Source organism: Arachis hypogaea, chromosome 8 (assembly GCF_003086295.3).
Source record: "Arachis hypogaea cultivar Tifrunner chromosome 8, arahy.Tifrunner.gnm2.J5K5, whole genome shotgun sequence".
Taxonomy (NCBI): domain Eukaryota; kingdom Viridiplantae; phylum Streptophyta; class Magnoliopsida; order Fabales; family Fabaceae; genus Arachis; species Arachis hypogaea.
The window spans coordinates 4,630,104-4,702,192 of NC_092043.1; the positions used below are offsets into that span (position 1 = coordinate 4,630,104).

The 72,089-nt window shown below is 36.8% G+C and overlaps 2 protein-coding genes and 1 long non-coding RNA gene across 25 annotated transcripts; 1 reads left to right on the top strand and 2 right to left on the bottom strand.

The window, feature by feature from the left end:
• Positions 1–20,677: 20,677 nt before the first annotated feature.
• LOC112705754 (uncharacterized) lies at positions 20,678–22,727 on the bottom strand. Its single transcript, XR_003155544.3, has 3 exons — positions 22,367–22,727; positions 21,440–21,602; positions 20,678–21,086 (listed from the first exon to the last, which is right to left on the bottom strand). It is a non-coding gene; the product is annotated as an uncharacterized lncRNA (long non-coding RNA).
• Positions 22,728–29,661: 6,934 nt separating this feature from the next.
• Positions 29,662–34,739, bottom strand: LOC112705755 (uncharacterized). 2 transcript variants are annotated; one of them, XM_025756695.3, is made up of 5 exons: positions 34,487–34,739; positions 32,321–34,258; positions 31,965–32,190; positions 30,946–31,022; positions 29,662–29,916 (listed from the first exon to the last, which is right to left on the bottom strand). In XM_025756695.3, exons 2-5 carry the CDS (start codon positions 34,226–34,228, stop codon positions 29,845–29,847), a joined length of 2,283 nt encoding a protein of 760 aa, XP_025612480.2. In that variant the 5' UTR covers positions 34,229–34,258; positions 34,487–34,739; the 3' UTR covers positions 29,662–29,844. The 2 variants fall into 2 exon arrangements, with proteins under 2 accessions (XP_025612480.2, XP_025612482.2); XM_025756697.3 differs by lacking the exon at positions 29,662–29,916 and adding an exon at positions 30,455–30,798.
• A 7,479-nt stretch (positions 34,740–42,218) lies between these two features.
• On the top strand, positions 42,219–47,878 carry LOC112705756 (uncharacterized). Of its 22 annotated transcripts, XM_072200427.1 has the most exons (9): positions 42,248–42,306; positions 42,418–42,502; positions 44,541–44,634; positions 44,732–45,794; positions 46,335–46,395; positions 46,469–46,575; positions 47,142–47,232; positions 47,318–47,365; positions 47,472–47,878. In XM_072200427.1, the coding sequence occupies exons 4-9, from the start codon at positions 44,788–44,790 to the stop codon at positions 47,529–47,531; spliced, it is 1,374 nt and encodes a 457-aa protein (XP_072056528.1). In that variant the 5' UTR covers positions 42,248–42,306; positions 42,418–42,502; positions 44,541–44,634; positions 44,732–44,787; the 3' UTR covers positions 47,532–47,878. The 22 variants fall into 22 exon arrangements, with proteins under 22 accessions (XP_072056521.1, XP_025612485.1, XP_025612484.1 ...); XM_072200420.1 differs by having other exon boundaries at positions 42,219–42,310; positions 44,541–45,794; XM_025756700.3 differs by having other exon boundaries at positions 42,224–42,310; positions 44,541–45,794; positions 47,445–47,878.
• The last annotated feature ends 24,211 nt before the right edge of the window (positions 47,879–72,089 follow it).

Below are 72,089 nucleotides of genomic sequence, written 5' to 3' on the forward strand. Positions count from 1 at the left end.
TAGCCTGAGATGCCTCAGGGATATTATTTCCCACCTCATGACTACTGAGATCAGTTGATCACATCTATTGGGGAGCTGACGTCTTCTGTTGATTAGCTGAGGATCGAGCATCAGGATCATTGCGCCCTCCTCTATCAGCTAGTGGAGGAACAACAGAGCCAAAGGTGGGAGCTAGAGGGGATGAGGTGCTGGAGAGGATTTCCAGAAGGGAGCAGCCACCAAGACTGAGATGGTTGAGTTTCATTTTCTGCTGCTTTTTTATTTATTTTCTATTTTTCAGTACTTTATCATGTTTCCTATTATCTGTTTGAAAGCCTTTGCATGGTTCCTAGAAGTATTTTATTGCTTTTCTAACTTAGTTGTTTAATTTAGTATTTATGTTTATTTTGAAAATTGTCTCATGTATTTCTCACTGAGCTTGAAAAAAAAAGGAAATAAGTAGAAAAATGCATGAGACTTGAGTTATATATCATGAGTTAATCTGGTTACTTTGATGTGGTGGTATTATCTATGATTCTGAATGTATGAAATGAACAGCACATATTTGATATTGAAGTTAAGAATATTGATTCCTGAGGTACATGAACTTAGAGAAGTATTATAGATTCTCTAAAATGAGTAAGACATTGATCCTTGAAGCAAAACAAATAGCAAAAAGAAAAAAAAAAGTAACGTCTAAGGCTCTGAGCATCAATGTTTAGGAAGGTCAAACATGATTAAAAGCTCAAAGAGTTGTTTTCCTGACAATATGCTTGTGGTGTGAACGTGTCAAGTAACCCTTGAGACAGAGCACTGATGCATGTGCATCAATGGTAGTTTCTAGTTGTTATTTTAGTTAATCTTTAGTTTATTTTCATGAAGTTTTAGCTAATAAACAAGTAATCTCATGAGTTATCTTTGCATACCTTAATGCATCAAGCACTAATTAAATTATGATCATTTTCATGAAAATAACACAAGTTATGTGATGCAATGAGTGATGAAAAAGAAAAATGTTTTGAGAAGATTATATTGCACTTAAATGGAAGAAATGTCTTGTGATTATTCATGGAATGGCAAGCTTTGCTGCAATTGTTGTGATTAATGATAGGTGAGGCAGAAAAGAAGTAGGGGAAGGCAAGAACCAAAGGCGTTGGTGTAACGAACCAATTTCTGGTACGTCATGATCATACTAGAAACTGAGCGCTATCAACTTGTCTACCTAATTATTATCTATTATTTATTATATGATCCTGATTCATTGTTAAAAGCGTAGTTATTTATGAGGTATTTTTTTTAAAACGTTTGGATTAACCAACAGTATCATTCATAATCAATTCACAACTGATAATATATAAAACAGTTATAAACAACCACACATAAATACATCACAAGCAATTGACAATATTCGGTGATCCAGCCTTTATTAGAGTATAGACTTTTAGTTAGAACACCCCTAGACATAGCTAGATAATAACTATATACATATATATACATACAACATCCTAGGCCCTGACCTGTTCAAGAAGTCCCTAAGCTGGCGCCCAGGCTAGCCTAGACTCTATACTCACCTAGTCCCTCTAAACTACTAAAGCGAGGAAAAGTACGTTCTAGGTCTTCAAAACTCAAGTCAGGTGGAATGTCATCAAAAGGTGGAAGATCATTTACTACTCTTCTGCATGATCATACGTTGTCATATGATGTCTCACTGGTACTTCATCACGTAGCCAAATAATAGGAGTCTCGTACACAGGGTTTAGGTTAAAGTTCGCATACGAACGGGGTGCAGATGTTAGCTGGTTTCACAGTATATACATATAAACAAAAACGGAGTTCACTCTAAACTCAGAAGACTACCTAGAGTGAAATCCTCTTTGCGATCGATCATCAGTGAACTACGGAAGGGTACTCATGCTTCCATCTGGAGGGGGAAGGGAGATAGAAGGGGTAAGAACTGGGGAGTTCTTAGTAGGGCCGGGGTTATTAGTTAAGTTCATTAATCCGTGTTGTTTAGCAGATAAATAGCAGAATACCGAGAAGCAGTAAAGAAAAAATAGATAAATAGAGAAAATAGAGAAAACAGAAAGCAAAACACAAACAAAAGAATAAAAGGAAACAAAACACAGACACAGTGAATAGAATACAAACAAAGAAAGCATACATTCATTCAATAATCATATCAGAGGAAATGCACAACCAAGTATGATGCATGTCTGTCCTATGCAGGCCATGAGCTCACGTGTCGATTTAAACCCTGCAGCCCAACATTACCTAGGAACATGTCCCAAATATGGTTTCCATTTGTGTCCTTAGTGCATACGTGTCTGGTTAAGAATACCACTCCTTCGTGACTACCGGCAGTCGGCACAAAGCTCGAAAACATAATATACGCACAAGGGGAAACATTGATCTTCAGTTTGTGGGCGTCCACGAGATCAATTCACAAACAAAACAAAACAAACGATCTTCAGTTCGTGGGTTATACCCGAGATCAACATATAAACAAAACAATGATCTTCAATTCATGGGTTATACCCGAGATCAACATACAACTGTTTGTGGGTTATTCCCGTAACCAATGATTATCAGATCATGGGTTATTCCCATAAACAATGATTATCAATTCGTGGGTTTTTCCCGCACACGAAATAGTTAACAGTTCATATGTTTCCCCGAGGCCAATGATCATTCAGCTCGTGGGTACTCCCTGTATTTAACATTATCAGTTCGTGTGTTTTGCTGCTCTTTTATCTTTGTCTCTTTACTCTGCTCTAATTACTCTTTTCTCTTAGTCGCTTTACTCTACTCTACTTACTCTTTTCTCTTAGTCTCTTTACTCTGTTTTGATTTCTCTGTTTAACGTATGTATTTAAAGCTTATGTAAATTTTGGTATGAATAGTTAACCTGTCCCAACTATAGGTTCATTAAGTCTATACTGAAACAGTTTAACTTTTCATATAATACCTAACCCTAGTCGCAACTCAAGGACTAACTATGTTGCCCTAGTTCATTCACTAATCTCTGTCTGTTTTTCTGTCATTAAAACTTTACAGACTTTTTCTTCGACTTTTATCTTTTCTTCAACATTTTATCTTTCTTTTATCTTTCCCTCAATAATATATTCTTACCACTCCTTAAGTGTTTTATGAAGGTAATTATGAGATTCTGCACTTAAAGTTGTCTTTCTAAAGCTTTTACAAAAAACTGCTTTTTCCGCATTATTTTATTATTTTTATTAAAATATTATTATTTAATATTTTATTATTATTTATTATTTTATCATTAAATTTTTCAAACTTACCTTACTTTTACTTTTAACCTTTAAAATTCACTTTTTACCACCCGTAACTTTTAATATTTCTAATTTAAACACCCTAACTTTCAAAAAATACAAAATAACCCCTCAAACACTAAAATAATTACAACCTTGCCATTTTTAAGATCTAAAAGGTGTTCTTCATTGTTCTTCACCACACTCAAAGTGTTCTTCATGTTCTTCATAAATTCTTCATATTCTTTCTCTGTTTTTACCCGTTTTTCAGTCTTTTCAGCAACCGATTTTTACCATAATTCATAAGAAATTAGCAGCCACTAAAACCCCATCTTTTCTACATAATTTTAACACAAATTGAACCTCAATTTAATCCTAGGATTTCGTTTTTCCAGCTGCCCCAAGAACATGAATTTTAAAGCTTGAATTTCATCAAATTTCATCAAAATTTCACCAAATTTTCAACAAGAATCACTCATATAAACAATCAATTTCAAGCACAGCCAAACCATATCATAATTACACAACTCAAACACAATCAATCAAGATTAAATTAGTCAAACCCTACATTGATTTGCTGCTCTAAATCCGGTTACTCTTTGCAGTGTTCCTAAAGCACTTTTTCCTCCTAAATCACATCAAGAACAACTTTAAATCCGCAAACCCTCAACTGACCAAATCTCACTAAGCACGTTAGGAAGGGATATCTCACCTTAGGCTTGCTGGAAATTAATGTTTCTTGGCCCTCAAGTCAAGTTAAGCATGATTCCTAAGGAAGAACATCAAGAAAACACATGTTTAAGCATGTTTCCTTGAAAACCGAATTGAAAGGGGAAAGGAACAGCCATCTCACCTTATTTTCAGCCTTGATAAGTTACATGGTTATGTAGAGGAAGAAGAGAGGATCATTTTGGTGAAATCGGAATTTTGATTTGAGTTTTAGTTCAGAAGAAATCAAGCTTTGAAGATTAAGTGTTCATGAAAGTTTCTCTCTTTTCTCTCTTGTTATTTTCGGCCAAAATGAAGAAATGAGACAGCCTTGGAGTGTCTTGGGGTGTAGGGTGATTTTTGATTGGTTGGCTTGAAGGTGGATTAAAATAATATTAAAATATCTCAGGTGTATAACTACTAAAACTAGATGTATCGGAACACTTGTAAAAACATTTCTAAAAATTATTTTATGAGCTACTAGCATAAATGACACTAGTAACATATTTATTTTGAGAATAAAACATGTATAATGAGGCCTTAGCATTGCTAAAGTCATCAGAGAGTGCTGGTGCTAAGCTGCACCAGTAAACTGTGAACCCGGTTAAACCAATTTCCTATTTTTAACTAAAACAGACCAGGTAACCTTATAATATCATTCAAGAAGCTTCTAATACTAATATACTGATAATATTATCCTATTATCTCTCTTCTCTCATGAATCGAGTCCGATTTGCCAAACTGAGACTATTTACGAAAAATAGAATCAAAACTCCTAACCAATACGGTTCAAAAACTAGGTTCTTCGCAATTGCATTGTTGGGCTTATCTCCACTAAGGTCCTAAATTAAAGATAATATAATGACAATGAGGATTGAGATGCTTGATGATATAGTAGAGGTTCTCCCCTTAATGATCTTCCGGAGAAATCCGTAGTTTTAGAAACGATCTCACGTACTCGAAAATCGGGGTTGTTACATTCTGCCCTCCTAAAAGAAAATTTTGCCCTCAAAATTTCAGCCACGTGCAAGAATCCATCTTCAAGCAGTCTATTTTCTTCAAGCCATCCTAACGAAGAGGTAGGTCCGTTCCTTACAGCATCCAAATCCAACATAGTCATTGCCATATATATCATAACAGCTATTAGGATAGATGGTCTCACATCGATTTGTCATTCAGATCTCGATTAAACCATGCCTATTCACAGTCATTGAGATCTTATCCACACCAAACAATCAATATTAAGGTGATCAGTCTTAATATCTCAAGTTAAGTATGAACATTTCCAAAATGAGCACTCATAGACATTCATGCCAAATGTGTCTTAAAGATTCCCTAACGGCACGAGACACACAAGCAGAGTATGCAATGAAGCATAGTCAGTCCACTCCCTAGGCTCTACCGGGAACGAACTGCTCTGATACCAAATTGTAATGACCCAATTTCTGGTACGTCATGATCATACTAGAAACTGAGCGCTACCAACTTGTCTACCTAATTATTATCTATTATTTATTATATGAGCATGATTTGTTGTTAAAAGTGTAGTTATTTTATGAGGTACTTTCTTTTAAAACGTTTGGATTAACCAATAGTATCATTCATAATCAATTCACAACTGATAATATATAAAACAATTATAAATAACCACACATAAATACATCACAAGCAATTGACAATATTCGGTGATCCAGCCTTTATTAGAGTATAGACTTTTAGTTAGAACACCCCTAGACATAGCTAGATAATAACTATATACATATATATACATACAACATCCCACGCCCTAACCTGTTCAAGAAGTCCCTAAGCTGGCGCCCAGGCTAGCCTAGACTCTATACTCACCTAGTCCCTCTAAACTACTAAAGCAAGGGAAAGTACGTTCTAGGTCTTCAAAACTCAAGTCAGGTAGAATGTCATCAAAAGTTGGAAGATCGTTTACTACTCTTCTGCATGATCATACGTTGTCATATGATGTCTCACTGGTACTTCATCACGTAGCCAGATAACAGGAGTCTCGTACACAGGGTTTAGGTTAAAGTTCGCATACGAACGGGGTGTAGATGTTAGCTGGTTTCACAGTATATACATATAAACAAAAACGGAGTTCACTATAAACTCAGAAGACTACCTAGAGCGAAATCCTCTTTGCGATCGATCATCAGTGAACTACGGAAGGGTACTCATGCTTCCATCTGGGTTTTTCCCGCACGCGAAATAGTTAACAGTTCATAGGTTTCCCCGAGGCCAATGATCATTCAGTTCGTGGGTACTCCCTGTATTTAACATTATCAGTTCGTGTGTTTTGCTGCTCTTTTATCTTTGTCTCTTTACTCTGCTCTAATTACTCTTTTCTCTTAGTCGCTTTACTCTACTCTGCTTACTCTTTTCTCTTAGTCTCTTTACTCTGTTTTGATTTCTCTGTTTAACGTATGTATTTAAAGCTTATGTAAATTTTGGTATGAATAGTTAACCTGTCCCAACTATAGGTTCATTAAGTCTATACTGAAACAGTTTAACTTTTCATATAATACCTAACCCTAGTCGCAACTCAAGGACTAACTATGTTGCCCTAGTTCGTTCACTAATCTCTGTCTATTTTTCTGTCATTAAAACTTTACAGAATTTTTCGTCGACTTTTATCTTTTCTTCAACTTTTTAACTTTCTTTTATCTTTGCCTCACTAATATATTCTTACCACTCCTTAAGTGTTTTATGAAGGTAATTATGAGATTCTGCACTTAAAGTTGTCTTTCTAAAGCTTTTACAGAAAACTGCCTTTTTCGCATTATTTTATTATTTTTTTAAAATATTATTTTTAATTAAATATTATTATTTAATATTTTATTATTATTTGTTATTTTATCAATAAATTTTTCAAATTTACCTTACTTTTACTTTTAACCTTTAAAATTCACTTTTTACCACCCGTAACTTTTAATATTTCTAATTTAACCACCCTAACTTTCAGAAATTATAAAATAACCCCTCAAACACTAAAATAATTACAACCTTGCCCTTTTTAAGATCTAAAAGGTGTTCTTCATTGTTCTTCACCACACTCAAAGTGTTCTTCATGTTCTTCATAAATTCTTCAGATTCTTTCTCTGTTTTTACCCGTTTTTCAATCTTTTCAGCAACCGATTTTTATCATAATTCATAATAAATTAGCAGCCACTAAAACCCCATCTTTTCTACATGATTTTAACACAAATTGAACCTCAATTTAAGCCTAGGGTTTCGTTTTTCCAGCTATCCCAATAACATGAATTTTAAAGCTTGAATTTCATCAAATTTCATCAAAATTTCACCAAATTTTCAACAAGAATCACTCATATAAACAATCAATTTCAAGCACAGACAAACCTTATCATAATTACACAACTCAAACACAATCAATCAAGATTAAATTCGTCAAACCCTACATTGATTTGCTGCTCCAAATCCGGTTACTCTTTGCAGTGTTCCTAAAGCACTTTTTCCTCCTAAATCACATCAAGAACAACTTTAAATCCACAAACCCTCAATTGACCAAATCTCACTCAGCACGTTAGTAAGGGATATCTCACCTTAGATTTGCTGGAAATTAATGTTTCTTGGCCCTCAAGTCAAATTAAGCATGATTCCTAAGGAAGAACATCAAGAAAACACATGTTTAAGCATGTTTCCTTGAAAACCGAATTGAAAGGGAAAAGGAACAGCCATCTCACCTTATTTATATCCTTGATAAATTACATGGTTATGTAGAGGAAGAAGAGAGGATCATTTTGGTGAAATCAGAATTTTGATTTGAGTTTTAGTTCAGAAGAAATCAAGCTTTGAAGATTAAGTGTTCATGAAAGTTTCTCTCTTTTCTCTCTTGTTATTTTCGGCCAAAATGAAGAAATGAGACATCCTTGGAGTGTCTTGGGGTGTAGGGTGAGTTTTGATTGGTTGGCTTGAAGGTGGATTAAAATAATATTAAAATATCTCAAGTGTATAACTACTAAAACTAGATGTATTAGAACACTTGTAAAAACATCTCTAAAAGTTATTTTCTGAGCTACTAGCATAAATGACACTAGTAACATATTTATTGTGAGAATAAAACATGTATAATGAGGCCTTAGCATTGCTAAAGTCATCAGAGAGTGGTGGTGCTAAGTTGCACCAGTAAACTGTGAACCCGGTTAAACCGATTTCCTGTTTTTAACTAAAACAGACCAGGTAACCTTATAATATCATTCAAGAAGCTTCTAATACTAATATACTGATAATATTATCCTATCATCTCTCTTCTCTCATGAATCAAGTCCGGTTCGCCAAACTGAGACTATTTATGAAAAACAGAATCAAAACTCCTAACCGATACGGTTTAAAAACTAGGTTCTTCGCAATTGCATTGTCGGGCTTATCTATACTAAGGTCCTAAATTAAAGATAATATAATGACATTGAGGATTGAGATGCGTGATGATATAGTAGAGGTTCTCCCCTTAATGATCTTCCAGAGAAATCCATACTTTCAGAAAAGATCTCACGTACTCGAAAATCGGGGTTGTTACAGTTGGCAACGCCAACGTGGGTTCACCAATGCTAGGCGTAAAGAAGAAGGTGTTGGTAATGCCAACGCTGGTGCAACAAACGCCAGAGCCTTGAGGAAAGTAATGAGAGCATTGGCAACGCCAACTTGGGCTACCAACGCCAAGCTTGAAGAGGTGATGGCATTGGCAACGCCAACTTTGGTGCATCAACATTAACCATGAGACATTGAAAGCGTTGGCAATGCTAACATTGGGCAACCAATGCCGACTTGGAAAGTAATGACAGCATTGTTAGCACTAACCTTGGGTGCAAAAACACAAAGCTTAAAGGAAAGAAAAAGTTGGCAACGCCAACTCTCATGCAACAATGCCAAAGCTTAACCCTGGAGCAAATCTCAGCGTTGGCAATGCCAACACCAGCGATGAGCGGATAATTGATACGCTTTTTGGCATTATTTTTAGGTATTTTTAGTATGATTTAGTTAGTTTTTAGTATATTTTTATTAGTTTTTATGCAAAAATCACATTTGTGAACTTTACTATGAGTTTATGTGTATTTCTGTGATTTCAAGTATTTTCTGGCTGAAATTGAGAGACCTGAGCAAAAATCTGATTCAGATGCTGAAAAAGGACTGCAGATGCTGTTGGATTCTGACCTCCCCGCACTCGAAATGGATTTTGTGGAGCTACAGAAACCCAATTGGCACGTTCTCAATTACATTGAAACGTAGACATCTTGGGCTTTCCAGCAATATATAATAATCCATACTTTGCTCGAGATTTGATGGCCTAAATTGGCATAAAAGCTAGAGTTAAACACCCAAACTGGCACCAGAGCTGGCGTTTAACTCCAAGAGAAGCCTATGCACGTGAAAGCTTCAATGCTCAGCCAAAGCACACACCAAGTGGGCCCCGGAAATGGACTTCTGCATCATTTACTTATTTCTGTAAACCCTAGGTTACTAGTTCTCTATAAATAGGACATTTTACTATTGTATTTTTATCTTTTTGATCATCTGTGATCTTTTAATCATCTTTGATCTTGGGATCAGGTCTTTGAACCCTTTTTCATTTGTTTCATGCTATTTGGGTTGCCATTTGGCCATGCCTAGACCTTGTTCTTATATATTTTCAACGGTGGAGTTTCTACACACCATAGATTAAGGTGTGGAGCTCTGCTATTCCTCATGAATTAATGCAAAGTACTATTGTCCTTCTATAGAATTCATGCTTATTCTTGTTCTAAGATATTCACTCGTACTTCAACCTGATGGATGTGATGATCCGTGACACTCATCATCATCCTCCCTTATGAACGCGTGCCTGACAACCACCTCCGTTCTATCTGCGAGAGCTTGAGTGTGTATCTTTTGGCCTCCTGGTTCACGATGCAAGGTTGCCTCTCTTGACAACAGAGCTTCCATTCCGTGCGATCAGAGTCTTCGTGGTATAAGCTAGAATCAAATGGGCAGCATTCTTGAGATCCAGAAAGTCTAAACCTTGTCTGTGGTATTCCGTGTAGGATATGGGATGGGATGACTGTGATGAGCTTCAAACTCACGAGTGTTGGGCGCAGTGACAGTGTGCAAAAGAATCAATGGATCTTATTCTGACATGATCGAGAATTGACAGATGCTTAGCTATGTGGGAAACTGTAGAGGACCATTTTCACTGAGAGGATGGATGGTAGCCATTGACAATGGTGATCCACCTACATATAGCTTCCCATGGAAAGGAGTATGAATGATTGGATGAAGGCAATAGGAAAGCAGAGGCTCAGAGGGAACAAAGCATCTTCATACGCTTATCTGAAATTCCCACCAATGAATTGCATAAGTATTTCTATCCTATTTTATGTTCTATTCCGTTCTTTTAATTATCAAAACCCCATAACCATTTGAATCTGCCTGACTGAGATTTACAAGATGATCATAGCTTGCTTCAAGCCGACAATCTCCGTGGGGTCGACCTTTACTCACGTAAGATATTACTTGGACGACCCAGTGCACTTGCTGGTCAGCTGCACAAAGTTGTGTATCACGATTTCGTGTATCAAGTTTTTGGTGCTGTTGCCGGGGATTGTTCCAGTTTGGACAACTGACGGTTCATTTTGTTGCTTAGATTAGGTATTTTTCTTTTTATTTTCTTCTTCAGAATTTTTAAGAATGAATTCTAGAGTTTCAGATGATTCTTTTATCATCACAGGAGCTAGTTGATTCCCATCAATTTGGCTGTTGTATGCAATGTCTTGCTGAAGCTTGGCTGACCATGTCTAATCTTTTTAGACTGAAGCTTTAGACTAACATTGCATGATTCCTGGAATTCTTATAAAAATTTTTTGAGTTTCTTATTTTCTTTTTCAAAAATTTTTTTTTTTCGAAAAATTACAAAAAAAAATCCATAAAATCATAAAATCAAAAATATTTTGTGCTTCTTGTTTGAGTCTAGTGTCAATTTTTAAGTTTGGTGTCAATTGCATGTTTTTATTTTTTAGCTTTTTTCGGAAGTGTGTTCTTGTGTTCTTCATTGATCTTCAAGCTGTTCTTGATGATTTTCTTTGTCTGATCTTTAAATTCCCTGGTTTTGTGTCTTTTGTTGTTTCTCAGGTACATTCTCAAATTGTTAGTGTCTCTAGTATGAAAATTTCTAAGTTTGGTGTCTTGCATGTCTTTCTTTTCTTAAAAATTTTCGAAAAAAATATGTTCTTGATGTTCATCTTGACATTAAAAGTGTTCTTGCATGCATTGTTTATTTGATCTTAGTTTTTCATGATTAGTTTCATTTGGTTATTTTTCTCTCTCATCATTAAAAATTCAAATTTTTTTTTTCAAAATTATGTCTTGTCAAGTCAATAATACAGAGAATTGAAGATTCAGAACATACAGCAGAGGAATCACAGAGAAAAAGTTGGGCGTTCAAAACGCCCAGTGAGGAAGTAATTCTGGCATTTAAACGCCAGCTAGGGTACCTAGCTGGGCTTTTAACGCCCAAGGAGGTAGCCAAGTGGGCGTTAAATGCCAGAATGGATACCATTCTGGGCGTTTAACGCCAGGATAGCACCAAGGAGGAAATTTTGTTTTCAAATCATATCTTTTTCAATTTTTCAAGTTTTAAAACTGATTTTTCAAAATCTTATCTTTTTTATATCTTCTCATATCAATTATACCTTTTTCAAAATCAAATCTTTTTCATTTTTCTTTTAATATTTTCAAAAATCTTTGCTAACAATTAATGTTGTAATTCAAAAATTTCAAGTTTGTTACTTTCTTGTTAAGAAAGGTGCAATATTTGAATTTTAGAATCATATCTTTTAATTTCTTGTTAGTCAAGTCATCAAATTTTAAAAAATCAAATCTTTTTTTTTTAATTTGTTTTTCAATCATATCTTTTTCAAATCATATCTTTTTCAAATTTTGATTTCAAAAATCTTGGCTAACTTCTTATCTTTTCAAAATTTGATTTTCAAATCTTTTTACCAATTCTCATCTTTTTCAAAACCACCTAACTATCTTTCTCTCTCTAATTTTCGAAAATCACTAACCACTTTTTCAAAAATCTTTTTAATTAACCAATTATTTTAATTTTGATATTCGAATTTCTTTTCTCTGCTATCTCTTTCTATTTAAAGACTAACACTTCTCCTCTATTAGCGATTCGGACTATCTCCCTCTTGATAAGTTCGAATTCTCTACCTCATCCTTCTATCCTTCTTTTCCTCTAACACATCAAGGAATCTCTATACTGTGACATAGAGGATTCCATACTTTCTTTGTTTTCTTCTCTTTCATATGAGTAGGAACAAAGATAAAGGAATTCTTGTTGAAGCTAATCCTAAACCTGAAAGGACTCTGAAGAGGAAGCTAAGAGAAGCTAAAGCACAACTCTCTGGAGAGGACCTGACAGAAATCTTCGAAAAAGAAGAAGACAGGGCAGCCAAAAATAACAACAATGCCAACAATACAAGGAAGGTGCTTGGTGACTTTACTGCACCAACTCCCAACTTGTATCGGAGATGCATCTCTATTCCTGCCATTGGAGCAAACAACTTTGAGCTTAAGCCTCAATTAGTTTTTCGGATGCAACAGAATTGCAAGTTTCATGGACTTCTATTGGAAGATCCTCATCAGTTCTTGGCTGAATTTTTGCAAATCTGTGACACTGTTAAGACCAATGGAGTTGATCCCGAGGTCTACAAACTTTTGCTTTTCCCTTTTGCTGTAAGAGACAAAGCTAGTATATGGTTGAAATCACAACCTAGAGACAGCCTGAACTCTTGGGAAAAGCTGGTCAATGCCTTCTTAGCTAAATTCTTTCCACCTCAAAAGATAAGTAAGCTTAGAGTGGAAGTTCAAACCTTCAAACAGAAGGAAGGTGAATCCCTCTATGAAGCTTGGGAAAGATACAAGCAACTGATCAGAAGGTGTCCCTCTGACATGCTTTCAGCATGGAGCATCATAGGTATCTTCTATGATGGTCTGTTTGAGGTATCCAAGATGTCATTGGACCATTCTACAAGTAGATCTATTCATCTTAAGAAAACGCCTGCAGAAGCTCAGGAACTCATTGAAATGGTTGTAAATAACCAGTTCATGTACACTTTTGATAGAAATCCTGTGAACAATGGGACAACCCAGAAGAAAGGAGTTCTTGAGATTGATACTCTGAATGTCATATTGGCTCAGAACAAATTATTGACTTAGCAAGTCAATATAATTTCTCAGAATCTGACTGGATTGCAAGCCGCATTTGGCAGCGCTAAAGAAGCCTCTTCTGAAGAAGAAGCTTATAACCCTGAGAATCCTGCAATGGAAGAGGTGAATTATATTGGAGAACCCTATGAAAACACCTACAATTCTTCATGGAGGAATCACCCAAATTTCTCATGGAAGGATTAACAAAAGCCTCAACAAGGCTTCAATAACAATAATGGTGGGAGAAACAGGTTTGACAATAGCAAACCTTTCCCATCATCTTTTCAGCAACAGACAGAGAATTCTGAGCAGAGCATCTCTAGCTTAGCAAACATAGTCTCTGATCTATCTAAGACCACACTAAGTTTCATGAATAAAACAAAATCCTCCATTAGATATTTGGAGGCACAAGTGGGTCAGCTGAGTAAGAGAGTTACTAAAACTCCTCCTAGCACTCTCTCAAGCAATACAGAAGAAAATCCCAAGAGAGAGTGCAAGGCCATAACTACGTCCAACATGGCCGAACCTGTGGAGGAGGGAAAGGCAGTGATTCCCAGTGAGGAAGACCTCATGGGACGTCCACTGACCACTAGGGAGTTCCCCTCTAAGGAACCAAAGGAATTTGAGGCTCATACAAAGACCATAGAGATTCCATTGAACCTACTTCTGCCATTCATGAGCTCTGATGAGCATTCTTCCTCTGAAGAGGATGAAGATATTACTGAAGAGCAAGTTGCTAAGTACCTTAGAGCAATCATAAAGCTGAATGCCAAGTTATTTGGTAATGAGACATAGTAGGATGAACCTCCATTTCTCATTAATGAACTAAACACCTTGGCTCAGGTAAAGATACCTCAAAAGAAACCAAACCCTGGAAGGTTCTTAATACCCTGCACCATTGGCACCATGACCTTTGAGAAGGCTCTGTGTGACCTGGGGTCAAGTGTAAACCTCATGCCACTCTATGTATTGGAGAAACTAGGGATCTTTGAGGTACAAGCTGCAAGAATCTCACTGGAGATGGCAGACAATTCAAGGAAACAGGCTTATGGACTTGTAGAGGATGTCTTAGTGAAGGTTGAAGGCCTTTACATCTCTGCTGACTTCATAATCCTAGACACTGGGATGCGTATGCGTGGATTCCCGAAAAGGAACAATGACGCGTGAGCGTCAGTCACGCGTACGCGTGACAACTGTCCGTGCCAGTTGCACGGTTGCAGCACACCCCAAGCCCAACTCTCTGTCCAATTACCACATTACGCCGATTTGCATGCCATGTGTACGCGTCACTGACGCTTCCGTGTGGATTGGCATAATTGCAGGTGACGCGTATGCATAGGGCACGCGTACGCGTGGGGTGGCTCGTGCTCTAGGCACCCTTCCCGCACGTCTCCAGCGCAACTCTCTGTTTGTTTTCGCTTTGTTGCGCAGTCGCACACGACGCGTGTGCGTCATAGACGCTGGCGCGTCGATTCCCCCTTTTTTTGTTTTTTTGTTTTTTGTTATTTTTTTATTTTATGCAAAACAAAAGTAGATATGCAGTATTGGAAAGTAAAACTGATAGAGATAAATTAAAACTAATAAAAAGGAGGATCATACCATGGTGGGTTGTCTCCCACCTATCCCTTTTAGTTAAAGTCCTTAAGTTGGACATTTGGTGAGCTCCTTGTCATGGTGGCTTGTGCTTGAACTCATCTTGAAACCGCCACCAACGCTTGGACTTCCAATAAGCTCTATCAGTTTCAAGTGAATTCCCCAAGTTTTGATGGAGTTCTTCACAAGCTTTGAGCTCCCAAAATTGATCCTCTAGGATGCCAGGATCCCAAATCTTGTTTCTACACCCGTCTTCAAGTTGATCGTCATGATTCCATTCGGGTGGTTTAGCCTTGGAATTCTCACATAAGCACCTAAACATCCTCCTAGACCCATTCACTTTGGTAATACCCCAACCATTGTTATCAAACCTTGAGCGTGCAACCTTCATGAACCTAGAGTGACGCTTCCAACCACCACACAATTCTCCCTTACTCTTCAATCCGCAGAGAGCTCTAAGTTGACCATCCGTCTCAAGCAAACCATATTCAAGTGGGAAAGTAAAGGTTAAGGATAAGAATCTTACCCAATTGAATGTTGTATTGGATGGTAATGGCTTTGGGGGACGTGTTTCTAATGATCTTGCAAGCTCCACTCCCTTGTGGTCTTTCGTGACAACTTCCACTTCTTTGCAAGCTACTTCAATTTCAACCTCTTCCTCTTGGTAGCTTTCTTCCAATTCAATCTCTTCTTCATTGCTTACCAATGGTATGGGAGGTTGTGCATCTTCTTCTTTAATCTCCATCTCTTGATCAACTTCTTCAAAGTCTTCAACCATGATATGCCTTGGAGGTTGTACACTATCCTCCTCAACATCAATTTCAAGCTTATTGGAGGAATACTATACAACTCTAGATTCCCATGGAGGTTCGGCATCTCCTAAGTCTTCAACCACTTCTCCCTCTTCAACTATTACGGCTTCCTCCATTTGTTCCAATACAAAGTCATGCTCCTCACTGTCCACCGAAGTTTCTAGTGTCTCCTTCATGCTACGTTCTTCATTAGATTCTCCACATGTAGCTATGGGAGTTCCTTGAGTGTCCAACCGTTGGGAGGATAATCGATTTATTACCTCGCCCAGGGCGGCCACGAAATATAGCACATTCCTTTGGAACTCTTGTGTCGTCCTTTGCATCTCTCTTTGCTCTGAAAGAAGAACACTTAGAGTGTCATCCATTAGAGATTGGTATTGATATGAGGGTTCATTATTTGGGAGGTAAGGTTCTTGATATGAGGGTGGTTCATCATAATAAGGATGTGGCGGTGCAACACTCTCTATCTTGTCCACTTGTTGTGCAACACACTTCAATTCCTTGTTCTCAAGTTGAGATTCTTTAGCCATGAGCTCCTCTTGTGTTTCCTGGCCTATCACTCGCTTCAGTTGATGAAGGATTGCATGAAATTGATCCAGTATTTCCTTGAGACGATCCCTTGACTCTTGTTCCTCCTAGATAACATAATTAGGATCATATGGCTCACGGATTGATGGATATGGGGGAGTTGTATATGGAGTTGGTGGTTCTTGGGAGTAATTGTGTTGGAATGGGGGTGGTTCTAAGTATGGTTCGTTAGATTGGTATTGATGAGCGGATAATTTATACGCTTTTTGGCACTGTTTTTAGGTACTTTTTAGTAGAATCTAGCTACTTTTAGGGATGTCTTCTTTAGTTTTTAGGATAAATTCACATTTTTGGACTTTACTATGAGTTTGTGTATTTTTTTGTGGTCTCATGTATTTTCTGGCTGAAATTGAGGGACCTGAGCAAAACTCTGATAAAAGGCTGACAAAGGACTACTGATGCTATTGGATTTTGACCTCTCTGTACTCGAAATAGATTTTCTGGATCTATAGAACTCCAAATGGCGCGCTCTCAATGGCTTTGGAAAGTAGACATCCAGAGCTTTCCAGCAATATATAATAGTCCATACTTTATTCGAGATTAGACGATGAAAACTGGCGCTCAACACCAGTTCTACGCTGCATTCTGGAGTCAAACGCCAGAAACACGTCACGAACCAGAGTTGAACGCCAAAAACACGTTACAACTTGGTGTTCAACTCCAATAGAAGCCTTAGCTCGTGTAAAGTTCAAGCTCAGCCCAAGCACACACCAAGTGGGCCCTGGAAGTGGATTTCTGCATCAATTACTTACTTCTGTAAACCCTAGTAGCTAGTCTAGTATAAATAGGACTTTTTACTATTATATTTTCATCATGGACTGTATTTTTGATCCTGTGATCACGTTTTGGGGGCTGGCCTCTCGGCCATGCCTGGACCTTCATCACTTATGTATTTTCAACGGTGGAGTTTCTAGACACCATAGATTAAGGGTGTGGAGCTCTGTTGTACCTCGAGTTTTAATGCAAGTACTTCTATTTTTTATTCAATTCGACTTATTCTTGTTCTAAGATATTCGTTGCACTTCAACTTGATGAATGTGATGATCCATGACACTCATCATCATTCTCACCTATGAACGCGCGTGACTGACAACCACTTCCGTTCTACCTTAGACCGGGCGCATATCTCTTAGATTCCTTAATCAGAATCTTCGTGGTATAAGCTAGAATTGATGGCGGCATTCATGGGAATCCGGAAAGTCTAACCTTGTCTGTGGTATTCTGAGTAGGATTCTGGGATTGAATGACTGTGACGAGCTTCAAACTCGTAATTGTTGGGCGTGATGACAAACGCAAAAGAATCAAGGGATTATATTCCAACATGATCGAGAACCGACAGATGATTAGCCGTGGTGTGACAGAGCATTTGGACCATTTTCACTGAGAGGATGGGATGTAGCCATTGACAACGGTGATGCCCTATATACAGCTTGCCATGGAAAGGAATAAGAAGGATTGAAGGAATATAGTAGGAAAGCAGAGATCCAATAGGGACAAGCACCGCCACGCACTTATCTGAAATTCCCACCATTGAATTACATGAGTAACTCTATCTTTATTTTCCGCTTATTTATTATTATTATTCGAAAACTCCATAACATTTACTATCCACCTAATTGAGATTTACAAGATGACCATAGCTTGCTTCATACCAACAATCTCCGTGGGATCGACCCTTACTCACGTAAGGTATTACTTGGACGACCCAGTGCACTTGCTGGGTAGTTGTGCGGAGTTGTGACAAAGTGTGATTCACGTTTGAGAGCGCCACCAAGTTTTTGGCGCCATTGTTGATGATCACAATTTCGTGCACCAAGTTTTTGGCGTCGTTGCTGGGGATTGTTCGAGTATGGACAACTGACGGCTCATCTTGTTGCTCAGATTGGGTAATTTCATTTTATTTTATTTTGTTTTATTGTTCTTAATTTTCGAAAAAAAAATATTACTTATCCTATTCTTCAGAATTTTTAAGAATGAATTCTAGAGTTTCATGAAGCATGTTGAAGCCTGGCTGGCTATAAAGCCATGTCTAAATTCTTTTCGACTGAGGCTTCAAAACCATCTTCATAGAGGCAAGTTAATTGGAATATTAGCTATATGCTAAAGCTTGGCTGGCTATTCGCCATGTCTAGTGTTTTGGACCGGAGCTTTCACATAAAGCTTGGCTGGCTATTAAGCCATGTCTAATTCCTGGACCGGAGCTTTAGACAAACATTGCATGATTCCTGGAATTCATATTAAAAATTTAGAATTTCTTATTTTATTTTTCCTATATGTTTTCGAAAAAATATAAAAATAAAATACAAAAATAATTAGAAAATCATAAAAATAAAAAATATTTTGTATTTCTTGTTAGAGTCTTGTGTCAAGTTTTAAGTTTGGTGTCAATTGCATATTCATTATGCATTTTTCGAAAATTGCATTCATGCATTGCATTCATCATGATCTTCAAGTTGTTCTTGATGAACTTTCTTGTTTGATCTTCATATTTTCTTGTTTTGTGTTGTATGGTATTTTTCATGTGCATTTTTGCATTCATAGTGTCTAAACATGAAAGATTTCTAAGTTTGGTGTCTTGCATGTTTTCTTTACATTGAAAATTTTTTAAAAATATGTTCTTGATGTTTATCATGATCTTCAAAGTGTTCTTGGTGTTCATCTTGACATTCATAGTGTTCTTGCATGCATCATGTGTTTTAATCCAAAATTTTCATGCATTGAGTATTTTTAGTATTTTTCTCTCTCATCATAAAAAATTCAAAAATAAAAAAATCTTATCTTTTTAAAATCTTTTTCAAAAATCATATCTTTTCCATTTTTTTATCATATTCGAAAATTTCAAAAATCTTTTTCAAAATATTTTCAAAATCTTTTTCTTATCTTTACATCATATTTTCAAAAATATCATCAACAATTAATGTTTTGATTCAAAAATTTCAAGTTTGTTACTTTCTTGTTAAGAAAGATTCAAACTTTAAGTTCTAGAATCATATCTTGTGATTTCTTGTGAGTCAAGTCATTAATTGTGATTTTAAAATTCAAATATTTTTCAAAACTAATTTCAATCATATCTTTTTAAAACCATATCTTTTAAAATCATATCTTTTCAATCTTATTTTTTCAAAATCATATCTTTTTAAAATCATATCTTTTTAATCATATCTTTTCATATCATATCTTTTTCAAACTTTAATTTCAAAAATCTTTTCTAACTTCTTATCTTTTCAAAATTAATTTTCAAATCTTTTTCAACTAACTAATTGATTTATTTGTTTGTTTTATCTTTTATCTTTTTTAAAACCACCTAACTAATTTTCTCTCTCTAATTTTCGAAAATTACCTTACTCTTTTTCAAAATTCTTCTAATTAACTAATTATTTCAAATTTCAATTTTAATTTTATTTCATTTTAATTTTCGAAAATTACTATCCCTTTTTCAAAATTTATTTTTCGAATTTCTATCCCTCTCACCTCTTTATATTTATTTTATTTATTTACTAACACTTCTCTTCATCCTAAAATTCGAACCCCCCTCTCTCTGAGTTCGAATTTTCCTCTTCTCTTTCCTATTCTTCTTCTTTTCTACTCACATAAAGGAACCTCTATATCTGGACAAAGAGGATCCCTATTATTATTTTCTATTCCCTTCTTTTTTATATGAGCAGGAGCAAGGACAAGAACATTCTTATTGAAGCAAATCCTGAACCTGAAAGGACTCTGAAGAGGAAGTCAAGAGAAACTAAAATTCAACAATTCAGAGAAAACTTTACAGAAATTTTCGAAAAAGAAAAGGAGATGGCAGCCGAAAATAATAACAATGCAAGGAGGATGCTTGGTGATTATATTACACCTAAGGCCAAAGAAACCTCAAAAGAAAAAAAATGAAAAAAAAAAAGAGAAAAGGGAAGACAAAAAGCTTCCACCTCCAAGTCATGGGAGATGGAGAGATTCATCTCAAGGGTCCATAGCTCAGTAGAAGAGCATTTGACTGCACATCAAGAGAACATAAGGAATTCTCTCATCAAGAAATCCCTGAGATACCTCAGGGGATACATTTTCCTCCACATAATTATTAGGAGCACCAAAATCACTAGGGAGGAGCAACAAAGACAAGAAAGAGACATAGAAGAGCTCAAGGACATCAATGGTCCTTCAAGAAGGCACCACCCTCACTAAGGTGGACTCATTCCTTGTTCTTAAATTTTTTTCTGCTTTTTGTTTTTTTTATGTTATATGTTTATCTATGTTTGTGTCTTTATTACATGATCATTAGTATTTAGTAACTATGTCTTAAGGCTGTGAATAATTCCATGAATCATTCACCTCTCTTAAATGAAAAATGTTTCTAATTCAAAAGAACAAGAAGTACATGAGTTTCGAAATTATCCTTGAATTTAGTTTAATTATATTGATGTGGTGACAATACTTTTTGTTTTCTGAATAAATGCTTGAACAGTGCATATTTTTTTATGTTGTTGTGTATGAATGTTAAAATTGTTGGCTCTCGAAAGAATGATGAACAAAGAAAAATATTATTGACAATCTGAAAAATCATGAGATTGATTCTTGAAGCAAGAAAAAGCATTGAAAAAGCAAAAGCTTGAAAAAAAAAAGAAGAGTGGCGAAAAAAATATAGAAAGGAAAAGAAAAGCAAGCAGAAAAAGCCAATAGCCCTTAAAACCAAAAGGCAAGGGTAAAAAGGATCCAAGGCTTTGAGCATCAATGGATAGGAGGGCCCAAGGAAATAAAATCCAGGCCTAAGCGGCTAATTCAAGCTGTCCCTAACCATGTGCTTGTGGCATGCAGGTCCAAGTGAAAAGCTTGAGACTGAGCGGTTAAAGTCGTGATCCAAAGCAAAAAGAGTGTGCTTAAGAACTCTGGACACCTCTAACTGGGGACTTTAGCAAAGCTGAGTCACAATCTGAAAAGGTTCACCCAGTCATGTGTCTGTGGCATTTATGTATCTGGTGGTAATACTAGAAAACAAAGTGCTTAGGGCCACGGCCAAGACTCATAAAAGTAGCTGTGTTCAAGAATCAACAAAATTAACTAAGAGAATCAATAACACTATCTGAAATTCTAAGTTCCTATAGAAGCCAATCATTCTAAACTTCGAATGGTAATAAGAGAGGATCAAAATTAGCAAATTTAGGGCCAAAGATGCATGTTTTCAATCATAGCACAAAATTAGGAAAAAAAATATAAAACATACGATTTCTATGAATAAGTGTGAGAATAGTGGATAAAATTCACTCAATTAAGCATAAGATGTACCACGAAGTAGTGGTGCATCAGTGAGTCACGTGTAGCGAGTCGTGCGTACGCACAAGCCTTGCATATGCACAACTGCCAGATTTCCAAAACTCATTTTTTTCATGAATTCTCCACTTTTGCATGCTTGCTGTCCCATTCTTCACACCATCATTGTCTTCTAAACCTTAAATCACTCAAACAAACATATCAAGATATCAAATGGGATAAAAGTGAATTAAGTTTGGTAATTTAAAGCATAAAACATGTTTTTAATAATTAAGCATAATTATGGAGAAATTCACAAAAAGATGCAATTTCAAGGAATAAATGTAAGGTAAGTTAAAAAAATCCATTCTATTCAAGCCGAAAATAATCGTAAAATATGGATTTATCAGTTATCAAACTTAGTAATAATATGGAAAACAACAATCAATCTATGCCATTGCATTAAGCATAACCCAGTAGGAGGGCAAAGAGAAAGCACAAGATTATCCAAATCAGTGTTATGTCCATCTACTTAGTACTTAAACAAAAACCAATTCAGAACCCTTTACTATGTTGTTAATTTCAAATTGAACAACCTACATTATTCTATGAGTAAGCATCTTTATGAATGTTTGTTATATATCGAAAGGAACCAATCATTAAAAATTGAACAACAGAAAATTCAAAACAAAATTGAACAAGAAACTTTAATAATTCATTTTAGGTAGTTCAGACAAAATAGAATAGAGAAAAGTTCAACTAAAAGACTTCAAAAGTTTAACTAAGTTTAGTTCGGTATAGAAGATTTGAAAATCAATCTAATAACTAGCAAAATTATAAATTCACAATCATATTTAGAACAAAATATAAGAATATAACAGATTGAAGTTCAAACATTGAACTAAAGTATTGAACAAATGTAGGAAGGACTATTAGAGGAGAAATATGATGTTTGTGGCTTACCTGAACAAGCGACGCCATGGTGGAGTCAGCCACGGCGAAAAAGAGAGCAGCAGCGACGGTGACACTAGAAACTTGCAACACGGCAACACCCACAGGCCGCAACACCCACAGGCCGCAACAGGGAGCATTGTGCGATACAACACACATACGGCAACATCCACAGTTGACACAACGGCGGGAGGCAGGGCGGCGAGAGCATAGCGGTGTGAGGCACGGAAGCCTGCCGCACAAAGATAGGGCTAGGGAGGAAACAAGGAAGTGAGAGGGATATAAGGACTGGTTTTGAGACTTTTTGTCTGGGTTAGGGTTTGTTCATCATTTTTTGTGTAACTTTGATGTTGAGAAAAGAAGAGCAAGCACAGATTAATTTTCTGTTTAATTGATTTTAATTTTGTTTTCTTTTCTGAAATTATTAGATTGATGTGATTTTAATTTTAATTCTGACTGTAAAAGAGTGTTAACATTTTCTTACAGAAATAAAAAGAATTTTTTAATCATTTATCATAAATAATTATAAGAATATATTGTCTTTTATAATTATTTATGAGGATATTTTTGCATATGTAATAACATAATATATTTTAAAATTTAAATAAAAAATAAATATTTATGTAGATAAATATAATTCATATGGCAAATTTTATTTGCCCACCTTTTATATCGTACCGATACATATAAAATGTCAATCGTATCTAAGTAGTCAACATTTTTTTATGCAACTCGAATAAAATAGTGTATTCGCATATATAATAGAAGTTATAAATTTAATAATAATTAATTATTTACTTTGCTATTTTATAATTCCTTTTATTTTAAAATATTTTTTTCTAAAATTATGTTATGTTATGCTCTCTTGTATAGTTACATTCACTCTTTGCCACGCCACCTTAGTGGATGGGTGGTTTGAATTGAAAAATAATATTTAGAGATAAGTATTGTTTTAATCCTAAAGTTTGGGATCAAAATCAAAATTGTCTCTAACATTTTTTTTTATTTAAAATGGTCCTCAATATTCCTTTTAACATTAAAATCGTCCTTTTTATCACAATAATTTTTTAAATGACAAAAATATCATCTATTCTTTTTCACTATCTTTTTTTCTCTCTTCCATTTCCATAGTGCAATGGCCAAAACATACAACTTTACTAAAGAAAAGATCAGAGAACAGTGCCAGCAGCAAATGGTGATTTATTGACTAAAACTCAAAGAATGCCAATTTTGAGGTTCCACATTTGGAGCAAGCACAACTTGGCCAATCCGAAACTCCACCGCACTACCGATAAGGATGACCCTAAGGCTTTTCTTGAAGCTATCGCCATGGTTGGACTCGTTCGAGTCCTTTGCCAGCTCCACAACCTTGCTTAGTTTAGTTCACACTCTCTGTCTCTCTTTCTCTCTCTATCTCTCTGTGTAATCAATCTCTCTGATCTATTTGATGGATGAAGGTGAAAATATGGATGATTAAGTGTAGGTGGTGGTGGTGGTAGATGAACTTGATAGAGGTGACCCATGATGATAGAGATTGAGGATGATGATGATGGTGGTGGTGGATACAAATGGAGGATGATGGAAGAAATTGTTGGTCTCGATGATCACGATGATGGAAGATGATTTTTAAGGGTGATATTTTTTTTTAAAGAAAATGATAAACTACTAAAAATACATCTAAATAATTTTCTTGTTGACAAAAATGTACTTAAATTTTGTTATCGACAAAAATGTCCTCAAATAATTTTAAAACAAGACAAAAACTTTCAACATTAAATATGTATTCTAAAAATATATTTTAGAGATTAAATTTTAATGTAATTTTTTGCAAGTATGATTAGAAAAATGGTATATTTTTATCCTTAAAATTTGACTTTTTTTGCTAAGTATATATTTTTTTGTTATTTTTTTCAACAACCAATAATATTTTTAAAAAATAAAATAAAAATATTGAGATCAACTTTTTATCTCTCTTTTATGTATATATTTTAAACAGTTATCTAAATATTTTTATAAAATTTTGGATCAAATTTTGTTTGTCAAATAAAAAAGTCGTTTGCCACTTACAAAAAATAATATTCTTTTTGGGCATTTTAGTCACATTTTTAAATTATTTGAGGATATTTTGTCCATAATAAATTTTAGGTGTATTTTTGTCAACAATAAAATTATTCAGGTAAATTTTTGATAATTTCCCTTAAAAATAATAATGATTAAAGAATAAATCTATCCAAAGAACGATTTTAATGCTAAACGAAACGTTAAGAATCATTTTAAACTTCAAAAAAAAAAGTCAAGAATAATTTTAATTTTAACTTTTAAATCTTAAGAATTAAAATAGTATTTATCCCAAACACAAATATTTTCCAATCATTTTTAATTGTGGATATAATAACTAAGAAACTAAAAGGAATATACGTGGAGACATATATTTTAGTTAAATCCTTTATTTTTTATGTGTCATCATGCCCTCACATGGACGGACTCAAGGGAGGTAAGTAGTGGCCTTAGCCCCTAAACAAATTTTAAAAGCTCATAAATTATTATAATAGATGTATTATATAGAGTAAAATTTAATAGTGTAGTAATAATAAAAAGAGTTACTATTCTTTATGTATTAGGATTTAAATTTCTATATATATATATATATATATATATATATATATATATATATATATATATATATATATATATATATTTATATTATTTGTATTTTTTTTAATTTAGAGATTTTTTTTACATTTGTTTAAGATTAATTTTAACATTTATAATTATATAAAAAATACTTTAATATTATTTATGATATTTTTTTCTAATTTTATTTAGTTGTTTATTTTTTATTATTTTTTGATTAATTTTTATCCCTATTATTATATAAAAATATTTTAATATATTTTAAATTCATATAACAAAATTGTTAGTACAATTAACTTATATTATTTTATGTTATATTTTTAATGATATAAAATATAAAAATATAACTTACTGTCATATAAATACTTAATAAAATAAATTAATTAACAAAATATTTAAAAATATATAATTTTATATTTTATTAGATGTAAAATTATAAAACAATTATAAAAAATAAAATAATTCTTTTATTTGACAAATATTTATTAATTTTTTTAATTAAAAAATTAGTTATAATTATATCTATTATTAAATATATAACATTATATTTGATTATACAATATTTTAATTTTCGCCCTATCCATTCTTAAATTTCTGGATACTTCCGAGGACCTCACTGATTTCCTTTCGCTCATTCATTCTTCAGGTTTTTTTTTCAAACAATAAGTGCTCTTTCTCTGCTCCCTTTCCTCTTTTCAATTTTTCTCTTTAATGCTCTATAACACATCATCCACCACGTTATGCTATTATTTACTTTATCTTATCTTCATTTTGATGTATCATGTATACTCCAAAAGAAAAACTTATTTTCTCGCAACACTATTAATGGAGTTTAAAGTTAGTAAATGAGGAAAATTTTTTATTTTTAAGTTTCAGATATTATTGAGATTTTAGGATCATTTTTTATTTGATAATTAATTATATTTATAATTTTTATCATACCAATATTTATAAGTATCTATAAATTTGAATTAGAATTCATAAGATTAAAAAATTTAAAGCATTTATTAAATTGAGTAAAATTATATTAATTGATAATATTATTAACTCACAAATATTATTATGAGTAAACTATCATTTTTATTCACGAAAATTGAAAACGCTAATAAATATACCTATAAAAAAAATAAACTACTATTTGTACCCATAAAACATGGATTCCATACAATAAAATTATCCAAATTCTAAATAATCACATAAAAGCCCCAAATTACCCTTACCATCATTCACATCATCTTTCTTCTCCCCACTAACCACTCCATCATTCTCATCTACTCATCACCTTACCACCACCACCACCACTATTAACCCAATCCTCTATCTCTCATCAATAATCAATTGATTTTCAAAAAATCCTAGCAGCAACACCTCCTTCTGCTGCCGTCCTCCTTCCGTCCTGGCCACCCCCTCCTTCTCTCCTTCTCTGTCTCGCCCTCGCCGACCAGAGGACCTTTGCACCAACCCTTGCTTCGCCGCCGCCACTAACCCTAGAGCCGTAGTGCCCCACCTCTCCTCTCTTCACCGCCTACCACCCTCACCTACCGTGGCTATCTTCTCCTCACTAGCCGCCACCACCGCGGTCTCCTTTGCGAACTAAAACCGCGGTAAGCTCTCTATCTTTCTGTCTCTTTCGCCATCTATTTTAAACCACCGAACCCTAATTCACTTCTCCTTCTCCTCTGCTTCCCCTTCTTCTTTCCTCTTCAAGAACCAGAGACCTCCGAACCACCCTCACAGCCCTGCCATCATCGCCGTCCACACTTCCTGCCGCCAGAACTGCCGCGAATCACCGTCGTCTCCACCATCTGTGACAAACCGAGTCACCCTCACCGTCCAAGTCGTTCTTTCTCTCGATCCAGACCACTGCCAGCGAGCCACTCACCAGTCTCGCACTTCCTCCACGAGCCCTAACTCAACCCCTATTCTCACTCTGTCTTCTACTCCAACGAGCTGTCGGCAACGTCACCATCATCATCAGCTTCTCAATTGCCGAACCTTTAGAGCAACTACCCTAACTAGCATCTCTCTACCCGAAACAAAGCTGAAACAGAACAAGCTCACCCCCTACCTCTCAAAATTTGGCTCAGGTGAGAATTGCTCAATTCATTCAACAATTCGTTCAATTTCTCACATGGTCTATTTGAGTTTGGCAATTGATTTGTTGCAGGGGCATTAGGTGGTAACATTATGTTCTGAATTCAATAAAAAGTTGAAAACGATGATGATAAGGATAATTTCGGATTTTTATGTGATTCTGTAGAGTTTGCTTAATTTTGTTGTATGGAACCCATATTTTATGGGTACAAATGGTAATTTATTTTTTTATGGATAGATCTGTCAGCGTTTTCAATTTTCGTGGATAGAAATAGTAGTTTACTCTATTATTATTGTGAAATTTATAGAATTATAGAATTATTGTCCATCAATTATTAGTTCAATGATGTGCTCAAAAATACTTCCAGTTCTTTAAAACTAAGTTGTGAGTATATACTATGTTTACAGTTATTTTAAATATATTATTATTTTTGCCTAATTGAATTCCTGAATTCATCATTTAAGAATAAATATTAATTTATTGTAAATCTTGAATTTATTAAAATTATTGAAATGAAGAATTATTTCTAAAAAGCTCACAATTTTATAAGATACACATGAAACATACTTGTATACTTTACAAAGCATACATTGCAACAACTTAGATTTTCGATAACTGACTTTTTGGATTTTATATGCTGGAAATTTGTGAAATCTGAATGACACGGTTAGACTCCATTTGATAAGCCGAATCATTAGATAATAATACTTCTCAGCCTTCTCCTTACACCCTTTCTACCTCTGCTTCTCTTCGTCATTCACTTGTTTTTGTTCTGATTTGTCATTCTGGCAGCTGCTGCATTTGTTTCTAAGTTCTACCCTTGATTCGAGCTTATAAGTTCTAACCCCTGTTTCTGCTTCATGCTTGTGCTTCTACCCTTGATTCGAGCCTTACTTCTGCTTTGTGTGCTTATGTGCTACTTCATATTTATTGCTTAATTGTGAAGGATTTGAATACATTTATTATAACTAGGGGTGGCAACGGGATGGGTAGGGGCGGTCCCGCTTCTACCGGCGGATAGTAAAATGTTGAACCCTAACCCGTCCTTGCGGGTATCCGTCCCGCTTCTACCCGCCCCAATAATTATTAAAATCCAATAAATAAAATTAAATTTCAAAATTTATATAACTATCATCACATACATAATATAAATTAAAGTAAAAATTTAAATATGATACAATATTATTAATCATTTACTAATTATTTTACGTATATTATATATTAAAATTATATATATTATATATATGTCGGGGCGGGTATTACCTAAACTCGACCCCACCCCGCCCCTCCTAAAATTCCGTCCCGCTCAAAACCCGCTCCGGTGCAGGGCAGGTAATTTTTCGCCCCGAACAGGTAGGGACGGGGTGGGTACCCGCGGATTCGGGTAGTGTTCCCATCCTTAATTATAACTTGTTCTACTATTTTAGTTTATTATGAGTTTTGTGGTAAAAATATTAAGTTTAAATGCTTAAATTTGAGTAAATATATATCTTATAGATGATATATATGATTTTTAAAAAAATAAATTCATACAAGTAAATTCGTATGAATTTGTAAGTCAAGTCTATGAGTCGAGTTTACCTAGACTCATGAGTTTGAAAACTTTGAAAATATCTTTAGAATTTAGTGGTAAATTTTATTGCACTGTAGGCCACTTATGTTATATGAAAGGAGTGTTGAGCGGTAAAAAATAAACACGAATATAAACTTAGTGTGATAGAGACAAGGGGATTAGATGGATGAACAGTTAAACACATAGATAAAATAAAGATAAAGATAGAATAGAGAAAGACTGGTATAAAGAAAATTGACAAAAGAAATCCGATTAAGGTGGATTTGATAAAAGATTTGGACAAGTAACAAAAAGACAGAATACCTAAAAAATCACATACAAATGGTTAAGACATAATATCATCATCTGATCCGTATAGACGACTCCTTAATGGAATAAAACTTTATTTTGTACTAAAATTTTGGATAAACAACCAAAACTGTCCCTGAATTTTAAATATTTTGACAAAAATATCCTTTACTTTTATTAATGATAAAAATATTCTCAGTATATAAAACAGATCAATATACTTAACGCTAAATATATATTTTTAAAAAATATTTTAGAAATTAAATTGACATTTTTTAAAAATTAAATTTTGACGTAGTTTTTATGAGCATAGTTGAAAAAATAAGATATTTTTCTGTAAAATTTAGTGATTTTACATAAAAAAAATTTATGATTTATTTTTGTTAATGACTACCGTAAAAATAGAAAATAAAATTCTAGAGATTGAATTATAATTATCTAAATATTTTTACGAAATTTTGGATCAAAATGCAAAATTAATTTGAAAAATACAAAAGTTATTTGTTATTTATAAAAGAATAATATTTATTTTTGTCACGTTTTATAATATGTTGAAGATATTTCGTTGTTATTAAAAGTGAAAGGTATTTTTGTTGACGTATTAAAGATTAGGAGAGATTTTGGTAGTTTACTCTAAAATCCCTTTTATTTTTTTTATAAAACCCTACTTTCAATATAATCCCTGCTTGTTATTAAGGGTGTGGCAAAAGTCGCGGCTAAAAAGAAAATCATGGGGTCAGCATAGGATTAAGATTTGAGACTGGACAACGTTACATACATGGTTTGCATCCTGAAAGAGTTCTTAACGAGTACTAACAATTCTAGCCACGATTCTGCAAAAAAACTTAGTTTTGCTATTTGATTTCTCATTCCAAATCTTAAAAGTAGCAAGATTCCAAATCACATTCTTTGTAAAATCTCCGAACATGATTCCTCGATCCAACGCATCGTTACTCCGGCATGGGTCAAATTCTGAAAAACAGAAAGACAAAAATATAACTACCATTAATCTAGATAACGTAAGGACTAAAGGCTAAGGCATCACAGCCACCAAATCCATAAAATGCTGCCAATGGACAATTTTTTACTCCATTAATTGTCACTTTCACTATTTCGATCCATTGAAAATTAAAATTAGAGGCCCTTAGCCTTTTGATCCGTAGACATTTAAGTCCTCGAAGATTTGAAAATACATTTAAGTCCTTGACCTTTTCAAAACCTGGACATATCGATCCCTCATATTCACTTGGGTCTGTCGGACTTATCGGAAAAATCAAACATGACCCCGTTGTACTAACCTGGTTGATACGGATGTGCATACGTGAGAGAGTTTTTAAAATTGGACAAATTAGACTCGGGATCGATATGTCCAGATTTTGAAGAGATCAAAGACTTGCATGTATTTTTAAATCTTCAGGGGCTTAAATGTCCGCGGACAAGATAGTTAGGGATCGATTTGTCCTTTTCTCTTAAAATTATTTGGACAGAAATGTGTCAGGATATATTGATATCTCAATTAAAAAGTGTCACTTTCAAACGGAATGAGTCTCTACCCGATCAGTAGGGCTAGATCCAATTTCAAGATACATGTTCTAACTCCAAAAGAATCAAATAATGATTATAACCAATATGCTAAAAAATTATCCTTTTTCAAAAAAGCGCCTTTCTAGTGTAAGTAAAATCTGCTAACAATTACAATCAATTCTATCTAATGTCCCAAATACCTCAATTGATAATATAGATAGATAAATAGATTTTATGAAGGTAGAAAACAAGTTGTTTTCAGTAAATATGATTGCCAAACATGCACCACTTAGCTCAGCTCACTGGTTCAAACAGGTTTTCTTTTTCTCCCTTCAAAGCATATGAATCACCATAAGAAAAAACTTTTCACAGGCAAATGATACAGGAGGTACTGCTTCAACAGGCAATAATAAACTCTTTACAAACATTAATGATTAGAAACATGAAATTAAATGAAGTATGGATGCATTAACTTACTTGCAGCCAGAAAGAGAATCCACGTAACAGAACCAAAACCTTGTGTGGTTCCTTGAATTTAATTGCTAATGCTAGATCTGCACAATTATCAAACAAGGAGTTGATAAAGAACTGTAAAAATATTGACAGCAGTGTCAGCATAGACATTATTATGCAACAAGAAGAATAGAAGCAACCTAACAACTGGCACAGACCATTTAAAAAATACAGATGATAAAAATCAATGATTATCAGTCAAAGAATAAAGTGTACAATTGCTGATATATGTTGAGTTCAATAACACCTAGCACCTTTTACTACCATCCATGAGAGAACCAGACCAAAAAAGCTAGCCACTGTGATTGGAGCCCAAAAAAAATTACAATCCAATACTTCTGATGTGGGACATGTATCCCATACCTTGCAATTGGATCCTAACATCCCACCATGAGCCACGGCCTGGTACCCATGCAGGCTGGCTGTGTACTTGCCACTTTTACTAGTCTCAATTGAACACAACATGGTTGGCCAGCACCTGTCACCTGACTTCAGATGAGAGAGATGGTGGAATGCTTTGGTACCAATTGATAAGAAAGTTGAGAGAATCACATCAAAATTGTGATCGGAGAGATCAATGATTATTACCCTCCCCCCCCCCCCCTGGCTGTCTCTCCCCACCAATTGGAATCCCATATCTTGCAGTTGGATCATAACATACAACATGGATCATGAAATTCTGATAGACCATATTTATATTCCGGAAACCGTATACATCATATCTGTCGTACTAAAATACAAAACACAAAATTATGCAGTTGCAGGTTTACTCCAAAAGGGATGGAGAACTTTCTCTTAATTAATTAACAAAATTTGATACACCCAAATATAAAGTGTAGTGATACTCGTTAATCTCAATTGAGGAAGCATGGAATCTTGGTCGAAGAGAGATCATAAACTTCATGCCAATCTTTATAAATGGAAACTGAATAACTTTAATTTCAGAATAAGAAAAAAAAAAAGAAAAGAAAAGCTGGACCAACCAGGGTACAATTCAAGGTATGATTTGTTAACACCATGTGAGCGGTATGATTTAACAACCCCTTGGCGCGTTTCAGCATGTCGTTCCTTATGCAGTCGAACATGTACTAAATCCAGAAGTTTATCATGTTCTTCTTGGTTATAAGGCCTGTTAAGATCTTTCAGAAGTCTTGTCTTTAACTCAGATAATTTCCCGCTGTCTCTGGGGTTGGTTTCATTTTCAAAGTACTGAACATACACCAATTAATATTATGCATAAGTTAGAAAGTAATTATTTCAAATTTCTTAGAAGTGCAGGTGTGCAAAGTTGCATATTACAAATAGCAAGGTTAGGCTGTAAATAGTTAAAGGCACTTACTGAAGAATCAAAATCTCTGGAAAAAATGAACGGGCTGTTTTCACCAATTTGATTAGGTTCTAAAAGAATCACATCTGAGTCAGAGCAACTTTTACTGGTGTCTGCTTTGCATGCCTTTGTGATACTCTTGTGTTGCATATGCATCAAATTGCCATCAACAGTAAGAAATGCTTGATCAGAAGCTTGTGAACTGTGCCTAACATTTGAACTCTTTCTTTTGTCGTCACTCTCTACCCTGACAGTTATAAGCCCCTCATCATCTGTCATATAAGAATTCAAGTATCTCCCGTAATCTTCATCAACACAATAAACCCTTGATTCAGTATTGCTCATGGACACTCCCGAAACATCTAAATGTGGGCTTCTATCAACAGGTGCTCCTTCAGTCTGTAGACTTTGCTGGGATTCCAGTTGACCACCTATCTGTTCTTTATCAACATCACATTGTCCTTCTGGAGTATGATACCCTTGACCGGAAACTTGCGAATTGTTCCTAACACATGAGCTTCTTCCATCTAATTTGCCTCCCACCTCCTGAGACATCAAACCTTCATCAGTACCCCTATAAGAAGAATAAGAATTCAAGTATGCTTTGTAATCTTCATCAAAATTATCAGATTCCAGTTCAGCATGGCAATTGTTCTTGGGAGCTATAGAATCATCTGAACATTCCCTTCTGATAAATTGTCCTCTTTCAGTTTGGTCAGATTCCACTGGGTCAACTGTATGTTCTTCAACAACATCAAACTGGACACTGGGATTACCAAAAGCATGATCAGAAACTTGAGACTTGTTCCTAGTACTTGAGCTTCTTCCAGCTTCACTTCCAACCAACGATTGCAAACTTTCATCAACCATCCCATTAGAATTCAAGAATATTTGGTAATCTTCATCTACATTATGAGAGTCCAATCCAGTGTTGCAAATATTTTTGGGAACTACAGAATCGTCTGAAGAAGGCCTTATATCAAATGGTCCTCCTTCAGAGTGCAGATTGTGGTAACATTCCATCTTGTCAACTGTCTGCTCCTTGTTGACGTTGCACTCCACATTGGCATTATCGAATGCATGATTGAAAACTAGTGGATTGTTCTTAACATTTGAACGCACCAAACCATCATCATTCCTACAGAAAGGCAATAATGTTTCGTACTCTTCATCTGCATCATTGAACTGCAATTGAGAGTTGCAATTGTTGCCTGGAGCTCTATAAACATCTGAACCTGTAATTTCACTAGGAGGTCCTTTTTCTGACTCTGGAACTTGCTGAGATTCCAATGCATCACCTGTCTCCTCCAACTCCCCTTCTTTGCCACCATAGCTTATATCAATATGCTGGTTATGCATACTGATTAAGGAAATATAGGAGTTTCCTTCATTCCTTAGGTTTTCCGCAAACATTTTATCCTCATTATCCAAATCATGATCATTGTCACTGATGTAAACAGTGTCAGAATCATCTTTATAATTATCAGAACTATATGTATTCAAAAACAGTCTGAAATCTTCATCTACTTCATCATGCCCAATATTGGAAATGTCATAATAATATTGAGGACATCTATCCAAGAGCATTCTGTAATCTTCATCTACTTCATCATCCTCAATCTCGGAAATATCATTAGAAATTTCAGAAAGATAACCATCCAAGACAATTCTGTAATCTTCATCTACTTCATCCTCTACGATATGAACATCATTGTCCGATGAAAAGGCCACATCTCCACAACTCTTGACAGATATCCTGGTAGCACTGGCAAAGCAATTGGGTTTTGAATCATACTTCAAACTGAGCCCCCTTCTCTTCCATCGCCTTTCAGCCCTTCTTCTCTGTTCCTCAGAATAAAAATCTTCTCTTTTCACAAGCATATGTGAATCTCCTGATTCAAACTTGATTGAATCCCGCATACTTTAAAGAGAAAAGTATCCGTACATTCACTGAAAAGGCCAATAAGAACTCATTAAAGAAAAAAAAAAAAGAATAGTCCCGTAAAAACTTAGGGCAATAATTAATAACTGAAGGAACATTATTTACTGTAGAAAGCAAATACGAATTAGTTAAATGCATCAATAAGCATTGGTAGATGAAATTTTCAATTCGTTTGGACAACCAAACAGGAATATTTTTCTTAAAGGAAACAAGAATCAATCGAAAAGTGTTCTAACCAACGACTATGAGCGAGGTGCTCGGTTCGAGTGGAGCACTTATCGGACCACGAGGGCTGACTTGCGGGCCGGGAGATCACACCGTAATGACACGGACACCGTGAAGAAAGGACTAGACTCTACACTGCCGCGCGCCGCATTGCGTAACAGTAAAAGGGTAAAGAAAAAGCTAAATTAGGGTTACCCGCGCAAACGCACTGCCCCTTTGTTATACATAGGAAATTTACCGGCCCGGGTCATGCATAAATTGATTAAATGAATTAAATCAGAGTTTAAAAATATAGAATTTTTACATATATAAATAGAAGATAAATTTTTAAGAAATACACACACAAGTAATAAAATATCATTTTTTTTTATACATAGTTTTTTCTCTCTTTTTTTCTTTTCGTTACTACATATAAATATATGAATCATTTTTATTGAGCTAATTATATTAACGCTAAAGTCTTCTATCAATACTTCTTTATTTTATATTATATCTTTCTATCAACATGAGACTCTGATCAAATTTTTTTGAAGACTCAGGTAACAAATTTTTATTACGTCGAATCTCTTCATCTTAAATATAATGCTTTTGATATATCTGAAAATAATTATTTATTATGGATACTAAATGTTAAAATCCATCTTGATTCAATAGATCTTGGAGATACCATTAAGGCTGAAAATAATACATCCCAGAATGATATAGCCAAAGCCATAATTTTTCTTCATCGTCATCTTGACGTATGATTGAAAAATGAATATCCCACATTAAAAGATCCTGCAGATATGTGAAAAGACCTTGAAGAAAGGTACAATCATCAAAAGACGGTGATACTTCCTCAAACCCGATATATTAGAGAAAATTTTCTCGACCCTCCATGTCTCGAATGTGCTCCTGCAGTAGTAGTATCGAGAAAAAGGATTTAAAAAGTATTTTGAGTTAATTTCTTACCTTCTTGTTGCTGAACACAACAATGAGTTGCTCTTAAGAAATCATGAAGCGCGCCCGGCTGGCGGCGCCCCATTTCCTGAAGTAAATGCGGCAAATTACCCTAAAAGAGGTAAATGGCAAGATTTTGATAATAAGAAAAATTATGGAAGGAAAAGAAATTATGTTCACAAGAAAGGATCTCACCAGAAAGTGGGATAAAGAAAGAAACAATGGGCAAAGTATATCAATTGAGGATAAATATTTCCGTTGTGGTGGAAATTGCCATTAGTCACGTACCTGTCGTACCCCAAGGCACCTAGTTGATCTTTATCAAGCATCCTTGAAAAAAGATGACAAAGGAAAGGAAAAAAATTTTGTTTCAAATGATGAAAATTCCACCACTCATTAATATATATATAATTTCTTTAAGGATTCTGAAAGAAATATTGGCTATTTGATCAATGATGGAATAGTTTGATATATGTATATGTTTGTTAAGTATTCATGTGAATAATTTTAATGTGCATGTACTTCTACTCATTTTATTATTATTATCATTTGTTTTTGAAGAAAAATGGCAAGGACATATTCTGAAGATATTTGCCTTACAGATAGTGCAAGTTCACACGCTATTCTTAAGAGTACTATATATTTTACCCATCTTATGCCAAAAGAAGAATATGTTAATACTATTATTGGCTCAAACAATGTGATAGAAGGCTCCGGAAGAGCTATAATTTTGTTTCCTGGAGGAACAAAATTTATAATATATAACGCACTATTCTCTACCAAGTCTTTGAGGAACTTGTTGAGTTTCAAAGATATTCGCCGAAATGGATATCATATTGAAACAATGAATGAGGAAAATCATGAGTATTCATATATCACAACTCATGATTTAAATAAAAAGGTAATATTAGAAAAGTTGCCCTCTCTTTCATCTAGGTTATATTATATCAAGATTAGTGCAATTGAATCACATGCCATTGTAAACCAGAAGTTTACCAGCCCAAATAAATTCATAACTTGGAATGATAGATTGGGTCATTCGGGAACAACCATGATGAAGAGAATTATTGAAAACTCTCATGGACATTCACTAAATAACCAGAAGATTCTTAAATCTAGTGAATTTTGTTATGCTGCATGTTCTCAAGGGAAGTTAATTTTAAAGCCATCACCAGTAAAGATTAGATTTGAGTCCCCTGAATTTCTAGAAAGGATTCAAGGTGATATATGTGTACCTATTCATCCACCATGTGGATCTTTTAGATTTTTTATAGTCCTAATAGACGCATCTTCGAGATGGTCACATGTGTGCTTATTGTCTTCTCACAACCTGGTGTTTGCGAGATTACTGGCTCAAATTATTCGATTAAAAGCACAATTTGCAGAAAATCTAATCAAAGCAATTCGCCTTGATAATGCTGGTGAATTTACTTCCCAAACTTTTTATGCTTATTGTATGGCTAATGGAATAAGTGTTGAACATCCAGTAGCTTATGTTCACACACAAAATGGGTTGGCAGAATCACTTATTAAGCGCCTCCAATTAATTGCTAGACCATTGCTTATGAGAACAAATCTCCCAACCTCAGTTTGGGGGCATGCTATTTTACATGCCGCAGCACTTATTCATTTGACGCCAACAAGTTACCATCAGTTCTCTCTTATGCAATTAGCTTTTGGCCAACAGTCAAATATTTTCCATTTAAGAATATTTGGGTGTGCAATATATGTTCCCATTGCACCACCCAATCGCACCAAAATGGGACCCCAAAGAAAATTGGGGATATATGTTGGATATGATTCTCCCTCTATAGTGAGGTATCTTGAGATACAAACTAGAGATGTATTTAAAGCCTGGTTTGCGGATTGTCATTTTGATGAATCAAAATTTCCAACATTAGGGGGAGAGAATAAGCTTCCTGAAAAGGAACTTAATTGGAATGCATCATCCTTGATGCATTTAGATCCTCGATCAGAGCAATGTGAACTAGAAGTTCAAAAGATTATACATATGCAAAGAATAGCAAATGAATTGCCTGATGTATTTTCTGATACAAAGAGGATAACCAAGTCGTATGTACCAGCAGAAAATGCCCCAATTCGAATTGATGTCCCAGTTGGACAAATTGCCACCGAAGCAAATACACACTAGAAGCGTGGCAAGCCTGTCGATTCCAAAGACAAAAATCCTCGAAAGAGAAAAGAGGTAAATACTATTCCTGTTGAAAAAGATATAGTAGAGACACCTACAGTTGTCCAAAATTCTAATATAGTGTTAACGCTAGAAGACGTTCAGGTATCTGAAATTTGTAAAAATGATAAGATATCGATAAATGATGTCTTTACAGGAAAGAAATGGGATCGAAATAAGACAATTGTCAATGAAATATTTGCATATAATGTGGCATTAAATATCATGCATGAAAGTAAGGATCTTGAGCCAAGATCAGTCGAAGAATGTCGACAAAGAAATGATTGGCCAAAGTGGAAAGAAGCCATGAAGGCTGAGTTAGACTCACTTGCAAAACGTGAAGTCTTTGGACCTGTAGTTGATGTGTGAAAAGCGATCCAACACAAAACTCACTGGCAAGTATACCAGGTCGCATCAAGTAGTAAGTACTCACATGAGTGAGGTCGATCCCACAAGGATTGATGGATCAAGCAACTTTAGTGGGTGATTAGTTTAGTCAAGCTAACATTGGTGAGTGATAATTGATGCAGTAGAAAGTAAATGACAAGAAAATTTAAAGTGCAATAAGTAAATTGGACAGAAACTTAAAGAGTAAGAAATGTAAATTGCAGAAACTTAAATGACAAGAAATGTAAATTGCAGTGAATGTAAAGGGGAGTGGGAGTTGGAAATTAGAGAAAGCAATAGATCAAGCAACTGGAAATTTAAATTGCGGGAAGAATAAAAAGGATTTTGGGAGATGGGATTCAAGAAATCAAATAAGAAAGTGTAAATACCAATCAAACAGCGAAGTAAAAGATGCAATAACTTGCAACAAATCTTAAGCAGAAAATAGAAATTGCTTGAAAAAATTCAAAACAGCAAGAAAACTCAACTCAATTGTGAAATCCAAAAAGATAAGTGAAGATCTCAGGGGATCAATGAGACTAGAAAACAAGTCTAGATCTCAATTCCTTCCTTGATTCAGCAGAAAACAATTTGCAGAAGAAAGAAAGATAGAAGCAGTAAATGAAAACTCAGATTCAATTCTAAATTCACTAAGATTATGCAGAAGAAGAACAAAGAGAAGTTTCAGATCAAGAATGAAACAAAATTCCTTCAATCCCAATCGAAAATTCAAATTCAAAAAGGAAAACTAAAAGAGAGAGCTCTCTACTCCTACTGCTCCCTAGTGGAGCCAACCTTCTTTAAAAAATGAGAATGATGCCTTATATAGATTTTTTTACAAAATAAAAATAAATTAAAACAAATTACAATTAAAATAAATTCCTAAGCTAACTGATCCTTGTACCTTTGAGTGATGTTAATTGGGCTTTGCTTGCATTGGATTTGAGGAAGAGTGGATCCGGATGGCCTTGGTTTAATTGGTTTGGTGGGTGGGAACCTTCCAATCTGCATGATAAGCTCCTTGGACCAAGCATCAGGGTAGCGCTCGGTTATCACAAAGAGTGCAGCGCTCCCTGGGCCTTGGCCTTGCCAAGTTTGGTGCGTCCCAGCTCCTTGTCCGTGTCAAACAATAGCACTCGGTGAATGGAGAGAGCGCAACTCCTTTGTTGCGTTGGTGAGGTCCCCAGCTTCGAGGTTTGCTGGGAGCATTTTGGAAAAACTCTTTGAAGAGTAGCGCTCCTCTTGGGTCCTCCATGTCCTGGGTTCAAACTTTGTTGAGCCCCTTTTGGCTCATTTTTCTTTGGATCAGTGCTCCTTTTTTCCCTTGGCTCATGGATTCGAATCTTGTGACTTCCACTAGCAAACATTTACCCTTGCATTTTCTTGTGCCAAGTCCCGATAAAGTTAACCAAGTTAACTTAGCGCTCTTCCTTGAATTTGTAGCGCTCGGTTGGTGAAGAGAGCGCAGCGCTTCCTTGTGCGCGCTTCCTTGCTTGTGAATATAACGCTCATTTCCTAATGAACGCTAGTGTTCATTTATTTATCCATTGGCATTTGATAATCATACATGCATTTATTAATTAATGCCAATGCATTACGTTCATTATCACTTAGCATAAATGATTAAATGCTTGCATACTTTCATTGGCCGTGGCATTTATTTAATGAATAAGCCAATGATACTAGTTAAGCCAACGTAGCATGCATTCATTTAATTCATTCTTAGTTAAATGCATGCCTCTATGATAATGCATGGCATAAATTTTTAATGCATGTATCAGCATTAATTAGTAATGCCATTAGCGTTCATTCCTTGGCATTATCATGGTCATGGGCCACGCTTTTAAAAGAGTGGCTTAATGTTCCAAAGCGTGCTCAATCTTCAAAGCGTGTCCAAAATTCTTTTTTTTTTTTTAGCTTATTGTGTGCTCTTTTTGCTTCTTTTTTCACTTATTTCCTACAAAATTTATAAAATCAAAAGATCAAGAAAATATACCATTTAAGCACAAAAGCATTCAATATTTAAGCACAAATCATCAATTTTTTGTAAGAAAAAGCATAGAAAAACATGACATGATGATATGTCATCACAACACCAAACTTAAACCTTGCTTGTCCCCAAGCAAGAAAAGAATCATGCAATAAAAATTGACAGTTCAAGGTAAGAAAAATAGCAAGTTAATGTTCATGGTTGGCCAGTTTTCTATGCATGCCACAATTACAAAAGAAATATAAATGATTGATGCTTCTATCTAACTCAATTTATGAAATCTTTTCCTTATACTTCTTCCTTGAAGAAAGCTTTTGATTTTCTTATTAGCTTCTCCTTTTGGGTGCTTTGCCCCATGAGTTGATAACAAAACTACGACTCTAAATGCTTTGTTTTCAAGTATTACCACTTGATACATAAGCACCACAAGCATTCAATTAGAGGACTTCATTAAGCTCATTTGTTTCTTTTCTTCACTCTCTAATCATTGATGCTCAGAACCTTGAGCTTTGAGGGAGTGCATTTGCACTTTGAGCCTAACCTTGACTCTAATGTTCATGGTTTGAGTCTAACCTTGGCTCTAAGTGTTTTGTTTTCAAGCTTTTTGCTTGATACATAAACACCACACGTACTTAATAATGAAGTTGTCATTGGTACTCAGAGCCTTTAGCTTTCTCATTCTTTCCCCTTTTTCTTTTCTTGCCTTTAATTGCATTTGCTTTTTCAAGGTTTTCATAATTTCAAAAGATTTCACAAAATGTACTAGATGAAAACTTCAATTAAATAAAATCTAATGCAATTGAGCAACAATTAATCATACTACCTTTCCACTACTTGTATGCACATGCTAAGTTCTTCTTTAATTCCTTGTTTGTTTATGATCATGATACTTTATTGCTTTTGAATTCACAAAACTCAAGTTGGTAGTCATAATGTCACAGCAGCATGTTGCAAATCAAAATTTAGGCTATGCTTATTCATACCACACATGCATACAGAGAAGGTAAAGAAAATCATGCAATTTGAAGTGCTGAAAACAAATGAGAGGAAAAGGAACTTTACAACCTTGTAATTCATCTTCTCTCTTGTTGTCATGTTCCTCCCATTCTCCCCTTTCCTTTGCCAAACTTAGAATGCTAATAAAAAATGCAAAACGATGCCATTCTGAGGCACCTGATCCGAATAAAAAATCCTCCAAAAAACCAAACTAATTTTGTCGGTTCACCAATTAACTGTCGGTTCGGTCAATTTATACACTAATTTTTTGTCCAGCAATTTCTGAGCTCCATCGAATTAAACAGGAGATCAGTTTTCAGTTAATTTAGTCGAACTGACCATTTTGGTCTGATTTTTAGAATCATGATTTAGATATCTCATATAAAAATATCTTTTTATTTAACAATTATGTTTAAATAAAATAATATAAAATAATTTTTATTAATTTATTATGTTGAAAACATTTGTTTTTAAATCAAAAAATATTTTTTTATTTTTTTAATGCTTTGACTCTTACTATTAAAATTTTATCAAGCACATGGCCAGAAAGGTGAATTTCTAGATTTGTCCACCACAGTGATTCATTCACAGAGCATATATATATAATTAAATATCGTGAGGCTTTCGTGCATCTAATTGGGAATCAATTTTAAACTTTTAATACTTATTTGAGCATTATTATTTTGATAAAAAAAAATTTTAATAATTTTTTTTATTTTTTAATATATTTAACAAATTTTTAGTAATAAAAATAAATATACTAAAAAAATCTTGTTTAAAAAGCTGTGATTCACATTTTTTTAAAAAATATTTTTTATATAATAAATAAATAAAAAAATATTTTTATATTATTATATTTAAATATAATTAATAAACAAAAAATTTTTTGCATAAAATATTCAAACATTACTTTTTATAAAATCTTTAAAAAAATAAATAACTCAAAAAAAACTTTTCTTATAAATTTATCCAAACGGTTCCGCTACGTTACCAACAGCATATCTGCCAACTTCTGCCAACTTTTATTTATAATTGTGTTTTATGGAAGTGTGTTCGTGGATGTGTCTAATAAAAATGTCTTTTTTATAACTGTGTTTAATAGAAGTATCTTTATAGATATATTTTTTAGATGTATCTCTTTATATATGTATTTAAAATATATTAATTATTAGACACATCTACAAACACACTTCCATAAAACACAATTATAAATAAGAGTTGGCAGAAATTGACAGTTAATATGTTGATACCCTATACTTTTCCTTATCCAAATAAGCCGTTAGCTTTGTAGGCGGAAGAAAGGGGAACGGAGGGGAGTGTTATTACTTGTGAGTACGTAAGGTTTGATGCTATAATACAAAGCGATGATGCAAAGGAAAGGAATCGAAAGTTTAAGTCTAATTTCTTTTGTTGTTTGTTCTTGTTCTAAATAATAACAGGTCTATTTTCCGAGGTCTCAAAGCTTCAACTTAATAAAAGCAAGCAATTTCTTCCTAGTTCCTATCTTCATATTGGTCCGATTAGGTAATGCTTCGTTTCTCTTGTCTTCTAATCTCTCGGATAACTTTTTGACGTTTTAGTGTTTCTGTTTTCTTGAAAAATGCTGTCTGCTCTCTATGGCCATAGATTTCATTTCTTGTCGGTTTGAATTGCTTGTGATTGTTTCCCTTTGGAGATGCCCAGGCCATTAAATTTGCTTGAAGCCCTAAATTTGGTTATTGAATGACTTGATACTTGGGATCACTCTAAAATTGGTTATTGAATGACTTGATACTTGGGATCGCTCTAAATTTGCTACTCCGTAAAGAAGAATTTTGGAATGTTAATGCTTCTGAGACCTATAGGGCTTTGTCTTACATCTACATTAATCTTTCTTTGTAAGCCATAACTACATAGTTCATCCCCTTTTTCATAATTCAATAAGCTGTGATTTACTTCTGCTTTCGAATACTTTTATCGGTAAGAGAACACCTGTTCTTATAATTGGTCTCGGAGTAAAGAGGTATTAGGTTACAAATTTATTCCATGCCCTGGAGGAAGCTTTTATTGGCATGGATTGTAATTACTTGCTTTAATGAAATATGAATCCATTCATCTCTGGAGTAATAGTATTCTGTATTTGGCTTGTTAAGCTATAAATTAGTCGATGAACTCAGCGGTCCTATTCTGTGTGATATTACGAAATGGACCTGCCCTAAGGATCATAACTTACATAACCTAGTTCAAGTTGCTAATTTTCCAAAAGTTACTACATTTTACGGGGAAAGGAAACTTCATCAACTACTAATGTTAGTCTCTTATCTGGCCAAGCAATTTTCAACTACTCACTATCTTCCTTCCATTTTGTTATGTATTTAAGCAGGACAGATTTAGTTTGTTCCTTGCCAAATTAAATGCTTGGTCATGTTGTATTTAAGGAGGACAATTTATAGTGTAGCTACAATTAAAATATGTTAAATTGAGTGTGTCTAAGTCAATCCTAAAGGTTGCTCAAACTAAAAGCAATATTGGTCATACCCTTAGTCAAGCAGCATGGACTCTCACGCACACCTCTCATGGCCCAAGACTAAACATCTGAATGTGAAGGTTGCAAGGTTGGAAACATGTGGATGGCACATAATGATACCATCTCAAAATTAAATGGGTCTAATTCAGTCCCAAAAGTCTTCGTGAGAGGAATATTTGTGCATAATGTTATAAAGGTTGTTCTCTCCATAAATTCTTCCATCATCTTGTTAGGTGGTGGAGGGAGACGGGGAAAATTGACAGCAGACCCTATTTTGATAGGTTTTAAAGGAAGGGAAATTCCCTTAAAGGCCCCTTTAAGCAGGGCAGTGCCTTGTTCTTTTGCATCCTCACAAGGGGAGGAGAGTTCACTGCTTTTTTGTGTTTAAATATCCAAACAAGGAAATTAACTTCCCGTCTATCCTGTTTCTATTTCCGTATTTCTATCACTTCCACTCCACTGAAAAACTTTTGGCCATAGCATATGAATGGTATTATAAATACTATATACATCAATTATGGCGGTTGCATATTCTGTGAATCTTCTTGTTGCATCAACGAGAATCTAGTTGGCTAAGTTATTTGAAGGTTACCAAATTTTGAAATCTGCCCTAAGCTGTATTTAGGATTGACATTTATGTGTTTAGCTGGTTGGAATTAGAGAGACGAATGTGGTTTTGTTAGTTGCAGTTTGGAACAACAGGAATGGACCACAATCAAGTATTATTTCTTCTGAAACAGGTTGAATAAAATATAAAATATTTAACAACAACTAGGATTCAAACTTGTTGGTCTAGTTCAAATATGGTGATTAATGTAAATCAAACTAAGGGCTTCATTTCATTTAAGTGTTCAAACTGAAGATTAGTTATTGGCATGCTACCTATGACTGGTTATTTAGGGAAACGGAAACTTAGCTGGGTTTGAGTCATCATAAGTTCTGTTTTATGTCTAAAGATAGTGATGTTTCTAGTTAGTTATGAGTGCAATTGTATTGGCCCTCTTTATACTTGTTTCCTATCTTTTCTTTATGGTCTTTTTGTGATTTTTAAATCAGGTAGCCTTCAATGTGTTGAGTGGATGAGGTTGACTGACATGCTTCCAACAGGGCAGTAGCCTTGAGTTCGAAACATGGAACTGCAATTTCTTGGGTTGTTTATCTTTGGTCCTCTATAGCATTATACAACAATTTTGTTTTGAAATTGATCCAGGTGATAATGCTAATACAAAGTTCCCTTCTAAGTTCAGTTGAGGCTGGTTCATGTTATGTAACTGATGATGGAAAAGATATTCTTTGTGACCGGATGCCTAGTGGTCAAACTTGGCAGGCATACATGAAATGCAGCAACTACCCTCTTAACTGGTGTGGAAAAGCTGAACAAACGAAAGAGGATAGAAGGAATGCTGATAATCCCTGCAACTCGAACTGTCTAAGTGGCTTAGGTCAGCCATCAACTGCTAGTATCATGACTGATAATACTGCACCTAACATGGTATACAGGAGAAAAAAGCTACGTAAGGGGCTAAATGCTCCTCTTTCCAATTGCCGGTCAGTCATAAGTTCTTCTGTGCGTTTATCATCAGCTGAGGATCGGCCAGGTAGTTTCCAAGTTAAAGACCATTCTGAAATGATAAGAAATCTTGTTGTTTCTTCTGTGCTGTTGGATGGGGTAGTTAAAGATAACATTCAGAAAAGTTTAGGAATTGACAGTGTAAATGATAGTTGCTCTTCTTCAAAATCAAATATGGAACTTGTTTCAGATTCAGTAGAAACTGAAATTGATGAACCTGGTGAATGCTCCTCATCCAGTGCAATAGTTTTGGATGTTACAAGGGAAGCAAAGAGAGAAAAAGATTCTTGCATGAATATTCTAAGAAGCTATGGTCTTAGAGGAGATTGTTTTGCAGATAATGCTGCCTCTTTGGAAACTGTTGTTACTGCTGGTAATATCTGCTGTTCCAGATTGTGCAAAACATGTGGTAGGTTGGACAGTTCATTGAACATGCTTCTATGTGATCATTGCGAAGATGCATATCATCCAACTTGCTATAACCCACGTTTTAAAAAATTACCAACCGATGAGTGGTTTTGCCATTCATGTCTTACAAAAAGTCACAAAATTCTCAGAGAGACAATAATCAAATCACCAGGTATTCACAATGAACTGGGTAAATGTAGAACTGCTTCTGTTAAGGCAGAATTGAATCCCATACTGTTGATGCTGAGAGAAACTGAGCCATATACAACCAAGGTGCGGGTTGGTAAAGGTTTTCAAGCTGAAGTACTTGGTTGGTTAGGTCCTCAGGGAAGGTATCTTAAGTTTTAATCACAAATGTTCTTAAAGCGTTTCCATGAGATCCATTGATTGTTACTTAAGTGTTTCTTACATTGCCTTTACTGACTTTATTTTACTGACTTTATTTTATTTCATGCTTGGCCAAACCCAATTCTATTTTGCTTATCCATTTTAACCAGTTCAGTTATCAGTGTGTGTTGTTGTTATGCTTTGTACTACAACATATAATAATATGACAGAACTAGACTTGACCATGAGTAAAAGTAGGGAAAAACAAGGCAACAATGCAGAGTAGTACATCACTACTTGGTAAACAAAGGGATTGTTATGTGTTGTTGCATGGTTTGCCTTCATAAGATTAGTTGTGTTATTTGGTTTCTTCATCAGGAATTGAGGTGCCTCACTTTCTTTTGCACTCTTTTTGTGAGGTTTTCTTATTTTCAATGGACATGTCTGGTTTGTCTCTATCCATAATCATTGTTCATTAAAGTCTGTTTTAGCCATATTTTTCTATTATTATATTGTCACCGACATCATTTTATTGTTTCTTGTAGTGATGAAGATGAACTTCCTGAACCGTTGGAAATAAATCATTCGGAGTTTTCAACACTGCAGGCAAGGATTTTCTTTATTTATTTTATGATCTTCATTCAAACTTGTGTGATTGAAATGCATTTCACATTTTCAGGAAGAGAATCGAAGAAATCCAACTAGACTTGGTTCCATAGGAAATTGGCTTCAGTGTCAGGAGATTATAAATAGAGACAATGGGACTGTGTGTGGAAAATGGCGCAGGTACGTCTCATGTAGAAATTTTCTATGCAGTTATTTTGTGGGACAGTCTTATCAAATTTTTTCCTTTCTCAACAACATCGAAGCGTTTCTCATTAGGTTCTTTTGGGAGGGTCAACTACTAAGATCAAATGATGCTTTTATGTTTTGTAATAAGCCAAATGTTTAGAGTGGCCATTTAGATCCAAGTTTTCTATCGGTCTCACCTAGAGTTTTCTTTATAAAGAAAAGAAAAGAAAATTGTTGTAGAATGGTGTAATTTAAACTTTATGCATATTTATTTCTTGGGTCCTGGGGTTTGTGTAGGCAATGGGGACATCATCATCCTTTGTTATCTGAAAAACATTAAAATTTGCATGCCTAAACTGGCAACAGATTATTTGGTTTTGTTTCATTGTAAAACTCAAGTTTCATCTAATAGTGGAAGAAATATAAAAGTCTTGTTCATTATTATCATCGTCACCATAGGATATAGTATGATAATTTGGATCAGCTTAAAATAAGTGTGTGAATAAGTCTAGGAAATTGTGCTTGAAACGTCTTAACCTAGCTAAAGCATTTGTTGGCAGAGCTCCACTTTTTGAAGTTCAAGCTGATGATTGGGAGTGCTTCTGTGGTATCCATTGGGATCCATATCATGCTGATTGTGCCGTACCCCAGGTGAAATACATTCTAACCCTTCATATTACATTCTTTGCCGCAGCAATTTCTGATTTCTGGAGCTTTGCTTATTGATTTGCTGCAGGAGCTCGAAACAGATCAAGTTCTAAAGCAGCTTAAGTATATAGAAATGGTACGTTTAAACTGTGTTTTGATAATTTTATGTCAAAGGAATTTCTTGATTAATTAATAGTTTCGATCTCATGGCTTAGATTCTCACTCACGTATATGCCATACAGCTAAGGCCTCAACTTACTGCCAAACAGAGAAAATCAGATTGCAATAGCAGTGGTGATTGAAGATGTACAGTAGTATATTGATGATAGCTTATGCTTTTTGTCCTCAAGCAATTGTAAAATTTGGTTTACAAATCCATATGGCCATGCATTCCAACCAAAACAAATGTTCAGCCTTCTTTACCTACTGTGGACTACTATCAAGTACTAACGTTGATTGATCACGCTGAATGTGTTTACTAGCGTAGTAACCCGTGCATGGGAAAAAATATATTCAACTTAAAGAAATGTTGTATGAACATATTGGAAAGCAATTGTTGGCCTTTATTTTGTGTCAGGATGTTTGCCAATGAGAATGATCATATACATTAATTGTTTAAGATAATTCCATTGTACGATTAAGTATGTCAGTTATATGTATTGTTGTTTTTATGTTCGACTGTGGTGGGCTATTGGCACATTATTGGTTTATATAGTTTAAAACAAACTTTTCAATTAAAGGAAAAAATATGTTCGAGTATATAGTGTTTCTAAAACTCGACATAAAGATAGGAATCGAATAATTAAAATATTAATAGAGAATGATGCATGAGGCTGAAGTTGCCAACACTTGTTGCAATTTCAAAAAGCGAATTAATAAATGTCTAGGTTAATTTGGAAGAAAAACGAATGTAGATAGCTATTTAAGTAATTTTTTGAATTATTTATTGCAAACATAATGATTAATTATTGAAAAAAATGATATAACAACGAAATTTTTTATACAGCATAATTAATGAGTTAAAGTCTAACGTATGTTTTAGAAGTATACAATATTTATTGTGGTTGAAGAAGATATGTATGTGTTATTTTGAATCAACACTCTCAAATCTAATTTAGATTTAATCATTGACAAAGTAACATATGGTTCTTCATGTGTAAAATCCGACTTGGGTAAGTTCAACGCAACTATGTTGAGAGCGATCCTTGCAAATGACACAACCAATGGAAATTGTCTCTTTTAGAATTTGAAAGGTAATGTTGAATCTTAGAATCATGTTTATGCAAACTCCAGTAAATTGATTTATATTTCTTAGTAACAGGTACACCTACTTTTAATATACGTTCATAAAATGGTAAATTTGAATAGTTAATTGCATTAAGGGCCAATATAGATAGTTCTATAAGTAATTTTTTTTCTAACTTTTAACTTATAAAAAGTTATGGCATTAATATTTTATATAATTTTTAAAACACAACTTATAACTTTTTAAAAGACTATTTAAGTACTTACATAGAAGTTAAGAAAAGTGACTCTTATAATAAAACTTTTTTATTACTATTCTTTTAAAATAAGTATTTTTAGGACTAAAAAATCAAATCTAAAATAAGTTATTTATAAATTACTTTTAATATAAGTTGTTACGTTGGGTAACCGAAGGTTGATGGACTGGACTTGCACAGTTGGCCCAATCGTCTTAAAAAGAAGGCCTTCAAGCTAGATCCCGCGCGTGAGGCCTCCGTCCGACTTGTGCTCGAAGGAAGGAGAAGGGAGTTGTACCTGCAAAGACACTCCGATGCCTAAGTTAGTAAGGATCTCAGCAGGTTTAGAGAGTATGGGAACTTAGCGATACCTGAGGGTTGTCAGTGTACTTATAGTGGTGAACCCATAACCACCGTTGGAGTGGTTCCACCTTTTAAGGAGGATAATCGTCCCTTTATCTTAGGGAGGTTAAGATTTGACTCCTGGAAGTAGGTTGAGAGATTTTAAGGGCAGTTACTTATTTGAATAAGTGTTATCTGCCAGCTAATCTGACTCCCGACTTCCTTTTAGTGGAGTTTGTGTAGAAACCGACCTCTTCGGTGGAAGTCGGTCGCGAGAGGAGGCCAATCTTCGGATTGGGCCTCTTTGTCTTATTTGATCCTGGGCCTTAGTGTTGGGCTAGGGTATGAACAGTGCCCCTACTCGAGTCCAAGCCCTTTTATGAGTTGGGCTCGAGTATACAGCTCGGGGTTGTAGCCGACTTGTTGAAGAACCGACGTGATTTTCAGGAGCCGACATGATTTAAATTTCCTTAACCGTCGCGTCTAATCAAACGTCGCGTCTCTTAGAGGTTTGAGCATTTACGCACGGGGGCGGTGACATTGGTAACGGTGCAACTCTTAAATGGTTGTGTCGTTTTACCTTTATGCCGTAACATGCTTATAAATACTTTTCTTCTTCCTCCCTTGTTTCGTTTCTGAAAACTTACTTACGCGCTTTGCACTGAAAGAAAGCTTCTTTTTCTCTTTGATCGACTGCCTCTGATCCTTCGAAAGTAAATGTCAGTTTTTTCTCTTATCCTCTTTTACAAATGCTTTTATTTGCATGTTTTTTGTTTTGAGAGGAGTGTTGACCGTAGGTTTAGTGATTCTGTTTTGTTAAGGATCTAACCCCATGCCCTTTACAAACCCTGTTTTTTATCCTTTTTTTTTGCCCCTTTGTAGGTTTCGGGATCATTTTCTTTTTAGAAAAAGATGTCTTCTATAGAATCCCTCACTCAATGGGTAGATGTTACTGTTCTTGGGGAAGAACCCCTTGTGGATACTGACTATATTACCGATCTTCGTACGCACCATAGGATTTGTGCTTCTGATGAGGATGAGTCGAGATATGAACTGATAGCCCCGGGTCCGGAAGACCGGGTTTGTTTTGGAAGAGCTTCTGAGGAAGACCCTCATTTTATTTTTATGTATGAGAGTTTTTTCACCCGTTTGGGCGTTCTTCTTCCTTTTTCTGACTTTGAGATTGTTGTTTTATCTCATTGCCGGATAGCCCCTACCCGCTTCACCCCAACTCTTGAGGTTTTTTGAAAATTTATCAATTCATCAGTCATGCACTAGATTTTTCGACTTCTTTGAGGATTTTCTTTTTTCTCTTTCACATGACTAAGCCCTTTAGTGGGCAAAATAACAAACAACAATGGGTGTCTTTCCAGGCCATACAAGGCTGGAGAGTTTTCACCCTTTTTGACGAATCTTTTCAAGATTTCAAAAAATTCTTTTTTAAAGTGCGATCTGTTGAGGGTCACCACCCTTTCTTTCTGGACCAAAATTCTTCTCCCCACTTTCCCTTGTACTGGCTGGAGGCCTTTCCTTGTGAAAAATATAACTTGGACGATTTAGACGAGGTGGAGGTGGCCATTGTGGGGTTCCTCCGAGAAGTATGGGGGAGAGCCCCTTATCTGGATACGAAAACGTTCTTCCAGGGGTCTCCGACCTTTTTTCAGGCCCAATTAGGTAGCGTCCTATTTGTCGGGTGATCATCTGAGTTGTTTATCTCCGACTTGTTTACTGACTTTATTATCTAACGGTTCTTGCAGAGATGGCAAAGAAGAATTCCAAAGAATCTTACCAGAGAGTGCAGGAGGCCAAGGCGAGGTTCTACGCCAGGGTTGGCGGTGTCAGGGTTGCTGGCCCTCCTCCTCCTCCCCCTCATCCTCCTCCTCACAACCTGGGGACCCCCTCCCGACCTATTGTCATATCCTCTTCCGCCTCTTCTCTTCCTTCCCCTCCTCCTCGATCTTCCCCTGAGCTAGAGCTGAAGAAGCGCAAGACTTCAGGGTCTAGCTCTTCTTTTGAAGGTGAGGCTAAGTCTGATGCACCTCAGTTTGTTCGGAATTACATCTATCCTCATATTCGTATAAGTGTGGATGATGCTTCCGTTCGAAACTACCTTAATCTTTTGGTTCAAGGGAGTGTTAGGGCGGTGGGGGTGTGCACTAAGCTTCTGGATATTTTTGAGAAGACTACCCTCAGTTCTTTGGGCTCATCCCTGAGGGTTGAGGAGGTAGAGGGGAGGATTCTTTTATATCAAGAAGCTGAGAAGAGGTTGAAGAAGGAGGTCGCCGAGTTGAAGGAGGAGAGGGATAGTCTCCGGGAGGAGGAGAATAAATTGATGGGCCGGTGTACCATGACAGAGGGTCTGAGGGAGAAAGCGGTGCAGAGCTATTTGAGCTTGTTCCAGGACCTTGTGGAGGTGAAAAAGGATTTGGTGAGAGCTCGGGATGCCTACGTGGAGCTGGAGGACTCTATCGCTGAAGGAGCCGAGGAGGCGTGGAGGATCTTTAAGGAACAAGTCGGGGTTATTGCTCCCGACCTGGATCCCTCTCCTTTAAATCTTGATAAGGTCGTGGTTGATGGGGCTATTGTTTTCCCTCCCCGACCTGTGTCCGAATCCGAGCTGAAGACTCGGGGTCAGAGGATAATAGAATCCCCTACCCGACCGGGAGATGCCCCGAGTTCCTTGAAGGCTTCCGAGAAGGGTTCCGATCCTCCTTCCCCGTCCTCTGTTGGTGCTGCTCTGACTTCTCCCCCTGATCCTGATGGTGATCCGATTGCTCCTCCTAGCTCTGGCGATGATCTTCCTCTTGGTTGTGGTGACCTTCCTTCTTCCAACTGATTTATGTGATGGCTATATGGGGGCTCGGCCTGTGGGTCCCCCATTTTTTAAACAATTTTCATATTTATTGTTTTTGTTGTGGTTGTTGGTACTCTAACATTTTCTTGGCCCTTTACGGCCGAAAATAAAATTAAAAATACTCTTTTTTTGGATAAGGATTCTAGGTTATATTTACGTTGGCCTGCAAGCTTTCTCTTTAGGTTTTGAGGAAACCTTATTTTGATCCTTTTTTTTTGTTGAAAAACCCTTTGTTTTTTGGAAAATCTTTTACCTTGGCCGACTGTCCTTTGTCTAAGTTATCCTGAACTTTTCTTAAGACTTGGGGACAGTTTTTGCCTTTGGTTTTTCAATGGATTTTCTTATCTCTTTTTGATATTCCTCGTACTCAATTCTTCTTTATTGAGTTTCCGTAACTTAGGTTATTTTTGCGACACATTTCGTTTCTTCTCGGGTTCTCCTACTCATAAGTCGGCTAGCCTCCGAGTTATTACATGATCTGCTTTTATAACCTCTTTACACCGACTTTTACCTTGTCGTTTTATCATGACGACCATCTAGGTCGGTTCATGGGATTTTCACGTTTTGTCGAGCTTAAGTCGGTGCGTTTCGTAGAGAGAGTGAAAACATGAAAAGGAATTTGTAAAGAGATATGGAAAAAGATCTTTATTTATTTGTAAAGGTACTTTTTTTCTACTAAGGGTTTTGACAATTCTGTTGCCTCCTAGTCCCCACTTTGATGCCTCGTTAAAAACCCTTCTTCAGGAAAACCCTTTCTTTGGGAAAAAACCATGAAGTTGGGAAAAGAGTACATCAGGGAGTGGAGTTCGCTTTTAACTATAATACCTTTTCATGTTACAAGCATGCCACGACTTAGGTAGCTCGGTGCCGTTTAATTCGGTCACTTTATAGTAGCCTTTTCCTAAGACCTCTTTAATTTTGTATGGTCCTTTCCAATTGGCAGCAAGCTTTCCTTCCTCAGACTTGTTGACTCCTATGTCGTTTCTGATCAAGACCAAATCGTCTGGGGTGAAGCTTCTTCGAATGACCTTTTTGTTATATCAGTTTGTCATCCTTTGTTTCAATGATGCTTCTTTAATTTGGGCTTATTCTCGGACTTCGGAGAGTAGCTCAAGTTCTTCTTTGTGCCCCCGTATATTTTCAACCTCGTCGTAGAAGCTCACCCTTGGACTTTGCTCGTTGATTTCGACTGGTATCATGGCTTCTATGCCATAAGCAAGTCAGAAGGATGTTTTCCCTGTGGCGGACTGAGGTGTGGTCCGATAAGCCCAAAGTACTTGTGGGAGCTCTTCGGCCCAGGCTCCCTTTGCGTTCTGCAACCTTTTCTTCAATCCTGCCAGTATGACCTTGTTTGCTGCCTCAGTTTGTCCATTTGCTTGTGGATGTTCTACCGATGTAAACTGATGTTTGATCTTCATGCTAGCTACTAGGTTTTTGAAGGTTGAGTCAGTGAACTGAGTGCCATTATCGGTAGTGATGGAGTGAGGTACTCCGTACCTAGTGATAATGATTCTGTAGAGGAACCTCCAACTTCTCTGAGCGGTGATGGTGGCCAATGGTTTTGCTTCTATCCACTTTGTGAAATAATCCACTCCCACTATTAGGTATTTTACTTGCCCCGGAACTTGGGGGAATGGTCCTAGCAAGTCCAACCCCCATTTTGTGAAAGGCCATGGGGAAGTTATACCAATGAGCTCCTTGGGGGAGCTATATGGAAGTTTGTGTGCATTTGACATGGTTGGCACTTTTTCACAAATTCTGTGGAATCTCTTTGCAAGGTCGGCCAGTAGAATCCAGCTCGGATTATTTTTCTGGCTAACGACCTAGCCCCAAGATGGTTTCTACATATTCCATTGTGAACCTCCTCTAGCACCTCGGTTGTCCATGAGGTCGGGATGCACTTTAGTAGTGATATTGATATTCTCCTTTTATAGAGGATATTTTTCACCAGAGTGTAGTTTTGTGCTTATCTCCGGATCTTTTTGGCCTCTTTTTCCTCTTTGGGGAGGATGTCGAATTTTAGGTATTCGACTAAGGGCTTCATCCACCCGAGGTCTAATCCGGTGACTTCAAGGACATCTTGAACATCCTCTGTTTTGACCACAGAGGATTCTGGGAGAGTTTCTTGGATTAGGCTTCTGTTGTTCCCTCCTGGTTTGGTACTTGCAAGCTTGGAGAGGGCGTCTGCCCTGCTATTGAGGTCTCGAGTTATATGCTTAATCTCGGTCTCTTCAAAGCACCTAAGATGCTCCAGGGTTTTGTCTAAGTACCTTTTTATATTGGGATCTTTGGCCTGATATTCTCCATTTATTTGGGAAGTCACCACCTGAGAGTCGCTGAATATCATTACTTTGGTTGCACCGACTTCTTCTGCCAATTTTAACCCTGCAATCAAGGCTTCATATTCTGCCTGATTGTTGGAAGCTGGGAACTTGAACTTGAGGGAGACTTCTATTTGCGTTCCCCCTTCGCTGACCAGTATTATGCCTGCACTGCTTCCAACCTTGTTGGAAGATCCATCTACGTATAACTCCCATGTAGTGGATTTTTCCTCTTGATCTCCTGCGTATTCTGCTATGAAGTCGGTGAGGTATTGGGCTTTTATTGCCATCCGAATTTCGTACTTTAGGTCAAACTCGGAGAGCTCTATCGCCCATTGAACCATTCTGCCCGCAATGTCTGTCTTCTGAAGGATCTGCTTCATGGGCTGGTTCGTTCGTACCTTTATTGTGTGTGTTTGAAAATAAGGCCATAGCCGTCGTGAAGCTACTTGGTGGACGAAATTGTGATCCCTACAACTCAAATAATCCAAAAACTTGGTGTTCAACACCATGGCATAAACACAACTTCGCACAACTAACCAGCAAGTGTACTGGGTCGTCCAAGTAATAAACCTTACGCGAGTAAGGGTCGATCCCATAGAGATTGTTGGTATGAAGCAAGCTATGGTCACCTTGTAAATCTTAGTCAGGCAGACTCAAATGGATATGGGTGATATACGAATAAAACATAAAGATAAAGATAGAGATACTTATGTAATTCATTGGTGGGAATTTCAGATAAGCGTATGAAGATGCTTGGTCCCTTCCGTCTCTCTGCTTTCCTACTGTCTTCATCCAATCCTTCTTACTCCTTTCCATGGCAAGCTTATGCAAGGGTTTCACCGTTGTCAGTGGCTACCTCCCATCCTCTCAGTGGAAATGTTCAACGCACCCTGTCACGGCACGGCTATCCATCTGTCGGTTCTCAATAAGGCCGGAATAGAATCCAGTGATTCTTTTGTGTCTGTCACTAACGCCCCGCCTTCAGGAGTTTGAAGCTCGTCACAGTCATTCAATCATTGAATCCTACTCAGAATACCACAGACAAGGTTAGACCTTCCGGATTCTCTTGAATGCCGCCATCAGTTCTAGCCTATACCACGAAGACTCTGATCTCACGGAATGGCTGGCTCGGTTGTCAGGCGAGCGCTCGGTTGTCAGGCGATCAACCATGCATCGTGTATCAGGAATCCAAGAGATATTCACCCAATCTAAGGTAGAACGGAGGTGGTTGTTAGGCACACGTTCATAGGTGAGAATGATGATGAGTGTCACGGATCATCACATTCATCAAGTTGAAGAACAAGTGATATCTTAGAACAAGAACAAGCGGAATTGAATAGAAGAACAATAGTAATTGCATTAATACTCGAGGTACAGCAGAGCTCCACACCTTAATCTATGGTGTGTAGAAACTCCACCGTTGAAAATACATAAGAACAAGGTCTAGGCATGGCCGAATGGCCAGCCTCCCAAAGTGATCAAAAGATCTAAAGAACAAAAGATTCCAAAGATCCGAAGATGATAATACAATAGTAAAAGGTCCTATATATAGAAAACTAGTAACCTAGGGTGTACAGAGATGAGTAAATGACATAAAAATCCACTTCCGGGCCCACTTGGTGTGTGCTTGGGCTGAGCATTGAAGCATTTTCGTGTAGAGACTCTTCTTGGAGTTAAACGCCAGCTTTTATGCCAGTTTGGGCGTTTAACTCCCATCCTTGTGCAAGTTCCGGCGTTTAACGCTGGGAATTCTGAGGGTGACTTTAAACGCCGGTTTATGCCATCAAATCTTGAGCAAAGTATGGACTATCATATATTGCTGGAAAGCCCAGGATGTATACTTTCCAACGCCATTGAGAGCGCGCCAATTGGGCTTCTGTAGCTCCAGAAAATCCACTTAGAGTGCAGGGAGGTCAGAATCCAACAGCATCTGCAGTCCTTTTTAGTCTCTGAATCAGATTTTTGCTCAGGTCCCTCAATTTCAGCCAGAAAATACCTGAAATCACAGAAAAACACACAAACTCATAGTAAAATCCAGAAAAGTGAATTTTAACTAAAAACTAATAAAAATATACTAAAAACTAACTAGATCATACTAAAAACATACTAAAAACAATGCCAAAAAGCGTACAAATTATCCGCTCATCACAACACCAAACTTAAATTGTTGCTTGTCCTCAAGCAACTGAAAATCAAATAAGATAAAAAGAAGAGAATATGCAATGAATTCCAAAAACATCTATAAAGATCAGTATTAATTAGATGAGCGGGGCTTTTAGCTTTTTGCCTCTGAATAGTTTTGGCATCTCACTCTATCCTTTGAAATTCAGAATGATTGGCTTCTTTAGGAACTCAGAATCTAGATAGTGTCATTGATTCTCCTAGTTAAGTATGATGATTCTTGAACACAGCTACTTATTGAGTCTCGGCCGTGGCCCAAAGCACTCTGTCTTCCAGTATTACCACCGGATACATACATGCCACAGACACATAATTGGGTGAACCTTTTCAGATTGTGACTTAGCTTTTCTAGAGTCCCTAATTAGAGGTGTCCAGGGTTCTTAAGCACACTCTTTTTGCCTTGGATCACAACTTTATTTCTTTCTTTTTCTTTTTTTTTTTCGAATTTTTTTTTTGTATTCACTGCTTTTTCTTGCTTCAAGAATCATTTTTATGATTTTTCAGATCCTCAGTAACATGTCTCCTTTTTCATCATTCTTTCAAGAGCCAACATTCATGAACCACAAATTCAAAAGACATATGCACTGTTTAAGCATACATTCAGAAAACAAAAGCATTGCCACCACATCAAAATAATTAAACTGTTATAAAATTCAAAATTCATGCAATTCTTTTCTTTTTCAATTAAGAACATTTTTCATTCAAGAAAGGTGATGGATTCATAGGACATTCATAACTTTAAGGCATAGACACTAAGACACTAATGATCACAAGACACAAACATAGATAAACATAAGCATAATTTTCGAAAAACAGAAAATAAAGAACAAGGAGATTAAAGAACGGGTCCACCTTAGTGATGGCGGCTTGTTCTTCTTCTTGAAGATCCTATGGAGTGCTTGAGCTCCTCAATGTCTCTTCCTTGTTTTTGTTGCTCCTCTCTCATGATTCTTTGGTCTTCTCTAATTTCATGGAGGAGAATGGAATGTTCTTGGTGCTCCACCCTTAGTTGTCCCATGTTGGAACTTAATTCTCTTAGGGAGGTGTTTAGTTGCTCCCAATAGTTTTGTGGAGGAAAGTGCATCCCTTGAGGCATCTCAGGGATTTGATGATGAGAGGGGTCTCTTGTTTGCTCCATCCTTTTCTTAGTGATGGGCTTGAGGTCATGCCTTTTTAGTTGAATTGGCTTCCTTCTTGAGTTTCTCTTCCATTGAGCGCCCTCTTCACAAATGACTGTGAGGACTTGGTCCAACCTTTGATCAAAGTTGACCCTTTTTGAGTTTGAAAGGGATCTCGGGTATCACCTTCTTCAAGGCCACAACTTCATTGAAGTAGTCTTGATGCACCCTTGAGATGAATCTCTCCATCTCCCATGACTCGGAGGTGGAAGCTTTTGCCTTCCCTTTCCTCTTTCTAGAGGTTTCTCCAGCCTTGGATGCCATAAATGGTTATGGAAAAACAAAAAGCAATGCTTTTACCACACCAAACTTAAAAGGTTTGCTCGTCCTCGAGCAAAAGAAGAAAAAAGAGAGTAGAAGAAGAAGAAATAGAGGAGATGGAAATGGCTTTGTGGTTCAGCCAAAGGGGAAAGGAGTAGTGTTTATGTTGTGTGAAAATGAAGGAGTGAAGATGGGTTTATATAGGAGTGGGGGGGCTCATGGTTCGGTCATGAATGGGTGGGTTTGGGAGAGAAAGTGGTTTGAATTTGAAGGGTGAGGTAGGTGGGGTTTTATGAAGGATAGATGTGAGTGGTGAAGGGAAAGATGGGATTTGATAGGTGAAGGGTTTTTGGGGAAGAGGGGTTGAGGTGATTGGTGAATGGGTGAAGAAGAGAGAGAGTGGTAGGGTAGGTGGGGATCCTGTGGGGTCCACAGATCCTGAGGTGTCAAGGAAAAGTCATCCTTGCACCGAATGTCATGCAAAAATGTGTTTTGAGCCAATTCTGGCATTAAACGCCGGGCTGGTGCCCATTTCTGGCGTTTAACACCAAGTGCTTGCCCTTTTCTGGCGTTTAACGCCAGTCTGGTGCCCTTTTCTGGCGTTAAACGCCCAGAATGGTGCCAAACTGGGCGTTAAACGCCCATCTGCTAGCCTTACTGGCGTTTAAACGCCAGTAGGTTCTTCCTCCAGGGTGTGCTGTTTTTCTTCCTGTTTTTCTTTCTGTTTTTGCTTTTTCAATTGATTTTGTGACTTCTCATGATCATCAACCTACAGAAAACATAAAATAACAAAAGAGAATAGATAAAATATAACATTGGGTTGCCTCCCAACAAGCGCTTCTTTAATGTCAATAGCTTGACAGTGGGCTCTCATGGAGCCTCAGAGATGCTCAGAGCAATGTTGGAACCTCCCAACACCAAACTTAGAGTTTGAATGTGGGGGTTCAACACCAAACTTAGAAGTTGGTTGTGGCCTCCCAACACCAAACTTAGAGTTTGACTGTGGGGGCTCTGTTTGGCTCTGTTTTGAGAGAAGCTCTTCATGCTTCCTCTCCATGATGACAGAGGGATATCCTTGAGCCTTAAACACCAAGGATTCTTCATTCACTTGAATGATCAATTCTCCTCTATCAACATCAATCACAGCCTTTGCTGTGGCTAGGAAGGGTCTGCCAAGGATGATGGATTCATCCATGCACTTCCCAGTCTCTAGGACTATGAAATCAGCAGGGATGTAATGGTCTTCAACTTTTACCAGAACATCCTCTACAAGTTCATAAGCTTGTTTTCTTGAGTTGTCTGCCATCTCTAGTGAGATTTTTGCAGCTTGCACCTCAAAGATCCCTAGCTTCTCTATTACAGAGAGAGGCATGAGGTTTACACTTGACCCTAAGTCACACAAGGCCTTCTTGAAGGTCATGGTGCCTATGGTACAAGGTATTGAAAACTTTCCAGGATCCTGTCTCTTTCGAGGCAGTTTCTGCCTAGACAAGTCATCCAGTTCTTTGGTGAGCAAAGGGGGTTCATCCTCCCAAGTCTTATTTCCAAATAACTTGTCATTTAGCTTCATGATTGCTCCTTGCTCTTCAGTGACATACTCATCCTCTTCAGAGGAAGAATACTCATCAGAGCTCATGAATGGCAGAAGTAAGTCCAATGGAATCTCTATGGTCTCATTTTGAGCCTCAGATTCCCATGGTTCCTCATTGGGGAATACATTGGAGGCCAATGGACGTCCATTGAGGTCTTCCTCAGTGGCGTTCACTGCCTCTTCCTCCTCTCCAAATTCGGCCATGTTGATGGCTTTGCACTCTCCTTTTGGATTTTCTTCTGTATTGCTTGGAAGAGTACTAGGAGGGAGTTCAGTAATTTTCTTACTCAGCTGACCTACTTGTGCCTCCAAGTTTCTAATGGAGGACCTTGTTTCAGTCATGAAACTTTGAGTGGTTTTGATTAGATCAGAGACCATGGTTGCTAAGTCAGAGGTATTCTGCTTAGAACTCTCTGTCTGTTGCTGAGAAGATGATGGAAAAGGCTTGCCATTGCTAAACCTGTTTCTTCCACCATTACTATTGTTGAAACCTTGTTGAGGTCTCTGTTGATCCTTCCATGAGAGATTTGGATGATTTCTCCATGAAAGATTATAGGTGTTTCCATAGGGTTCTCCCATGTAATTCACCTCTTCCATTGAAGGGTTCTCAGGATCATAAGCTTCTTCTTCAGATGAAGCTTCCTTAGTACTACCTGGTGCATTTTGCATTCCAGACAGACTTTGAGAAATCATATTGACTTGTTGAGTCAATATTTTGTTCTGAGCCAATATGGCATTCAGAGTGTCAATCTCAAGAACTCCTTTCTTCTGACTAGTCCCATTGTTCACAGGATTCCTTTCAGAAGTGTACATGAATTGGTTATTTGCAACCATTTCAATTAGTTCTTGAGCTTCTATAGGCGTCTTCTTCAGATGAAGAGATCCTCCAGCAGAGCTATCCAAAGACATCTTGGATAGTTCAGAGAGACCATCATAGAAAATACCTATGATGTTCCATTCAGAAAGCATGTCAGAGGGACACTTCCTGATTAATTGTTTGTATCTTTCCCAAGCTTCATAGAGGGATTCTCCTTCCTTCTGTCTGAAGGTTTGGACTTCCACTCTAAGCTTACTCAATTTTTGAGGTGGAAAGAACTTTGCCAAGAAGGCATTGACTAGCTTTTCCCAAGAGTTCAGGCTTTCTTTAGGTTGTGAGTCCAACCATGTCCTAGCTCTGTCTCTTACAGCAAAAGGGAATAGCATAAGTCTGTAGACCTCAGGGTCAACCCCATTAGTCTTGACAGTGTCACAGATTTGCAAGAATTCAGCTAAGAACTGATGAGGATCTTCCAATGGAAGTCCATGGAACTTGCAATTCTGTTGCATTAGAGAAACTAATTGAGGCTTAAGCTCAAAGTTGTTTGCTCCAATGGCAGGGATAGAGATGCTTCTCCCATAGAAGTCGGGAGTAGGTGCAGTAAAGTCACCCAGCACCTTCCTTGCATTGTTGGCATTGTTGTTGTTTTCGGCTGCCATGGGTTCTTCTTTTTTGAAGATTTCTGTTAGGTCCTCTACAGAGAGTTGTGCCTTGGCTTCTCTTAGCTTTCGCTTCAAGGTCCTTTCAGGTTCAGGATCAGCCTCAACAAGAATGCTTTTGTCCTTGCTCCTGCTCATAAGAAAGAGAAGAGAACAAGAAAATGTGGAATCCTCTATGTCACAGTATGGAGATTCCTTGAGGTGTCAGAGGAAAAGAAAAATAGAAGGAAGAGGTAGAAGAAGAATGTGAGAAGAGGGGAAGAATTTTCGAAAATTAAGTAAGATATTTTAAAAAATATATTGAAAAACACTAATTGATTTTCGAAAATAAAAGTGGGAAAGAAATCAAGTGATTTTTGAAAAAGAATTTGAAATTAGAAATAAAAAAGATTTGATTGAAAGCTATTTTGAAAAAGATGTGGTTAAGAAGATTTGATTAGTTTTAAAAAGATGTGATTGAGAAGATATGATTTGAAAAACATTTTAAAAAGATTTGATTTTAAAAATTAATGACTTGGCTATCAAGAAAGGATATGATCCAAACATTAGACCTTTCTCAACAGAAAAGGTAACATACTTGAAATGTTGAATCAAATCATTAATTGATAGCAAGTATCTTTGAAAATGGAAAGAAATTGATTTTGAAAAAGATTTGATTGAAAAGATTTGATTTGAAAAAGATTTGATTTTGAAAAATTTTGAAAACTTAAAAAAAATTCGATTTGAAACAAAATCTTCCCTCCTGTGCCATCCTGGCGTTAAACGCCCAGAATGGTGCACATTCTGGCGTTTAACGCCCAAAAATCTACCCTTTTGGGCGTTAAACGCCCAGCCAGGCACCCTGGCTGGCATTTAAACGCCAGTCTGTCTTCTTCACTGGGCATTTTGAACGCCCAGCTTTGTTTTCTGTGCAATTCCTCTGCTGAATGTTCTGAATCTTCAATTCTCTGTATTATTGACTTGAGAAGACACAAATTAAAAATATTTTTTTGGATTTTTAATAATGAAGAATAATCAAAATGCAACAAAAATCAAATAACCATGCATGCAAGACACCAAACTTAGCAGTTTGTATTCTACTGACACTAACAAAATGAGAATGCATATGAAACACAACAAAACACTCAAGTCAAGAGAATTCAAAGGTCAGAGCAAGAAAATCATCAAGAATTACTTGAAGATCCTTAAGACACATGAATGAATGCAAGCAATTGACACCAAACTTAAAATGAGACACTAGACTCAAACAAGAAACATACAATATTTTTGGTTTTTATGATTTTGTAAATTTTTTTGTGCTTTTTTTCGAAAATTAAGTGGAAAAAGAAAGAAAATAAAGATATCAAAATTCTTAGTGAGAATTCCAGGAATCATGCAATGTTTAGTCTAAGACTCCGGTCCAGGAATTAGACATGGCTTCATAGCCAGCCAAGCTTTCAAAGAAAGCTCCGGTCCAAAACACTAGACATGGTCAATGGCCAGCCAAGCCTTAGCAGATCACTGCTCCAATAGCAAGATTGATGGAAATCAACAAGCTCTTGTGATGATAAGTTGAAACCTCGGTCCAATAGAATTAGACATGGCTTCACAGCCAGCCAGACTTCAACAGATCATCATGAAACACTAGAATTCATTCTTAAGAACTCTGGAAAAAAAATACCTAATCTAAGCAACAAGATGAACCGTCAGTTGTCCAAACTCAACAATCCCCGGCAACGGCGCCAAAAACTTGGTGGACGAAATTGTGATCACTACAACTCAAATAATCCAAAAACTTGGTGCTCAACACCATGGCATAAACACAACTTCGCACAACTAACCAGCAAGTGTACTGGGTCGTCCAAGTAATAAACCTTACGCGAGTAAGGGTCGATCCCACAGAGATTGTTGGTATGAAGCAAGCTATGGTCACCTTGTAAATCTTAGTCAGGCAGACTCAAATGGATATGGGTGATATACGAATAAAACATAAAGATAAAGATAGAGATACTTATGTAATTCATTGGTGGGAATTTCAGATAAGCGTATGAAGATGCTTGGTCCCTTCCGTCTCTCTGCTTTCCTACTGTCTTCATCCAATCCTTCTTACTCCTTTCCATGGCAAGCTTATGCAAGGGTTTCACCGTTGTCAGTGGCTACCTCCCATCCTCTCAGTGGAAATGTTCAACGCACCCTGTCACGGCACGGCTATCCATCTGTCGGTTCTCAATCAGGCCGGAATAGAATCCAGTGATTCTTTTGCGTCTGTCACTAACGCCCCGCCTTCAGGAGTTTGAAGCTCGTCACAGTCATTCAATCATTGAATCCTACTCAGAATACCACAGACAAGGTTAGACCTTCCGGATTCTCTTGAATGCCGCCATCAGTTCTAGCCTATACCACGAAGACTCTGATCTCACGGAATGGCTGGCTCGGTTGTCAGGCGAGCGCTCGGTTGTCAGGCGATCAACCATGCATCGTGTATCAGGAATCCAAGAGATATTCACCCAATCTAAGGTAGAACGGAGGTGGTTGTTAGGCACACGTTCATAGGTGAGAATGATGATGAGTGTCACGGATCATCACATTCATCAAGTTGAAGAACAAGTGATATCTTAGAACAAGAACAAGCGGAATTGAATAGAAGAACAATAGTAATTGCATTAATACTCGAGGTACAGCAGAGCTCCACACCTTAATCTATGGTGTGTAGAAACTCCACCGTTGAAAATACATAAGAACAAGGTCTAGGCATGGCCGAATGGCCAGCCTCCCAAAGTGATCAAAAGATCTAAAGAACAAAAGATTCCAAAGATCCGAAGATGATAATACAATAGTAAAAGGTCCTATATATAGAAAACTAGTAACCTAGGGTGTACAGAGATGAGTAAATGACATAAAAATCCACTTCCGGGCCCACTTGGTGTGTGCTTGGGCTGAGCATTGAAGCATTTTCGTGTAGAGACTCTTCTTGGAGTTAAACGCCAGCTTTTATGCCAGTTTGGGCGTTTAACTCCCATCCTTGTGCAAGTTCCGGCGTTTAACGCTGGGAATTCTGAGGGTGACTTTAAACGCCGGTTTATGCCATCAAATCTTGAGCAAAGTATGGACTATCATATATTGCTGGAAAGCCCAGGATGTATACTTTCCAACGCCATTGAGAGCGCGCCAATTGGGCTTCTGTAGCTCCAGAAAATCCACTTAGAGTGCAGGGAGGTCAGAATCCAACAGCATCTGCAGTCCTTTTTAGTCTCTGAATCAGATTTTTGCTCAGGTCCCTCAATTTCAGCCAGAAAATACCTGAAATCACAGAAAAACATACAAACTCATAGTAAAATCCAGAAAAGTGAATTTTAACTAAAAACTAATAAAAATATACTAAAAACTAACTAGATCATACTAAAAACATACTAAAAACAATGCCAAAAAGCGTACAAATTATCCGCTCATCACAACACCAAACTTAAATTGTTGCTTGTCCTCAAGCAACTGAAAATCAAATAAGATAAAAAGAAGAGAATATGCAATGAATTCCAAAAACATCTATAAAGATCAGTATTAATTAGATGAGCGGGGCTTTTAGCTTTTTGCCTCTGAATAGTTTTGGCATCTCACTCTATCCTTTGAAATTCAGAATGATTGGCTTCTTTAGGAACTCAGAATCTAGATAGTGTCATTGATTCTCCTAGTTAAGTATGATGATTCTTGAACACAGCTACTTATTGAGTCTCGGCCGTGGCCCAAAGCACTCTGTCTTCCAGTATTACCACCGGATACATACATGCCACAGACACATAATTGGGTGAACCTTTTCAGATTGTGACTTAGCTTTTCTAGAGTCCCTAATTAGAGGTGTCCAGGGTTCTTAAGCACACTCTTTTTGCCTTGGATCACAACTTTATTTCTTTCTTTTTCTTTTTTTTTTTCGAATTTTTTTTTTGTATTCACTGCTTTTTCTTGCTTCAAGAATCATTTTTATGATTTTTCAGATCCTCAGTAACATGTCTCCTTTTTCATCATTCTTTCAAGAGCCAACATTCATGAACCACAAATTCAAAAGACATATGCACTGTTTAAGCATACATTCAGAAAACAAAAGCATTGCCACCACATCAAAATAATTAAACTGTTATAAAATTCAAAATTCATGCAATTCTTTTCTTTTTCAATTAAGAACATTTTTCATTCAAGAAAGGTGATGGATTCATAGGACATTCATAACTTTAAGGCATAGACACTAAGACACTAATGATCACAAGACACAAACATAGATAAACATAAGCATAATTTTCGAAAAACAGAAAATAAAGAACAAGGAGATTAAAGAACGGGTCCACCTTAGTGATGGCGGCTTGTTCTTCTTCTTGAAGATCCTATGGAGTGCTTGAGCTCCTCAATGTCTCTTCCTTGTTTTTGTTGCTCCTCTCTCATGATTCTTTGGTCTTCTCTAATTTCATGGAGGAGAATGGAATGTTCTTGGTGCTCCACCCTTAGTTGTCCCATGTTGGAACTTAATTCTCTTAGGGAGGTGTTTAGTTGCTCCCAATAGTTTTGTGGAGGAAAGTGCATCCCTTGAGGCATCTCAGGGATTTGATGATGAGAGGGGTCTCTTGTTTGCTCCATCCTTTTCTTAGTGATGGGCTTGAGGTCATGCCTTTTTAGTTGAATTGGCTTCCTTCTTGAGTTTCTCTTCCATTGAGCGCCCTCTTCACAAATGACTGTGAGGACTTGGTCCAACCTTTGATCAAAGTTGACCCTTTTTGAGTTTGAAAGGGATCTCGGGTATCACCTTCTTCAAGGCCACAACTTCATTGAAGTAGTCTTGATGCACCCTTGAGATGAATCTCTCCATCTCCCATGACTCGGAGGTGGAAGCTTTTGCCTTCCCTTTCCTCTTTCTAGAGGTTTCTCCAGCCTTGGATGCCATAAATGGTTATGGAAAAACAAAAAGCAATGCTTTTACCACACCAAACTTAAAAGGTTTGCTCGTCCTCGAGCAAAAGAAGAAAAAAGAGAGTAGAAGAAGAAGAAATAGAGGAGATGGAAATGGCTTTGTGGTTCAGCCAAAGGGGAAAGGAGTAGTGTTTATGTTGTGTGAAAATGAAGGAGTGAAGATGGGTTTATATAGGAGTGGGGGGGCTCATGGTTCGGTCATGAATGGGTGGGTTTGGGAGAGAAAGTGGTTTGAATTTGAAGGGTGAGGTAGGTGGGGTTTTATGAAGGATAGATGTGAGTGGTGAAGGGAAAGATGGGATTTGATAGGTGAAGGGTTTTTGGGGAAGAGGGGTTGAGGTGATTGGTGAATGGGTGAAGAAGAGAGAGAGTGGTAGGGTAGGTGGGGATCCTGTGGGGTCCACAGATCCTGAGGTGTCAAGGAAAAGTCATCCTTGCACCGAATGTCATGCAAAAATGTGTTTTGAGCCAATTCTGGCATTAAACGCCGGGCTGGTGCCCATTTCTGGCGTTTAACACCAAGTGCTTGCCCTTTTCTGGCGTTTAACGCCAGTCTGGTGCCCTTTTCTGGCGTTAAACGCCCAGAATGGTGCCAAACTGGGCGTTAAACGCCCATCTGCTAGCCTTACTGGCGTTTAAACGCCAGTAGGTTCTTCCTCCAGGGTGTGCTGTTTTTCTTCCTGTTTTTCTTTCTGTTTTTGCTTTTTCAATTGATTTTGTGACTTCTCATGATCATCAACCTACAGAAAACATAAAATAACAAAAGAGAATAGATAAAATATAACATTGGGTTGCCTCCCAACAAGCGCTTCTTTAATGTCAATAGCTTGACAGTGGGCTCTCATGGAGCCTCAGAGATGCTCAGAGCAATGTTGGAACCTCCCAACACCAAACTTAGAGTTTGAATGTGGGGGTTCAACACCAAACTTAGAAGTTGGTTGTGGCCTCCCAACACCAAACTTAGAGTTTGACTGTGGGGGCTCTGTTTGGCTCTGTTTTGAGAGAAGCTCTTCATGCTTCCTCTCCATGATGACAGAGGGATATCCTTGAGCCTTAAACACCAAGGATTCTTCATTCACTTGAATGATCAATTCTCCTCTATCAACATCAATCACAGCCTTTGCTGTGGCTAGGAAGGGTCTGCCAAGGATGATGGATTCATCCATGCACTTCCCAGTCTCTAGGACTATGAAATCAGCAGGGATGTAATGGTCTTCAACTTTTACCAGAACATCCTCTACAAGTTCATAAGCTTGTTTTCTTGAGTTGTCTGCCATCTCTAGTGAGATTTTTGCAGCTTGCACCTCAAAGATCCCTAGCTTCTCTATTACAGAGAGAGGCATGAGGTTTACACTTGACCCTAAGTCACACAAGGCCTTCTTGAAGGTCATGGTGCCTATGGTACAAGGTATTGAAAACTTTCCAGGATCCTGTCTCTTTCGAGGCAGTTTCTGCCTAGACAAGTCATCCAGTTCTTTGGTGAGCAAAGGGGGTTCATCCTCCCAAGTCTTATTTCCAAATAACTTGTCATTTAGCTTCATGATTGCTCCTTGCTCTTCAGTGACATACTCATCCTCTTCAGAGGAAGAATACTCATCAGAGCTCATGAATGGCAGAAGTAAGTCCAATGGAATCTCTATGGTCTCATTTTGAGCCTCAGATTCCCATGGTTCCTCATTGGGGAATACATTGGAGGCCAATGGACGTCCATTGAGGTCTTCCTCAGTGGCGTTCACTGCCTCTTCCTCCTCTCCAAATTCGGCCATGTTGATGGCTTTGCACTCTCCTTTTGGATTTTCTTCTGTATTGCTTGGAAGAGTACTAGGAGGGAGTTCAGTAATTTTCTTACTCAGCTGACCTACTTGTGCCTCCAAGTTTCTAATGGAGGACCTTGTTTCAGTCATGAAACTTTGAGTGGTTTTGATTAGATCAGAGACCATGGTTGCTAAGTCAGAGGTATTCTGCTTAGAACTCTCTGTCTGTTGCTGAGAAGATGATGGAAAAGGCTTGCCATTGCTAAACCTGTTTCTTCCACCATTACTATTGTTGAAACCTTGTTGAGGTCTCTGTTGATCCTTCCATGAGAGATTTGGATGATTTCTCCATGAAAGATTATAGGTGTTTCCATAGGGTTCTCCCATGTAATTCACCTCTTCCATTGAAGGGTTCTCAGGATCATAAGCTTCTTCTTCAGATGAAGCTTCCTTAGTACTACCTGGTGCATTTTGCATTCCAGACAGACTTTGAGAAATCATATTGACTTGTTGAGTCAATATTTTGTTCTGAGCCAATATGGCATTCAGAGTGTCAATCTCAAGAACTCCTTTCTTCTGACTAGTCCCATTGTTCACAGGATTCCTTTCAGAAGTGTACATGAATTGGTTATTTGCAACCATTTCAATTAGTTCTTGAGCTTCTATAGGCGTCTTCTTCAGATGAAGAGATCCTCCAGCAGAGCTATCCAAAGACATCTTGGATAGTTCAGAGAGACCATCATAGAAAATACCTATGATGTTCCATTCAGAAAGCATGTCAGAGGGACACTTCCTGATTAATTGTTTGTATCTTTCCCAAGCTTCATAGAGGGATTCTCCTTCCTTCTGTCTGAAGGTTTGGACTTCCACTCTAAGCTTACTCAATTTTTGAGGTGGAAAGAACTTTGCCAAGAAGGCATTGACTAGCTTTTCCCAAGAGTTCAGGCTTTCTTTAGGTTGTGAGTCCAACCATGTCCTAGCTCTGTCTCTTACAGCAAAAGGGAATAGCATAAGTCTGTAGACCTCAGGGTCAACCCCATTAGTCTTGACAGTGTCACAGATTTGCAAGAATTCAGCTAAGAACTGATGAGGATCTTCCAATGGAAGTCCATGGAACTTGCAATTCTGTTGCATTAGAGAAACTAATTGAGGCTTAAGCTCAAAGTTGTTTGCTCCAATGGCAGGGATAGAGATGCTTCTCCCATAGAAGTCGGGAGTAGGTGCAGTAAAGTCACCCAGCACCTTCCTTGCATTGTTGGCATTGTTGTTGTTTTCGGCTGCCATGGGTTCTTCTTTTTTGAAGATTTCTGTTAGGTCCTCTACAGAGAGTTGTGCCTTGGCTTCTCTTAGCTTTCGCTTCAAGGTCCTTTCAGGTTCAGGATCAGCCTCAACAAGAATGCTTTTGTCCTTGCTCCTGCTCATAAGAAAGAGAAGAGAACAAGAAAATGTGGAATCCTCTATGTCACAGTATGGAGATTCCTTGAGGTGTCAGAGGAAAAGAAAAATAGAAGGAAGAGGTAGAAGAAGAATGTGAGAAGAGGGGAAGAATTTTCGAAAATTAAGTAAGATATTTTAAAAAATATATTGAAAAACACTAATTGATTTTCGAAAATAAAAGTGGGAAAGAAATCAAGTGATTTTTGAAAAAGAATTTGAAATTAGAAATAAAAAAGATTTGATTGAAAGCTATTTTGAAAAAGATGTGGTTAAGAAGATTTGATTAGTTTTAAAAAGATGTGATTGAGAAGATATGATTTGAAAAACATTTTAAAAAGATTTGATTTTAAAAATTAATGACTTGGCTATCAAGAAAGGATATGATCCAAACATTAGACCTTTCTCAACAGAAAAGGTAACATACTTGAAATGTTGAATCAAATCATTAATTGATAGCAAGTATCTTTGAAAATGGAAAGAAATTGATTTTGAAAAAGATTTGATTGAAAAGATTTGATTTGAAAAAGATTTGATTTTGAAAAATTTTGAAAACTTAAAAAAAATTCGATTTGAAACAAAATCTTCCCTCCTGTGCCATCCTGGCGTTAAACGCCCAGAATGGTGCACATTCTGGCGTTTAACGCCCAAAAATCTACCCTTTTGGGCGTTAAACGCCCAGCCAGGCACCCTGGCTGGCATTTAAACGCCAGTCTGTCTTCTTCACTGGGCATTTTGAACGCCCAGCTTTGTTTTCTGTGCAATTCCTCTGCTGAATGTTCTGAATCTTCAATTCTCTGTATTATTGACTTGAGAAGACACAAATTAAAAATATTTTTTTGGATTTTTAATAATGAAGAATAATCAAAATGCAACAAAAATCAAATAACCATGCATGCAAGACACCAAACTTAGCAGTTTGTATTCTACTGACACTAACAAAATGAGAATGCATATGAAACACAACAAAACACTCAAGTCAAGAGAATTCAAAGGTCAGAGCAAGAAAATCATCAAGAATTACTTGAAGATCCTTAAGACACATGAATGAATGCAAGCAATTGACACCAAACTTAAAATGAGACACTAGACTCAAACAAGAAACATACAATATTTTTGGTTTTTATGATTTTGTAAATTTTTTTGTGCTTTTTTTCGAAAATTAAGTGGAAAAAGAAAGAAAATAAAGATATCAAAATTCTTAGTGAGAATTCCAGGAATCATGCAATGTTTAGTCTAAGACTCCGGTCCAGGAATTAGACATGGCTTCATAGCCAGCCAAGCTTTCAAAGAAAGCTCCGGTCCAAAACACTAGACATGGTCAATGGCCAGCCAAGCCTTAGCAGATCACTGCTCCAATAGCAAGATTGATGGAAATCAACAAGCTCTTGTGATGATAAGTTGAAACCTCGGTCCAATAGAATTAGACATGGCTTCACAGCCAGCCAGACTTCAACAGATCATCATGAAACACTAGAATTCATTCTTAAGAACTCTGGAAAAAAAATACCTAATCTAAGCAACAAGATGAACCGTCAGTTGTCCAAACTCAACAATCCCCGGCAACGGCGCCAAAAACTTGGTGGACGAAATTGTGATCACTACAACTCAAATAATCCAAAAACTTGGTGCTCAACACCATGGCATAAACACAACTTCGCACAACTAACCAGCAAGTGTACTGGGTCGTCCAAGTAATAAACCTTACGCGAGTAAGGGTCGATCCCACAGAGATTGTTGGTATGAAGCAAGCTATGGTCACCTTGTAAATCTTAGTCAGGCAGACTCAAATGGATATGGGTGATATACGAATAAAACATAAAGATAAAGATAGAGATACTTATGTAATTCATTGGTGGGAATTTCAGATAAGCGTATGAAGATGCTTGGTCCCTTCCGTCTCTCTGCTTTCCTACTGTCTTCATCCAATCCTTCTTACTCCTTTCCATGGCAAGCTTATGCAAGGGTTTCACCGTTGTCAGTGGCTACCTCCCATCCTCTCAGTGGAAATGTTCAACGCACCCTGTCACGGCACGGCTATCCATCTGTCGGTTCTCAATCAGGCCGGAATAGAATCCAGTGATTCTTTTGCGTCTGTCACTAACGCCCCGCCTTCAGGAGTTTGAAGCTCGTCACAGTCATTCAATCATTGAATCCTACTCAGAATACCACAGACAAGGTTAGACCTTCCGGATTCTCTTGAATGCCGCCATCAGTTCTAGCCTATACCACGAAGACTCTGATCTCACGGAATGGCTGGCTCGGTTGTCAGGCGAGCGCTCGGTTGTCAGGCGATCAACCATGCATCGTGTATCAGGAATCCAAGAGATATTCACCCAATCTAAGGTAGAACGGAGGTGGTTGTTAGGCACACGTTCATAGGTGAGAATGATGATGAGTGTCACGGATCATCACATTCATCAAGTTGAAGAACAAGTGATATCTTAGAACAAGAACAAGCGGAATTGAATAGAAGAACAATAGTAATTGCATTAATACTCGAGGTACAGCAGAGCTCCACACCTTAATCTATGGTGTGTAGAAACTCCACCGTTGAAAATACATAAGAACAAGGTCTAGGCATGGCCGAATGGCCAGCCTCCCAAAGTGATCAAAAGATCTAAAGAACAAAAGATTCCAAAGATCCGAAGATGATAATACAATAGTAAAAGGTCCTATATATAGAAAACTAGTAACCTAGGGTGTACAGAGATGAGTAAATGACATAAAAATCCACTTCCGGGCCCACTTGGTGTGTGCTTGGGCTGAGCATTGAAGCATTTTCGTGTAGAGACTCTTCTTGGAGTTAAACGCCAGCTTTTATGCCAGTTTGGGCGTTTAACTCCCATCCTTGTGCAAGTTCCGGCGTTTAACGCTGGGAATTCTGAGGGTGACTTTAAACGCCGGTTTATGCCATCAAATCTTGAGCAAAGTATGGACTATCATATATTGCTGGAAAGCCCAGGATGTATACTTTCCAACGCCATTGAGAGCGCGCCAATTGGGCTTCTGTAGCTCCAGAAAATCCACTTAGAGTGCAGGGAGGTCAGAA

Bases quoted from the DNA above. Each gene is read 5' to 3' on its own strand.
- LOC112705756 (XM_025756700.3), top strand. From the start codon at position 44,701: ATGCTAATACAAAGTTCCCTTCTAAGTTCAGTTGAGGCTGGTTCATGT. The intron at 45,795-46,334 runs GTATCTTAAGTT...TGTTTCTTGTAG, and splicing joins TGGTTAGGTCCTCAGGGAAG to TGATGAAGATGAACTTCCTG. The intron at 47,366-47,444 runs GTACGTTTAAAC...CTCATGGCTTAG, and splicing joins AGCTTAAGTATATAGAAATG to ATTCTCACTCACGTATATGC.
- LOC112705755 (XM_025756695.3), bottom strand. From the start codon at position 34,228: ATGCGGGATTCAATCAAGTTTGAATCAGGAGATTCACATATGCTTGTG. The intron at 32,191-32,320 runs GTAAGTGCCTTT...GTGTATGTTCAG, and splicing joins CCAGAGATTTTGATTCTTCA to TACTTTGAAAATGAAACCAA. The intron at 29,917-30,945 runs GTAAGTTAATGC...TCTGTTTTTCAG, and splicing joins GATTCTCTTTCTGGCTGCAA to AATTTGACCCATGCCGGAGT.